The following is a 60,322-nucleotide window of genomic DNA, read 5'->3' on the forward strand; positions in this document are numbered from 1 at the left end:
CTAAGCACCTCCCAAAGTCCCCACCTCCTAATACCATCCCATTGGGCATTAGGTTTCAACATACATAGTAGGCGAGGGGGACATTAATATTCAGTCCACAGCAACTGGTTAACTCTAAGTTTTCTGTGTGTGACATTCTGATATGTACAATGTTCTTCATCATTCTAGGATTTTCTTTCACACTTGAATATTTTCTAGTGCTAAAAATTGCTGTACATTTTGTCTATAGGTAAGATTATCCAAAGGCACCACACCCCTCAGGTTAAAATCACAGCTTACACAAAGGAGATTTTTGGGTGTGGCCAAACATGTTCTAGATCAGGAGAGATACTGAGAATCTTCGAGTAATCACCTACAGCTGCCTACTCCTCTCTTACACGTGCTTGCAATTGATTTATGACATCATTGTTTTACATCTGTTTGACTTTCTAACCGTAGCACTGTAAAAGATGAGACCTAGATTTTGTTTCACGTTTGTGTTCAACTCAATATAGAATCATTTATATTTGTCTCAGAGAATTCTGAAAAAACTTATTTCCACCGGCACAAATGATTACTGTAGGCCTGTGTTCTAGCTTTACATAATTTAAAAATTTTTTATAACACATTTAGGTATTATTTTTATCAAAATCATAATTAGTAATTACAATACAGAAGTTTTTATCTAGAATAGCTCTTGAAAGGCAAAAGTATTAGTTTCCCTTCTTGTCACTTGTATATTGGAGTCTTAAAAATTACAAAACTATATATGTTAATTGAAGTACATTTGGAAATATAAGAAAATGAAGAGAAAACAGAAGTAGTCTATAAAGAGTGGATATCTTGACCTTCCTAAAATTACAGTGCTTTGGTTACTGTCATCCGTATAATCACAGCCAGGTTTCAGAACTTCCCTTTGACACTTCTGTGGGGTAAGAAGAGCAGAGATGGGAGGTTGGAGAAGGAAGCGGGATTCCTTCAGAGGTAGAGTTTGAATGGAAATGACCAACCTCTGAGTTTGCCATGCTTCACTTTTGTTCATTGAAGTTCTTTGGACTCTGATCACCAGACCTTCCTGGTTTTTGCTTGCCTAGGTAGAACCAGTTAATTCTTTCTAGACCAGTTATGGAGTTCTGCTTATTTGACTATTTTATATTTAAATTTTATATTATCAGGTTTGGATATTCTATATTCTTGGGTTTAAAACATTTGATTTGATGTTCCCAATACAACTGCATTACTGGTCACAACTAAAGTTTTAAAATTCTACGTACTCTAAAGGTGCTCAAATTGTTTTTTTTTTTTCTTAACTTTTCAGACTTACAGAAAAATTACAATAAAAAGACAAATAATTCCATTGTATTCTTTACCCAAGTTCTCCAAATGTTACCATTTTATCTGATTGCTCTCTCTCTTTCTCTTTATCACTTCAGAATAATTACAGACATGCTGCCTCATTATCTCTCAATATTTCAACATGCATTTCCTCAAAACAAGGACATTTTCTTATATATTCATAGTTGAAATATAAAAATCAGGGAATTACCACTGTTATAATACTGATATTGAATCCACATACCTCTTTTCAATTTTTTCCAGTTGTCCCAATGACTTAATAATGTCTGATAGATTTCAAGAAGAATTTTTTTCCTTCCTTCCTTCCTTCCTTCCTTCCTTCCTTCCTTCCTTCCTTCCTTCCTTCCTTCCTTCCTTCCTTCCTTCCTTCTTTCTTCTTTCTTCCTTCCCTCCCCCTTCTTTCTTTTCTGGTTCAGGATCTAATACAGAATCACACATCCATTGAGTTAGCTGATTGAATTTTGATAAATTCACTTAATTGAAGTATAATGTACATATAATAATATTTGCTCACTTTAAGTGAAGTTTTAATTGTATAAGTTTTGACAAATGTATGCTCTCATGTATTGAATAAATATATGGAATATTTCCATCACCCCAAAAGGCTCCCTTTGCTTCTTCCCAGTCAAATCCCCAACTCCTGGTTCCCGGTAACCCTTGATCTCTGTCATTATAGATTTGATTTATCTTTTGTGTAGTTTTGTGCAAATGAAATACTGCAATACGTACACCTTTGTATCCAGCTCATTATGTTTTGAGTTTCATGAGAGAGGGAGTGAGAGAGTCATCAATGTGAGAGAGACACATTGATTGGTTGCTTCCTGCATGATCCCTGAGTGGGGCCAAGGATCAAACCTGCAGCCTAGGAACATGCCCTTGACTGGGAATTGAACTTGGGAACCTTCAGTTTGAGGGCAGATGCTCTAACCACTGAACAAACTGGCCAGGGCTTATTTGCTTTTGAAACCTGTAAATCATGATGTCAACTTTCATCATGCACATGCAATACGATAAGCTAAGTTTGAGCATGTGTATTAATTCATTTCATTTTTGCAACAGCCCTGAGATAGGTACTACTATCATTCCTATCTTACAGATGAGAAAACCGAGGCACTGAGAGGCTAAACAATTGGCCCAAGCTCACGTATCTAAGAAGTGTGAAGCTAGTCTTTAAACTCAAGCTGGACAATATGGTAATTACCAGAGGGGAAGGCGGGTGGGTGGAGGGAGGCAGAAAAAGGTATTGGGGGTCAAATACTGTATATGGTCTATCTTCCAAATTAATTCATTATAGCTAGCAGCCTCTCCGACTTCTTGTATCAAGAGACTATATACTTCATCCTCTTTTTAATTTTTAAGTTATCTCTCTTTCTTTTTAAACTTTCATATATTTCCAATATACTCTGAAATAGAGGAAATATAATAAACAGTCATTTTATCTGTAAAAATATTAGTAGATATCTCTGATTGAGGAGGATTTAAAAAATTGTAACTCTGATATTAGAATCACACCTGAAAAATTAGTTTCTTAATATCATCAAAATTTAGTGTTCAAATCTCCTCGATTTGTCATCATTATTTTTATTTACAATGTGTGTGAAGCATGATACATATAATCGGAATCATTTGATATCTCATAGATGTCATTGAATTTATAGGTTCTCCCTGGAACTCTTTTGCTTTATGTAGGTTAATTGTTGAAAAAAATAGGTCATATGCCTGTAGAGTTTTCTGTATTCTGGATTTTGCTGACCAAACCTCTATGGTATAATTTAAAGTTCTCTATTCCTTATACTTCCTGAAATTTGTAATTAAATCTCAAACCTTTATTATATTCAGGTCTGATTTTTTTTTTTTTTAGTTACACTACATCAAAGGTGATGCTGTAAAACTTCCACCAAAAAAGTACACAATGCCCGATCATGGCTCTTTTTGTGATGGTATCAGCCATTGATGATCATTGCCCAGATGAGTTCATTTATTAGGGGTTGTAAAATGGTGTTCTAGTCCCATCATTTCTTCTTTGCTTATTAGCCAGAATACATCTATACAGAGAAAACTGTTATGAACTATTTGGTCACCTGAGATTTTCATAGGAAAGAAAACAATTAATGTTGGCTTCTTTCCCTTTGACACTCATTTTCAAAACAGTAAGTTGGTTATGAGAGGAGAAGATTGCAACTATAGACTATGTTGGCTCATTTGCCAAGAATTAACCATACAAACTCTCTTACTACAGTCTCATCTTAGGTTTTCTTGAAGAACATGCAAAGGCAAATGGGAAATTTGGCATCTTTTGCCAGACAATGAACATAAAAAGTAATGAGGCATTTTCATCTTCAAAGCATAGCAGGGCTAATTATTTCGCCCATCTCCCCAAGAAGTAGGCGTTATTAACCTCGTTTCAAAGATAAGAAAATGGGCACTTGAAGCAGCTATGAGAGCAACTTGCCCCAAGCTAAGAGGGTGTCACCATGTAAGATGAGAATATAATTTATGTATGGCTCAATTTTAAATTTCATGCTGAGGAAGAGAGATACAGGGAGAGCCAGAGAAAATAGGGTTCAAGTCCACTGACTCAACTCTGACACCAGGGGTTGTGCAGTGTGCTGAAATTAGAGGATGCTCTGTGCCTCTGGGGGTTATCAATGAAGTATTTGATATGGTAACGCCTGACACATGGTAAGTGTGAGCACATGCTTGTTGGCTGACCTAAAATAATGTGCCCCATTTTGCTACTACAGACATCCCTACAGTGTGACAAGGACAGAAAACTTGCCACTAGATTCAGACTCTTCATTTATTGAAAACAGTTGGAAGATGATGGCCATTTTTTCTCTAAGTTAGAACTACAGTGTGTGCGGATTACTTCCTATGTAAAATAGAGGTAGTATTTGTATTCAAGTTGGAACATGTTTAGTTCATGCTGACAAATCACATGCAATTGTGAGCCTGATTCAAACAGGAGATGATATAGTTCTTGGGACTCAGTCTTCTCAACACGGGGGTTGGCGCTGGCATTTTCCATTGGAGAGATGTTGAAGTTAAAATAATCCCAACACTGGGGAGCTGGAATTTACGACGTTTAGGTTCTCCACCCAGACTAACTGCCCTGACAGCCTCTAATTGCTTGGACGTTGGCGAAGCTCGCCTCCTCAGCACAAACGCTGCTGCTGTCAAGGTGCAGCAGCTGCTGTCAGGGTGTGAGAGTGAGTGGAGAAGCAAGTTAGCATAGGTGATTTTCAAAAGGAGGAAACCCAGAAGCCTTTTTTTTTTTAAACGTTAGATTTGTCTTATTTACCTAACAACACTCCAACCTAAACCCCATCTGGTGAGCCTCATGATGACTTGGTAATTTAGGTCCTCCTTGGAAAGAACTGCGGATACCTTCCATGTACTATAGACTTTTAATTCAGAAATTAAAGGCTACATGTTTTAGTTTTTGGTGAGACATTGTTTAATTTGTACCCAGGTTTCTTCTTTCTATTAAATTCTCAACTCATGTGCCAATAAACCTATTTATTGACTTTTTTTTTTCTTTAAGAAACTGCATACCCTTTTAGCTTTTCTCCTTCCTAACTTAGAGCTAGCTTTGCTGTTCTGGGTGTCAGCTATTTAAAGGCATGCTGTAATCTCTTGGATAGGTAAAGAGAAAGGAGGAGGGATCTTGCTGTTCTCACACATCCTCCTCCTACTCAAAGACTTGCTCCACTTTCCTCCAGCTCCTCCTTTTCTGGCTAATGATATCTATCTCCCTGTGAAGTCATGACTAGTATCCGTAGGTAAACACTAGTTTGCTTATCAAATCCTGGAACACAAAGACCTTGGAAAAGTAGGTTGAAGACTGATATCAAAGAGGCCTAATTTTTTTTTCTCATAATGCCTTTTTTATTACAATATCCAAAAAACTGAGTATACAAGTTTAGGAGGTCTCAAGGCCCCTTCTTTGACTATAGGAATGTGCCATCTCAAGATAGTATATTTAAACTATAAAGAAGTTCAAATATAAAGAAAAAAAATACATAAACATTCTGTGTGTCTTTTACTACCAATTACGTATCCTTCTGTACACCCTGAAAAACTTCCCTGTAAATTATAATACATAAAGCAAATTATAATACATATATATATATATATGCACATATACATAAAAATACCTGTGTGTATATTGTGTGTGTATATAAAGTGTTGGTAGCTCCCCTTCCCCAAAGATCAGCTGTTTTCTTTAATCATCCGTATTAGTGTCAACAAATGGCTACAGATACCTATTAATTTGAGAATTTAATACATTATTGTGAATTTAAACAAGCCAAAGGGCAAGAAGAAAAAGCACTATGTGGATGACACATCTGGGGGTAAATTACCAAAGCATCAAAGGGGCCTAATTTTATGCAATAGGGATGATTACATCGTCTTTATAATACTAACAAGTGTTGGAGCTGACAATATAATTTGGTTTAGGGGTGTGCAAAAATCATGGGTCCATAGCAGAAGGACTAGTGGGAGACTCCATCACAGAGAGCAGTCAGGACTGCCAACTGCCGGCTGCTCAGGATGTGGGGCGAAGCTTGTCTCTAACGAAGTGAGTCAGGATAGTGGTTCTGCTTTCGGGGGGTGGGGGGGGAAGGGTCTTGGGGCTTTCCCCTCAAAATCTCCCTTGAACAGAAAACTGATCATTAATGTCAAGGGAATTATGTTTGTTTTCTTCCATTCTTGAACTATATATAGGACTCCATATTTATTTGTTAACTTTAAAATTTTGTATTTCATTTATTTGTTAAGCAGTGGAAAGTGGGATGCTATTTGTACAGGCTCAGAGTTTGGAGTCTGAGTTCTGGGTGTGAGCTTGACTCCATCTCTTCTTAGCAATTCCTTACATTTCTAATGTCACTTTCCTCATTTGTGAAATTAGAATCACAATACATAACTGACTTGAGATAATCTATTTATATAAAAGGCTAAGTGACTGACTGTATGTCCGTCCGACTGTCCAACTCACCTGTAAACGTTGAGTTGCGCATGCGCAATACATATAAAGCTCTCACTGGTGCCAATTGCACTCGTGTGTTTCGATCTGTCATTGTCAATCGTGAATTTGGTTGTTTTTGTTGCATTCTGAAGCTGAAAGAAAGCGGCAGAATATGTAGGTGCAATCATCATGCTATTGAGAAATCTTAATAGTAAATGGGGTCTTTGTAATGGTACTAGGTTTATTATCAAAAGATTGCAACCTGCCCTAACCGGTTTGGCTCAGTGGATAGAGCGTCGGCCTGCGGACTCAAGGGTCCCAGGTTCGATTCCGGTCAAGGGCATGTACCTTGGTTGCGGGCGCATCCCCGGTGGGGGGTGTGCAGGAGGCAGCTGATCGATGTTTCTCTCTCATCGATGTTTCTAACTCTCGATCCCTCTCTCTTCCTCTTTGTAAAAAATCAATAAAAAAATATTAAAAAAAAAAAAAAAAGATTGCAACCTGACATAATCAAAGCTGAAATATTAACAGGAACTGCGGAAAGGAGAGGTTGTTCTGATTCCAAGAATTGATTTGTCCCATCTGACACAGGCCTCCCATTTAAATTAATTCGAAGACGGTTTCCTGTGATGCCAGCATTTGTGATGATTATTAACAAATCACAAGGACAAACTCTAGACAGAGTAAGAATAGTCCTACCGGAACCTGTTTTCGGACATGATCAGTTATACGTTACTTTCTCTCGAGTTTGAAGAGTGTGTGACGTTAAAGTTAAAGTTGTAAATACTTTATCACAAGGGAAATTAGTCAAGCACTCTGAAAGTGTTTTTACTCTTAATTTGGTATCTTGGAAGCTTCTTTAAAATTTCCTCCCTTCCCCAGTGAAGCCAGTTGACTTCATATCTGAGATGTTTACATTCTTACACACTCTCTCTCATACGTCCTGTCAACACGTAGAACTGATGCTTCTTAGGGGAAGGAGTCCTTCTCATATTCCACTCAATATATTCCATCACCCACATCAAACGGATAAGTTTAATCTCAGATTAACCACACAGTATGGTGTTTGATACAGGAGTAAAGAGGATTTATTACAAGCACTACCTAGATTTAAATATAGAATTTGCTTTCCCCTTTATCAACCTAACCTGGGGGAAGCCACGCACTAGCCTGGTGCCTCTGTAGTTATTTCCTTTCCATTTATAAAATAGAATAAATCTAGAACTTCTGTAAAATGGTTGTTACAAGTCATGTGGTTAAAGGTCTTACATCACTTTTAAAAATGTGCACACAAGGCGCTGGGGGCTCAAGTTTCACTGTTTGGAAACAAGGGGTTTGGACTTGGCCAAGCTTCCTTTAGAGCTGAGCTTAGGCTTCTCCTGGACTCTGTGCGCTGTAGTTGCATCATGCAGTCAGGCAGAGATCCAGGCCACCACCGAGTCAGCAGGGGACTGGTCCTGCGGAGGAGGAAGGAGGAAGGGTCAGGCCTGTTCCCGCCTGTACCTCCTCCTGGGGCGGGGATCCTTCTGGAAGGGCTCCTGTCCTCCTTGGCCTGGTTCATCTCAGGGAAGCAGGGGGCCCTGGGCTGGTTGCTGTCTCGGGTATGACCCCAGTTTCTGCTGGGCCACTTTGAGCTCCTAGACCTCACCGAGGGACACTCTGGAATTTCTACTTCTTAAGAGACATAACTTAAAAAAAAAAAAGTTACGTTGCCCTTTATTAGCAACTAAACTAGCAGGTATCTGCTGTACACCACAGGTATAATTGACTACAGCTGGAGACTTATCATGCAAAGGCTCAGTTGTGGCAGACAGCTGTTTGAAAGTAACTTGTCAAGAAACAGAGCTTTCTAATAATAAGAAATAATATATGATGACTATAGAAAATTTAGAAGACACAGGGCACTACAGAAAATAAATTAAAATCATCTTCAATTTCACCAGCCAGAAATAACTATTGTTAAAATTATTTTAGGCGTTTTCTTTACGTCTTCTAAGTATACACACACATATGTAATTTTTAATGCCCCAAATCAAGGAACCCTTAAGTGCATTACTGTAAGAAGCGGAAGTCCCTAAATATACATATACATTTATTTATATATTTTTTAACCTACTGGGACACAACTGATCTTGTGAGCATGACTCTTTCCTATTGTTTGTTTAGTTGTTTTGATGTTTTATTTTCCCCTTAAGTTTGTTTCTTAGCAGAAAATTACATGTAAATTATTTTTCATAACAGGTGAACATTTACTATAAAATTTCTTCCAGACAGACGGCTTTTTAAACACTAGAAGCTGGTGAGACCAAGAGGATGACAGCATGTTAGGCTGCTGGGTTCTTGAGATGGATGTAATTAGGGTAAAGGATTATAAATCTGAGGTTTTGAAACTTTTTGTTCTGTCTCAGAAATGCTAAGGCATACCTTGTCGTATCTTTCCTGACTCAGTTTCTCCACATGTGAAGAAGAGATAATAGCTCTCAGTGGCTGGATGGAAGCCTTTATTGTATCAGTTCTGTGAATTGCTAGACATGTGCAAGGTTCTTGTTAGTCCTCTGCTGTATGGGGAGATGCCATATACATTGGAGGCACTCATACTTATTAATGGGGTGAAAAACACTTTACTATTTGTAGGTATCTGGGAGGGTGCTCAACAATTTGTGACTGAAATTTATCTTCTGAGATAGAGAGAGATGAAGAGAGAGAGAGAGAGAGAGAGAGAGAGAGAGAGAGAGAGAGAGAGAGAGAGAGAGAGAGAGAGAGAGAGAGAGAGAGAGAGAGAGAGAAAGAGAGAGGAGAGGAGAGGAGAGGAGAGGAGAGGAGAGGAGAGGAGAGGAGAAGAGAGGAGAGGAGAGGAGAGGAGAGGAGAGGAGAGGAGAGGAGAGAGAGAGAGAGAGGAGAGAAGAGGAGAGGAGAGAAGAGAAGAGGAGAGGGGAGAGGGGAGGAGAGGGAGAATATGAATGATTCTAAGCATGCTGTAACAAAGCTCCTTTGAGTTGTTCCTGGGAGTGGCTGGGTGTGTCAAACCATTCCTCAGCCCTAATGCTGAATAATCAAGTTATAATGTTTGTAGTGTTTCAACCTATAAGTAAGAAAAGGCCCCGACAGAAGAGTCTCCTAGGTTATTAAATATTTGGGCTGATGATTACTTTTGTTGAACTACAGGAAATTATTGTTTGGTAAATTTGTATGATGGATGAATGAATAATTCATTCTTTAAGCTATATGTTTTCCCTTCAAAAGAAAGCAACTACTCTTTTTAATACACAGTAATAACTTAGTTTTTGTGGCAAATAAAAAAGAAGAAACTTATGTATTATTTTTGGAATTATAGAGCAAATGATTCTCTTTACAAACAGGGATATCATTTCCAACTGGATATTTTAAAAGAAACATTTATTTCCAACAGTCAGAATTATGTTTGTGCTTCCTTGGGTATTGCTGAATTCCTGTCGCTGGAAGTGTTTCTGTCCGGGTTAGACAAGCACTGAACAGGAGTGTGACAGAGGGAATCTAGCCATCAAAAAGGAGAATGGACAAAGCTCTCTGATTTAAGTGCAAGTCTCTTAAAATCTTGGGTCACAGTAGCAAGCATGCAGCAGGTGTTCAATAAATGATTCTAGTGACTTCGATGTGAGAATACCCTGCACTGGCCTTTTGGCCATTTTGACATTCCCTGCGCTGTGCCTGTCTGAGGAATAGTGGAAGTGGTGATAATCACCACCATTATTAGGGAACACATGCTATGTGCCGGGGACTCACATGGATTGTCTCTTCATGTGTTTTATTTTACAGATGAGCAAGTTGAGCCTTGATAGGATCACTACTTTGTCTAAGATTTATCAAGTGGTGAGTGGTAGAGTCAGTGTCCAAGTTTATGACTTGGCCCTCACACCCACTTTCCCCACTATAGCTGGATAGTGAGATTTTTGAGAGGAATCCTGTCCACATCACTGACCTTCTTTCCTCCATTTGCTCCACTGATACCCCAAATTCTACTGTTAGAGTTTAACTCATTGTGTTTATGACTTTGATGCTGGTTAATAATAAAATACCTAGGGCCATGGGGGAAGGAAATCTATTAGTCAATCTTAGTTTAACAAAATGAGTTGCTGTTATTTCTTTAGTCAACAAGCATTTATTGACTCCATACTATCAAGTTGATACCAAGTGCTGGTGTTACAAAAAGAAATGAGGCTTGGTATTTACCTTTAAGGTGCTTGTATTCAGATAGAGGAGGACATAAAAGACATAGATTATTTTAAAACAATGTGGTAAGTGAACAGTAGGGGATTAGGTGAGCACAGCAGAGAAGGAATTGGCTCATTTCGAGGTCCTTTCCTGAGTAGATTCGGTAGGAAGAGAGGAGGTGCCACTGCATGATGGATCTTCAAGTCAGGACAACTGGCATATACACAAAGGGTGGGCTCCACAGAGAGATTGCAGGGCAGAGCTCTGTAAACCAAATCACCATATTTTATTGGGGTTCCCTTATCAATTTGGTACCATTTATTTTGCTAACTATAATTTATTTGCTATATCCTCTTCTTTCTTTTGTGACCACCTTTTTGTTTAATAGGACGCTAGCTCTTTGGCATCTAACAGAATGAGCCACTGTAATTTACATGGAAAGGATGGAGGTTAGGGTGCTTTTTGTAGCACAGCCATATTTGAGAAGTATGAATTATTTACAACCATCACGTGTGCCTTCTCTTTCATATAATAGCTCACCTTCCGATTCCTTATGGGTTACTCTTATGTATGTATTAGGCCAAGGCAGGATTTATTGCAGCCCCTTCCTGCCTGAGCATGTAGGAGCCTTTGGAAGCTGTGCAGGCAACAGCAGCTTCAGCCTGAATAATTTCTTCAATCTTGGAGAAGCTGCCAGGAGACATGAGTAAGAGCTGAGCATGCAGAAGTGGGAGGGACGAAAGTACAGGTGGGGCGTGGCCTCGGCGGGAGTGGCCGGGGTTCAGGTGAGCGAGCCGGCTGCTCTGACCACAGAATTGCTTCCACAGCGAGGTCCTTCTGAGCCTCGCTTTCCTTTCCCCTTGCCGTGGTGTGTTTTCCAGGATAACTGCAACTCCAGGTAAGCAAAGTAAGGTAACAGGGCTGGTGAGTTCCCTTTTCAGGGCAATTCTTAAAACAAAAGAGGTGTTGGAGCTGATTCAAGATAGTGAACTAAGTCGACATAATGGGTTATTTTCAAGGCTAGCCTGTGGGCTTGGGGACTGTTGCCCATCACGCTCCACACAGGCAGCATCTCCAGCTCTCAGTCCTTTGGGAACCAGGAAGCCACATAGGGAGAGAAATCACTTAGCCATACAAGGTAAGAATCTGAAGAAATAACATGGCTGGGAGGATTTGGTGGTGGTGGTGGCGGGGGTGGGGGTGGTGGTGGTGGCATGGGCACAGCAGTGATGATGGAGAAGAAAGTATTTCTGAGCACACTTTTAGACCTACCTTGGAATTAAGAATGAATTTTGAAATGCTTATTTCAAAAGGGCCTGATACTCAAAACCTGGAGAAAGTGGCAACACATTTGAATGTCTGACTCATCTTCCTGGTTGGTTTTGTGTGCTTTAAGATTCAGACTTCAAAACTGCTCTTCTTCTTGGCATTTTTAAGCATCTAGTCAGTGTTCACTTACTTGAAACTGCCTTCTTCTAAGCAGAAAGTACTCCCCCTCCCTGTTTCTGGGTTCTAGGATACTTGAAACAAAGTTATAGATTTCAAATATGTATTCTTGGGCAACTTTTCAAACAGGTTGGCTCATCGTTTCTTTTTTATAGTGGCTGCTGTTTTTATGGCTTCGTTTAAGAGTATCATACTGAAGATCAACTTAACGTGCCAGGCTGTTCTGTAGACTCAGATTCAGAGCCGAGGGGTCTTAGACGTATTTCATCTCAGTCCTTCATTCTGTAGATGAGGAGCGTGGCTCACAGGGGTGACGACGTGGTGTTCTAAGTCACACAGCTTATAAGTGGCATGATCAGTGGAATTTACGCCTTCAAACTCACAGCTTGTGGACGTTTCCATGACAGCATGGGTATTCTTAACAGCCTGTCATCCCCTACATCACTCAAAAGGTTTGATAGAATTAGGTGAGTCTCAAAACTTAGTCCCCATCTGTAGGTGAAAGAATTGGCTGAGTTTCTTGATTGGGGGAGAGAGAGAGAGAAGGAAGCCAGCCTGAAGAAAGTCCCAAAAAATGACTCAGGTCTATATCTTTGCTTCTTAACACCTTGAATTCTGCCTCTTCAATCCCTCTGGGTTGTGGGTTGACTTTGAGGGTTGCAACCTCAGCAATCTTGGTCACGCTGGCGTGGCCAGTCTGGCTCTAGTTTGCTGTTAGGCAGCAGTGGGATTGCTCAGTGGTCAAGATCAGGCTTCTGAACAAACTGGAGGAGATAGGATGTCTCACAATATCAGAGCAAAGCAGAGGCGCTCTTGCCATAGGAAATTAGGCCCTGACCTTATTACTAATAGCAGCTTTTGTCCTTTCCTGCTAACAACGGTCTTCCCATATATGTTTGCTCCTTTCGTCACTTCCTTTAATCCTGACAGTCTCTCACACTGCAGAAGCTCCAAGGTCTCCTATTTTCTTAACCTGGCTCTGTTTTTTTTCCCCCCTCTTGAAATTGGAATATGGACAGCAGAGCTGTGTTTTTAGGTGTCTGGTGATCGTTACTCTAATAGGCAAGATTCCTCAGGCCATTACTTAAGGACTGGCTATACCAAACACTTAAAATTATTTTTTTCTCTGCATTTTTCTTCATTTGTCATATGAGGCAGGTTAGCATGAATGACAACCACAATCACCTGACACAGTGAAAAGAATTTTAAAAATGAGAAAGCGGTGCACCTGGCTATGTGTATGCATGCATGCACACGTATATAGAGAAGGTTGTGGTGGGTGGTCTGCAGGGAGGCTGAACATATATTGTTCAGTACACAACATGATGGAGAATGAAAGGGGCATGTCAGAACAGCAAACATTAGCCAGGACTGTCCCAGGCAGTGGGATATATAGTCAGCCTGTCCATGGAGCATTTATCTCATGCAAATGGTCTACCGACAAGTTTGAGGACCATTGGCTTAGATGCACTAAAGACTTTGGGAATCTCTGTGCAGGGGCTGTAAGTCTAGAGAAGTGAGCATGCCTGATCCTGCTCATGTTCTAGTGCACGCCCCTCCATTCATTTGGGATTGCTTGCAGTCTTTTTGGCCCACATTTTTTTCATAGCTAACTCCCACTTGTCTTTAGGACTCACCTTTAGTGTGACTTACTTAATGGCACTATCTCTCAGGAAACCTCACTGAGATTTCTATGATAAGTGAGATCTCTCTCTCTCTCTCTCTCTCTCTCTCTCTCCTCTCTTTCTCTCTCTCTCTCCCCTAAGGGTTCCCATGACAACATGTGCTCCCCAAGAAAATGCCCAGGACTCATTACACACATCATGGCATTAGGCTGACAGCTGCTTGAAGGCAGGACCCGTGCTGGGTTCACCTTTGATTTCTTAACACTTAACTTAGTGCCTGACATGCATTTGGTACTCAGTTAATACTTTTTAAATGAAAGCAATATAACATTAATCATTGGCAACATAAATGGCGGGAAGAGAACAAGAGATTTTCCAGGGAGGAATTGAGAGAAAAAAAGTTTGTGTTGATTTAAAAAAAGAAGCAAAGTATCTTGGTATCTCTAAAGGGTAATTCAGGACATGTAGGAGTTTTGGAACTCTAAAGACTTGTGAGAGAAAAAACGTCAGCCAAGACACAGTTACCGAGGGTGGGGTGTGGTGTGGTTGGATGCACCAGGCTGGGTGATGGGAGAAGTGAATGCTGGGGCTGGTTTTACCACTCTCACTCCCTTCGTGGGTGGCCTGGAGAATCCCTTCATCTTTGTCTGCCTCACTTTTCTCATCTGTAAAAGGAAGAAATGGAGCCAGACTAGATCCATGCCAAAATCTTGTCCCACTCTAAAGGTTTATGATTTTAGGACATATTGCAAAAACCAGTGAACTTAGTGATAAATTCTTACAGCTCTTGTTGTTCATTTGTTGCATTTGAATTATTACTTAAATTTCCATTTCACTCTTTTAAACTTCTAAGTGACAAAAACATGCAGTATTTTCTACATGGGAACTGTAACTAAAATTATCTTTGTTATACTCATTCGAAGGTTTTTCATGAAGACCAAAGAAGTTATCTCTGTAACAAAGTGATAATAAAACAAAAAAAGCCTGTGGCAATTTTAGCACTCTGAGCAGAAGTCATTAGAAATGTAAATTTATTCTGCAGGTCTTGCTCATCTCTACTCTTATACCCATAATTTTTATAGTATTTGCTACTAAAATGGTCCACGTTGAACCTGATGCTTTTTCCTGTGTGTGTAGCTCACATTGCTAAGATCTGCTTAAATGCTTTTACTGCCTTGCAGCATGGGGAGGTGGACACTCACTGTGGCCCAATCATCCCTTGAACTACCTTAGCCTAGATCAGCTCTGCAGTGATTTTGGGTCACTTGGAACCAATCACTGAACAACTGATCATATTTATCCAACAATATCTGATTGAGGACTTAGCTGGTGATTGTTTGCTTCTATAGCCATGCCCATGTCCAGACCTTTCCTTTCCTTTCCTTTCCTTTCCTTTCCTTTCCTTTCCTTTCCTTTCCTTTCCTTTCCTTTCCTTTCCTTTCCTTTCCTTTCCTTCCCTTCCCTTCCCTTCCCTTCCCTTCCCTTCCCTTTCCTTTCCTTCCCTTCCCTTCCCTTTCCTTTCCTTTCCTTTCCTTTCCTTTCCTTCCCTTTCTCTTTCCTTCCTTCCTTCCTTCCTTCCTTCCTTCCTTCCTTCCTTCCTTCCTTCCTTCCTTCCTTCCTTTCTTTCTTTCTTTCTTTCTTTCTTTCTTTCTTTCTTTCTTTCTTTCTTTCCTCATTGCTTTAAATCTTTATTGTTGAAAGTGTTTGTCCAGACCTTTTCTGATACCTTTGTCAAGCATCAAACAACATTGTTGTCGCTGGGACCTCAGCTGTTAAGGGCTGCATAAACTTCTTCAACCTGAAAGAGAATTTTCTGAGAAAGGAGATAGCACATGGATGGGAGGCAGGCCTGTTGGACTCATGCACTGAGGATTCTCATGCAAAGGAAGGGACTCTGGAAGGAGGGTCTGCACCCATGAGAAAGCCTCAGATGTCAGGCGTGCTCTGATTAACATTCTCCAACAGCCACTTGAATCTATATCTTGAATTGCAACACAGTGTTAACTATGTTGTGTAATTAACTGTACTAAAAGCCACCAAAAGCTTGTACTCAGACAGAACTACTGAGACTAAGTGTATCTCAAAATGTTATAATGAATAATAGAATAAGCTTCGGTGGGACAAAATTGTAACACGAACATTTCCTTACTTTTTGGTACACTTTGAGGTGTTTGTAGTCAAACTCCCTCAGCAGAGTACTCCCAGGTCTTAAACACAGGTTTTCTACACAAAGGAAGTCAAACGTTAAAAGTAAAGTTTGTTATTGATTATGCAAAATTATTGGAATTGCTCTCCTTCAGGGTAGTGAATGCATTCTGGGAAGAACTACTTTGTTTGTTAAAGCACAATTGGTATGTTTCAGATTATTATTAATGTGATTAGGACTCAGTTGTTGAGGCTTTGAGAAGTTTACAGGGATCTGGGCAGAGACTTCTATATTTGGTTAAAAAAACAGCTCATTCAAGCTTCTCAATTTGGTTGAGAAATAGCTCATGTTGACAAACTCAGCATTATCAATGTTAAATTTGCTCCTGGAGAAAGGACTCCCTCGAATCTTTTGTGAATTTTCTTTTTATTTCCCCATGATGGAACACTGGTCCAAATACTCTGCATGCTCCCATTTCTGTCTCATTGCCCTCTGTACACCTCATGCTGGTCCCTGTGACTGGGAGTGTGCAGAGTATTCGGCCCCTGACCCCACCCCAGAAGAAAGAATAAGGCTGTGGACCTTAAAAAAGTGTGAGCTATCCACCCTGACTTTAGATGACCTTGAGTTAGGTTTGCAATGAGAACACTGATCTGAGTTTACTTAGCTGTGCTTGCCAGGGACATAAAGTAAAGGAGAAAGAAGTCTTTGGAAGTGACCAGTGAGCATGAACAGGGTCACAACCTGGGTGACTTAACATGGAAATGTGTTCTCCCACAGTCCTGGAGGCCAGAAGTCTGAAATAAAGGTCTCAGCAGGGTCACGTTCCCTCTGCAAGCCCTAGAGGAGACTATTCCTCACCTCTCTCTCGGCTTCTGGGTTGCCAGCCATCCTTGGTGTTCCCTGGCTTGTAGAAGTATCACTCCAATCTCTGCCTGTTGTCACATTGGTGTCTTCACATCATCCTCTCTCTGTGCCTGTCTCTGTCTTTCCTCCTGTTCTTTCTGATAAGGACACCAGTCATATTGGATTAGGACCTCAACTTGATTAAATCTACAAAGACCCTATTTTCAAACAAGTTCACATTCACTGGTACCCAGGGGTGGGACTCCAACATATCTTTTGGGGGAACACAAATTCAACCCATAACACCTACTAACTATTAAACCGAATCACACAAAATTGCTGTGATTTGACTGTTTTTGATGTACAAAAATGCCAGTTTTGTATGCTTTAACCTCAATCCTAATTGAAACAATATGGACAAATAAAACCAAATGATTCTGTTCAGTGCCGTCAACTGCTCTGACCACTTGCTGAGGAAGAGGTGTGATCACCAGGCTCCTGACAATGGCCATTGTGGCTGAGTATGCTTGAATTTGAAGATTTTGGACAGAGCTGCTCACACCGACGACCTCGAATGCTGGGCCATTCAGACCTTTGGGCATTTGCCCAGAAGTTTCTTCCTCACTGGCTTTTTAAATTGCATTTAGTGCAAAGTTCCTTCCTCTCTTCTATCCAAGACCATTACTGTGTTTAGATGATTTTTTAAATGATTTTTTATTGATTTTAGAGAGAGAGAGAAAGGGAGAGGGAGAGAGAGAAAAAAACCATAGATGTGACAATGAAACATTGATTGGCTTCACTCCTGCACACCCCTCTTCCCCCACCAGGGATTGAGCCTGTAGCCCAGGCATGTGCCCTGACCTGGAATTGAACCAGCAACCATTTGGTCTATGGGACAATGCCCAACCAACTGAGCCACACCAGCAGGGTTGTTTAGATGGAATACTTATGGATTGGCAGAATTCAGGTTAGAAGGCTTTAAAGACCCTTATCCTTTATTTCAGACCCACGATGGATGCCCTGCAACTGGCAAACTCTGCTTTTGCAGTTGACCTGTTCAAAAAACTCTGTGAAAAGGAGCCAGCAGGCAATGTCCTCTTCTCTCCAATCTGTCTCTCCACCTCCCTGTCACTTGTTCATGTAGGAGCCAAAGGTGACACAGCCAATGAAATTGGACAGGTAAGTCCCATACCTTGTTTCTGCTTAGAGCAAGACTAGAATTATTAGAACCCATGGATGGTGCCTAAGGAAGGATGAATTGGGCTCTGTGGTCAGAGATGCTCAGGATTGAGAGTTGTGCCACTACTAATACTCTCTCAATCTATTCTCAAATGTGAAAGAAAGCTTACTTATTTGTCCTGCAACCCTGGCACCATGTGTGATGGAGAACCTGGGGATGTTCTAGGTAATCACAAGTTTTCCACTAATGAGTGGCCTTTGGCAAGTCACCCAACATCTTTCTACGTGTTATACTGTAAGAATCAATCAAGGTGGTGTTTATAAAATGTTACACTGCAAAAACGCCAACCAGAAATAGTAGAAATCTATATCCCTGTGTTATGCACAACATTTATTTACAGCATAATCTTTATTATTTTTTTACTGAGGTATAATGGACATTCAACATTATATTAGTTTCAGATATCAATGATTGATATTTGTATATATTGCAAAATGATAATCATAGTAAGTCTAGTTAACATCATACATAGTTATAGAATTTCTTTTTTTTTTTGTGATGAGAAATTTCAAAATCTACTCTCTTAACTTTCAAATATGCAACACAGTATTATTAACTGTTGACACCATGCTGTATATTACATCTCCAAGCTCTATTTTATAACTGGAAGCTTGTATCTTTTTACCCCCTTCATCCATTCCTCTCACCCCCACCCCCATTTACTTTTAGGTAGTAGGCGAACACCCCTCTAACTCCATTCCATAATTATTCTTATGTTGATTATCCTAGGTTCAACAGACTCATTCTTTCCATGAACTCATAGCATTTAAAAAGGGAACATCTTGAATCTACAAATGCCCAGAGTATGACCCATGAAGTCTTCTTTGGGTCCTGATAATTGAAGAATTTACACTTGAAATTGTGTGCACTTGAAAAAGAACCCTCAACTGTGGGAAGAGGAGATGTCTTTCACCTGTCCTGCTCTCTCACCTCCCTCCACCCCCTCCAAAATCTCTAACCTATCTCCAATTCCTCATTTTTCATCTCCCAATAGAGGGGGAACAGAAGAGACAACTTCCTGGGAGAAGGTCTGTTCCTCAGTAATAATGATAAGGGTGATGTAGATGCAGTCGTTCCTCCAGCAGTAGTTACCTGATTTAAAAATTTTCTGGTCCTTTTACCTGTCAGCAGGCATGAGAGTTATGCACGGCCTTGGACTAGCCAACGTGACCTTGTAATAGTGGGGCTGTCTTACTCATTGGTACCATGTGCCCATTTAGTGACCTTACCTGAGGTGTGGCCTCCAGGCACAGTTATGAGTTAGGAGTGAGGAGAGAATCGCATTGTGCTGACATCTCTTTTTGAGGCACCTTGAGGCAGAGGAGTTACTGGGCTGTTGATTGGGACAAAAGAAAAGTTAGGAACAAATTAAAAAAATTTAAGCCCTCCAGAAGATGACATCCTAGTTGTAAATGGCTTAGAAAGAACATTTTGAATTGATATACTTTAGGTGTTTTACGTATTATATCTGTAATCCTCATAACAACTCAGAAAAGTAGGCATTCCTAGTCCAGTTTACAGAGGGAAGAGTGAAGCTGGGCAGAGCTGGGCTAGATTATATTTCGAGTACATATAGGCTGGGACTCAAAGGCCAGGCTTTCTCACTTTCGCCCACCTAGGGCAGCCCACCGTTGATGGTAAATGACACATCAGCCCATTTGGCACTTGTCAGAGGAACTAAAGAGACTAGATAGATCCTGGCTAGAGACTCCTCTACCCTGGAATCTGATACCCGCCTAATGATAGTCTCTTGCTATAATCTTTCTCTTCTTGTCTGAATTACATGGAAATTGTAACCCAGTTTCACTCTTTTCCAAGTTTGGGGAGCCTCTGTGTGAACATTAGAGGCATTATTTTGAAGAAAGGGTGAAATTTCCCAATAGTTAAATCCGGAGAAGACTATCTTCATGGCAGAGTTTCTCAATGGGGACAATTTGGCCCTCCCCCACCTCCAGGGATATTTGGCAGTGTCTAGAGACATTTTTGGTTGTCACAAATGGTACCTAGTAGGACAGAGATACAATACCCAGATACTCAGGACAGTCCCCGAATCCCCTCACCTGGCAACAGAGAATATCCTGCCTGGAATGTCAGCAGGGCCAAGGTTGAGAAGCCTTGCTTCATGGGATGGAGGAGGGCAGTTACCATGTCCCCTGCAGCAGCAAGACACATGTTTTATGGGTCGTGGACTTTTTTTCTCTTCACAGGTCCTTCATTTTGAAAATGTCAAAGATGTGCCCTTTGGATTTCAAACAGTAACGTCAGATGTAAACAAACTTAGTTCCTTCTATTCGCTGAAACTAATCAAACGGCTCTATGTAGACAAATCTCTGAATCCATCTACAGTAAGTGGTTCAATGCTATTAACAAGATTTAACTTTTTCCCAGGATTGGCATTGTCATAAGGTCAGACTCACAGGTTTTTGTTTTTTTTTCCTCCAGCAAAACTCACCTCTAGGATGCTTATTTATGATTAGAGGCTAATTGAAATAACTCAGTCCTAGTGGAGAGGTTGAATATAGTGGGACTCAATTGTAGTCACATCTTCTAGCTCAAAATACAGAGAAGCTCACGGGCTTCTCTGGTCCCTCTCAAACACTCATATATCCTCCCCTTCCTCTTAGCTTCCTCATTTGGAGAAATGGAGAATGGAGTTGCTAATAATGTATCTCCATGGATGCAAGACAGGGTTCACACCTTTTGTTGTGGAGCAGATGCGAGTGAATGACCACTGGAGCCCAGACCAAATTAAAATTTAGGGAGCCTTTATTAGCTGGGCGGCCAGACGACCCGGCGACTGCTCTGCCAGTCTCCTCGCAGGGAGACCAGAGAGCAGCAGCGACCCTTTGTGTAGGACCGCTTTTAAGCACATTAACCACATCCCGTTTTTGCAGAACAAGTAACCCAAGACAAAACAGTTTTTCCCAAGCAATGTTAGGATCATGCCAATGACGACCATGTTATTCACAGGGTCATCCTGTTCTTCAGAAAGCTGACAGTGTTCCATGAAAGAAGGCTACGTGCTGGGAAGGGGCCATGAGTCCCTATCTCAAGGCCTGGCCTGGTGTCAGCACTGACATCTCTATCTGGGGCATAGTCCATGGCCTCTCTGGAAGCATGCTCAAAAATTCCCACTCTTTAACACTTTCTTCCTAAACAGCAGGGCACAAGGCCTCATTGTTTATGCACACAACGTTCTTCTGATTTTCTCAAAATCAATATGAAAAATAATAACTATGAGTCAACAGTTTTAATCAGTTACACATTGTTTTTGTTTGTTTTCCTAGGCTGGTCTGGAGAGGGTCTAAACAGGTAGTTCTGGGTATTTAATTCCAGCCATTTCTTGAAGGGTACTGTGGTGCCCTTAACTTTGATCCCAGAGTATAACATAATATTTTAAAAATCTGTACTTGAAACATATAGCCAACATCTTAGACTACAAAGAAGTTCATTCTCTATGTTAGTTATATAGAGTTGATTTAATTTGTGCTTGGATGGGCAGAATTTTAAGCCTTCAAAAATCTGAAAGGTAGACTACGAGTTAAATATTTTACCATTTACTTTCTGCAGTAGCTGTTTGAGGACATTGGTCACTAGACATTTATTCTTGTTGTTTGAAGTCACACATACACAGCCATTTTTCTTTCAACAATCATCCAGAGAACTGAAATAAAATATTGAGATGTGAGTTGGGACCTAAGTAGATAAATAATTTAAAAGCTCCCTAGAGGGTCCTTAAGGAGATGTTTAATACATGTTGTGGCTGGCAGCGAGGACGGTGGAGGTCATCAATCTTGCTGAGGCTCCGATGTTCTTGTGTGGTCCCTGTTCTCTCAGTCAAGGACAACACAATCCTGAGGTTGGGTTGCAATGAACAGAATCAATGTGGCTAAGGCTATAGCTGCTCTGAAGAAATTGAAGGAGCCCGTGTTAGGACATGTAATCAGCTATGTTCAGTTTGGTTGAACTTCTATTCAACATTTTGAATTATTTCAACCAAACCAGGAATTGCAAGGAATTTTATTTTAAGACTGCTTTCCATGGCTCCTGTTGGTTGTATAGCACCTGAAAATTCACTCATAATAGTACAAACAGGTGTGGTGTCAGGAGGGCCACCTGCCGCAGAACTACCTGGGTGTTAAAAGTGCAAGCTCCTGGTCTCAGAGCACTTGAATCAAACTCAATAGGGATGGGATTTAGGGTTTTGCATTTCAACAAGCATTGGAATCAGAATCACTGCTATGTTCTCTATTGCACTGTTTCAGACTTACTGTGCATCTTGATAAAATGCATGCTCTGATTCTGTAGGTCTGAGATTCTGCACTGCCAACAACGTTCCAAATGATGTTGAAGCTTTGGTACTTGGACCACACTTTGAGTAGCAAGAGCCTATAGAATATTTATTTCAGTGAGAGTAAGAGTTTTCTGCTCATAAAGTTCTCTTTTCTGTACATTTCTTCTATTCTAAGACACATAAATGTATGTACATTTTAATGTTTCTGAAGTCATATTATAACTGTTACATACATTCAGCATGGTGTTTCTTTTCCAACCAAAGCTGATACTACATTGATGAATGCATTTAATAATTAATATTGTCTTAGAATTGAAGGAATGAAGCATTCAATAAAAAGAGAAGTCATTGATTCTTCCATGAGGTTTCAATTTACTGAATAGTGCAGATTTTGAAAGTGTATTCATAGTAATAGACACATAAAAGTCCTTTTGTTAGAGCCATGTAAAAATGTGATGGTTTGACCACAGACTGCAAGTACTTTGTGGTTTTATGAACTGGATGCTTTTCAGGAGTTCATCAGCTCTACGAAGAGACCCTATGCAAAGGAGATGGAAACTGTTGACTTCAAAGATAAATTGGAAGAAACGAAAGGTCAGATCAACAACTCAATTAAGGATCTCACAGATGGCAAGTATTTTTGTCTACTGTGCTTATGTACTTATTCTCATGAATCTTTCTGCTAAGCAAAAAACTGAACACCTGGGGGACTCCTGAGGTGTTTTTAGTACAGAAGCTAAATTCTTGCCCATCGAGCCATTTCAACAACATAGATTTCTGGACCTTTCCTCCAACACCTTGTCACTTGGTAGGAATTCCTGGTGCTTTGGTTTTATTTAGGCAAGTAGACCCCGCACCCTCCGGGAGCCTCAGCTGTGCCTCTAACAAGTCTGGCTTTGGGCAAGTCATGAGTCCAGTTTTTCATTGTGGACCGGAAGGGCTTGGACTATAACTTGATGATCCCTGAGGACACTTTTAGCTCAAACATTCTACAGGTATTTAAAGGAAAAAGGGATAGAGAGTCTTAAGCAATCAAATATACATATAGCAAAAGTAAAACAAAACTAACCATAGTGGATGGAAATGTGCCCTCAGTCCATAACTTCCTGACCCAGTTGGCCCTCTGATAGCCACTGGCTCTTACCTGCAGCATCTACCTGGTCCTGCCTCCGGCTCAGCATTTTCATCAGTCTTTCCTTTTCCTGAATCCGCCCTCCATTAAAATTCCGTGAATCTTCCTTGTTGGAAAAGAGTTATAAGTAAGATGATTTTGAGTGCAGGTCAGTGTCCACATCTCCGTTCTAGGCACATATTTATATTCACACAGGGAGGGACCTGTTGGGACACAGCACCTCATTGTGAGGGTGTGAACAGTAGTGATGGGTTTTTCAGGCATCATTGAAGTCTGGTGAGCTATAGGCTTCTGGGGCAGGGACACATGCTTCCTGTATGAATGGCTAGAGCCACCCTGTGGCTATGAGGGCTCAGGAATGATATAATCCATGCCATAGCTTCAGAGTGAGGACATGGAAAAACATTGGCATTGTAATCTTCAAGTCCTCAGATTCAAATCTAGACACTGCCACTTACTAACTGAAGTGTTTGGATACAGAGCCTCAGTTTACTGAACTGTAAAATGGGCTATATGTTATATAATTTAATTTTTACATGTTTTTTGTTTTGTGAGGATGAACTTGGATAATATGTGCTAATCAATAATGTGTGGTAGCCAAGATGATAGCCATAGATCTGGATGCACACACACAAATGTATGCATGCATATATATTTGTTATTGAAATGAAGTCTCTATACCTTTATATGTAGAGAGAAAACTGGTATAACATCAGGTTAAACACAGTTATAAGTAAAAAGCAGCTCCTATTTAAATTGTTGTGCAACAGTTTTGCTTTTAGAATTTTTAAATAATAGTATTTTCCCTCTTGGGGTCTTGGCTTAAAATCTTCATAAATTTAAGGTTTTTACTGGGGAAGGTAGTTCAGTGAAAAGGCCTCTGCATTTGGAATCTGAAGTTCAAGGTTTCAGTTGAAGCCAATTCCCAGCTCCCCCACTTCTCTGGCCTTTGAGTTTCCTCAATGACACTATTACATATTCGACAAGTCTCATAACATTGCCAGCAGCGGTGACATAATGTGCAGGTCCCAAAGCAAAGTGAAACTGCAGGGTCCTTTATTTAAAAATGTATTAATTTTAAGATGGCAACAGCAGAGCATTAACCAGTGAAGGGACCTTCACATGCAGGTCACAAGCCTGTGCCGTGGGCCCAGAGATTAGGTAAATGGAAATCACTGGCACAAAACACCAGTCCCATTCAAATAGGAGGACTTAATTTCATTAGGGGGTTATCACCACTGAACTGTTCTGCTGTTGTGACTGTGGTGACTACTCTTGTGATGGAGCCTGCTGACTTTGGTGCCAACTGGCTGCCACGTGGGGAGAAGTGGGGAACTGTGGGTGCAGAGCAGAGTGCTGTCCTGGTTCTGACCTGCTTTCCAGCTGAGCAAACTAGAAAGCTACTTGGCCTCTCTGAGCCTCAGTTTCCTCAACTATAAGATGGGGATAATGATCCTTGCCTTGTGGGATCAAGGTGAGAAAAATGAGCTGATACATGTGTTATCTTGGGCATGACTTTTCACCAAGTCACTGCTTCCTCATGTGTAAAAAGGGGAGGAATACACAATAGCGTGTGTACGCATGTCTAGCATGTGGCCTGGCTCAGGATAAGCGTTTGGTAGCTTCTCCTCTTTGGTTCTTTTTCCTCCTTCCCCCCTTCATTCTCCTCTTTAGGTGTCTTTGGTAAGTCCAGATGTGGGGAAATGCAAGGAGAGAAAGGAGTCCTTCTGAAATGAGGTGGTCTGGCTCTCACACCTTCCCTGGTGTGGCTTTGGCAGGTGTTAATACCCAGTGAGTGGACAGGCATGTGCATAGTAGGTGTAGTTAGAAAGAATAACCCTGTGCAATTTGTGGTTTCTACAATTGTTTGCAGGCCACTTTGAGAACATTTTATCTAACAACAATGTAAATGACCAGACCAAAATCCTTGTGGTTAATGCCGCCTACTTCATTGGAAAGTGGATGAAGAAATTTCCTGAATCGGAAACCAAAGAATGTCCTTTCCGAGTCAACAAGGTATGTGGGCAGCGTGTCAACAGGTCCCAACTATAGATTTGAAAATTACAGCCACAGAGGAACCGTAGGAGTTCACCCCAATGAGGGAAATGAAAGCACAGGGGTGGTGTGCCTTCCCTGCTAGAAAAAGAACCATAACCCAGAGACTCTCTCTCTTCTCCAGAATGTTCTCAGAGTCTGAGCTGAGTGAGGGCTTATAAAGCTCACAGCCCAGTGGATAAAGCTAAATAACCCACTGGAAAATGCCTACAAATATTTGGGATGATTAGCAAGAAAGGCAAAGAAACAAACTAAATCCTAACCTCAGAGGCCTTTGAATCATCCTGAAACCTGGGTCATTTGAGGATCTTGGTCCAGATCAATACACTCCTCTGCTCTGTTTCTCATCTGTTCATAGTGAAGTCAATGGTTATGATATTTTAATGTATGAGGTGCTTTGAGTCAGTGTTGGCTGTGAGAAACCTGTTTTGCAGGAAAGTCTCATTAATACTCCTGGGTGAATAATGAGGCCATATCCCATGTGAAAAAGAATTAATGTGAATAGGTAAAGTGCCTCTCTAGAAAGGAATTCAGAGAACTCAGACTGGAAAATTGACCTATTTCATTCAAGGACCTAGGCCCATGGTTGGCAAACTGTGGCTTGCGAGCCACATGCGGCCCTTTGGCTCCTTGAGTGTGGCTCTTCCACAAAATACCATGGCCTGGGCGAGTCTATTTTGAAGAAGTGGTGTTAGAAGAAGATTAAGTTTAAAAAATTTGGCTCTCAAAAGAAGTTTCAATCATTGTACTGTTGATATTTGGCTCTGTTGACTGAGTTTGCCGACTACTGACCTAGGCCAACCCAGGAGTCAATGATGATGTGATTTGGTCTCATTTAATGAGATATGACTGTGTTAAGAACGAAGACTGAATCCCAGGTAGCATAATACCTGAAGGGAATGTGTTTATTTGGTAGCTCCCATGCATTCATTCTAGTTTGCAACTTTCTCCCAGCACCTTGAGTACCTAGCGTTAATCACTTTTGTTTTTGCCAAATATTATAACAGCACCTTTTTAACACTAGAACCCAGCAAGAAAAGACCTTCAAGATACAATTTATATCTGAGTTAGCTGAACTGGCATTTGGTACTTTTCTTTGTACCCACAAAATTTTATTTTCATTCCCACCTCAGGTGCGCTTTCCAGAGTGAAATAGAATTATATACTTACTTATCTACATCCCTCTTGAGTGCATGGGCTTTGTAAAGGCAGAGATAATGCCTTATTCATCTCTATTTCTAACTCCTGGCCCAGGCCCTGGTACATTAGCAGGTGCTCAGCAAATGTCAAACGAATGACCAATCTCTAAGCGTCAGTTTGAATAAACAGTCAATAGCAGACCAAACCTGATTGGCCTTTGGGACCACCATGGGTCCCTATACAAAATCTATTCGGCATTTCCATTGGGAGGGGACAATCACAGCTAAGAGGGCTACCTAACTCCTCAAAAAACCCAGACATCCTAGGGAGGGAGCCTGGCCTTCCCTCCATTTCCTCTTCCTAACTCACCTGAACAGTGGCCTTCTCAAAGCTGCCTGCAGGGCAGGATTGACCCTGCACATAGACGCCAGGCACAAGACATTTGACCCTTTAGACTGTATTTTCCACATACAGGTTCTTGGGTCTTAAACATGGCTTTGAAATGCCATTGAACTCTCAGTGTTTCACCTAATAAAACAATAAAACAAGACTCAAAGCTGCGTGGGGACACTCCCTCCTTTATAGTGCAGAGGTCATTACTTTTCCTTTGTTTGCTTTGACTTGTTTTTGTCAGCCCCTGAACTTTCTGAGTGACTTTACTGAGCTTCTCCTCATGTCTTGTGGTGTCTCCTTTAAGGACTAGACTAAAAAGATGATGTCATAGTATTAAAAGTTTAGGGTAGTGTTTATTCTAACAAAGGTGGATACACACACACACATTTTTGTATTACTAACCTAAGAATAAAAAGGCCTAATTAGTTTAATTTCCCCCTCTAACAAAAAGAGAGAACAAATATTTGATGTGTTTTATGGAATTATAACAAGAACAAATTAATGCATATATACTAGTGTGTGTGTGTATAGATATGTGTCTATATATGTGTGCATATGTGTGTGATGTGTTTATATGTATCTGTACATATAAAAGCATAAGTCATTGTCTTTTATGGAGGAAAATAAAAAATATCTATATATACGTGTGTGAATGAAAAAGCAAGCAGCCCAGGTTTCTTCTCCTCTTCCAGACGGACACCAAGCCAGTGCAAATGATGAGTCTGGAAGCCATGTTCTGCATGGGCAACATTGACAGTATCAACTGTAAGGTCATAGAGATCCCCTTTCAAAATAAGCACCTCAGCATGCTCATCCTGCTGCCCAAGGACGTGGAGGATGAGTCTACGGGCCTGGAGAAGGTGAGGAAGGAGGTGGGTGGGCAGCACCAAGGTGCCCTCTGCCTTGGCAGAGCTGCATGGCCAGCCCTGTTTGGGGCTGTCTGCCTTATGCCTCACCTGCTCTGTCATTTCCAAGGGTTTGTGGTCCTTTCTGGGCCTTTCTCTTTAATGTTCAAACAGCCAACATTTATTTGGCACTTACAGTGTGTCCAGAACTATAAATTCCCTGTGTGCACTACGTCATTTAACTCTCACTACAGGCCTAGGAATTAGAAACTATCACTACCGCCGTTCACAGTGAGAGAATTGAGGCACAGAAGGGTAGGTAACTGGTTCATTGTAGGTAATATGACATGGTCATCAGTGGTTTGTAGAATCAGATTTGAGCCCAAGAAGTTGAAATCCATGTTCTTAACTCTAGACTAGAGTTTCTTATCATTAGCATCTTGCATCAACACAGTGCATTTGTTAAACAATTGATGAGCTAATATTAATACAGGATTATTTACTAAAATCCACAGTTTATATTAGGATTCACTCTGTGATGTGCAGTCTATGAGATTTTTTTTTTCTTGTTAATCCTCACCTGAGGATATTTTTCCATTGATTTTTAGAGAGAGTGGAAGGGAGGGGGAGAGACTCAGAGAGAAAAACATCAATGTGGGAGAGACACATGATTGGTTACCTCCCCTACATGCCCGGACCTGGGTGGGGATTGAGCTTGCAACCCTGGGACGTGCCCTTGACTGGAGTCCATCACGGGATCCTTCAATCCTCAGGCCAACACTCTATCCTCTGAGCCAAACTGGCTAAGGCACATTCTACGAGTTTTGAAAAGTTCTTTTCATTCATACGCACATATATGAGATTTTATTATGCTTCATATTTCATACAGGTATCAGAGGCATGATATTGAAACACGGTAGAAGTTTTACCTGCTTGTGAAGGACATAGTTTCCCCTCTGCTGGTCAGCTGGTCCTGTGGCCCTCTGCTCTCCCTCACTCCCTGCCGGCTTCCTAGCTTCCCTCCACCTGGGCCTGCCCCAGCCAGGGAGAAGGAGGGAATCTTGAAGAAACCCAGGAGTCACTTGCTGTATTTTCAGTCATGCCTCAGAGACTCCTTTACTATTTAAGGTTGATCTAACTTAGTCACATCTTATCTGTTACTTCAGCTATCATTATGCTTGCTCTACCATTTGTTCATTGAATTCTAAGTCCATCTCCACTCTTCTTTTACTCACCAGTCTCTCTGTTTCACTCCACTTCATGCATTCCTCTCATTTTCTCTGTCAGCTATTATTCAGCTGTTTCCCACTTTACTTACTTAAAATATCCACATAGGTTTTTTTTTTTTTTTTCCATATGATAGAATGAAAGGAGCAAGTTAAGATGTGCTCAATGAACTTCAAAAAATTGTTTTTATTGATTTTTACAGAGAGAAAGGGAGGGGGAGAAAGAAATAGAAACATCAATGATGAGAGAGAATTGTTGATTGGCCGCCCCCTGCATGCCCCCTGCTGGTGTTGGAGCCCACAACCTGGGCATGTGCCCTGACCAGGAACTGATCCGTTACCTCTTGGCTCCTGGGTCGTAGCTCAACCACTGAGTCACACTGACTGGGCTCAATGAACAATTTTAAGATGAAACCATTTTATGCTTTATTTCATATCTCTCATTACAAAATATTGTAATAAAATATTTTGTTGAATCCCATATTTCCAAAATACTATCATTTCAACATGCAATTGCTATAAAATTATTAATGAGATATTTTACACACTTTGTCTGTATTAAGTCTTGGAAATCTGCAGTGTATTTTACACATAGAGCATTTCTCAATTCTTACTGATCACATTTTAAGTGCTTTTCATAACCACGTATTGGCCACTGTATTGGACAGTATAAATATGGAGGTTTCCTATTAGGACAGATGAATATTTAGCTTTTATGCAGATTAAGAATATAACCTGTCATTTTTTCAGATTTATTGACATATAATGAAACAAAATTGTAAGATACTTAAAAACCTGTGAGCCCAGTTTAGTGTATAGCAGGATGATTTGATAAATGTATAAATTGTAAAAGTTTATTAACACACCCATCACTTCATATATATATATCTTTTTATATCTTAAAAAATAACTAACTGAAATGGATGCAATCATTGCCTACTCTCTTAAAGAATGATCATAGACAGTTCAAATTTTTATTCTAAAAAGAATTTACCTTAGCTTTAATTTGAGTTATTAAATTTGATTTCAAGCAGAGTACATGATTGTTCTGGATTTCCTAGTAGTGAAATAAAAATAAGCATTTGAGAAATCCTATATAATAAAAGGCTACTATGCAAATTGTCCCCTCCACAGGGAGTTCAGCCAGGGAGTTTGACCAGGGGGTGGGGCCAGCCAGCCAACTTCGAGGTTCCCTCCCCCCCTACCAGGTCCAATCCTGACCGATCGGGACGGCCCGGCTGGACCCCACCCATGCACGAATTGGTGCACCAGGCCTCTAGTATTATATATGAAAACACTTCTGATTTTGTATTTGTTTCACTATTACTTATGCAACACCATAATCCATGCATTTGTTTCTATAAAGCTACTCTACAGCTTAAAAGAACTGCCCTCATAAATTGCAGTTTAAAGGGACCACAGTTGTAGAGTGGGGTGGAGACCAATACTAGGCGGAGGATCTTTTAAAAGAGAAGCTAGTCACACACCCAAACTGCAGGGCTGATTCCATTTTTGATTGTCCCTGTGTGTTACTTCGAAACTGGGCTCACATGTTTTTCATCAAGCAGGGTCTTTTACCATACGAAGTAAAAACAATAATTTCCTCTCCTTTTTGTCCTTCAGGTTGAAAAACAACTCAACTCAGAGACGCTCTTGCAGTGGACCAATCCTAGCACCATGGCCAATACCAAAGTCAAACTATCCATTCCAAAATTTAAGGTGGAAAAGATGATTGATCCCAAGGCTAGTCTGGAAAACCTAGGGCTGAAAAGTACCTTTGATGAGAGTACATCTGATTTCTCTGGAATGTCAGAGACCAAGGGAGTGGCGCTCTCCAATGTTATTCACAGAGTGTGCTTAGAGATAAGCGAAGATGGTGGGGATTCCATAGAGGTGCCGGGATCAAGAATCCTGCAACACAAAGATGAATTCAGGGCCGACCACCCATTTATTTACATAGTCAGGCACAACAAAACTCGAAACATCGTTTTCTTTGGCAAGTTCTGTTCTCCTTAAGTGGCAGAGCCCAGGTTAAGTCCCACCTGACTTTTCTGTAAACTCTACATCCAGAGGATCCCTTTCTAAATATGATAACTTGTTAATATTGCTGAAGGAGGAATGCCTCCTTGTCCTATGTAGCCCTCACACTAATAGGCCTTTTTCTCCCAATCTTTTCTTTTATGTCCCTTTCTACCCATCAAAGACAATACTTTGAATGAAAAGAAAATATGTATTCATTATTTGTCACACTATCTAGGGTTATGGGCAGAAATACAGTCATTCACAAAGAAAAGTCCTATAAGGAGCTTTGCCTTCCTTCATTGGGATACAGAATGTTCCAGACGTTCTCACTTCCCTGAAAGGCTAAAGAAACTGTGGTTTATGGGATCTGACAAACTTTCCTGGTTCCAGTGAAATGTGAGCACATAGTTAGGCTAACGTAGGTCCACAGCTCCTTATGCTAAATGCTGAGGGGCAAATGTATTTTTCAGGTTCTGATTTTGGGGGCATTTAGAAAGATAATATGTTGCACAAACTGTATGTTATGGAAGTCTATTGAAAGAGTCTGAAACAACACCCTATATAGAAGTCATTACCTTGATATTCCTGCCATAAAATGTATAATATTGAAGTGCTCACACTGCTTTGACATACTTTTTCTAAGACTATGGGTTTAGTTACTATAGATTACTGGTCAGTCACTTGCATTAATAGTAATTTTAAAAGTTGATCTGATAAGTTATCTATATTACAAGTTCACATATTAATTTACTATCAAAAGAGCACATTTACTGAAGATTTTGTGACAATACATTCTCATCTCTTCCTTGTAAATAGGTTCCACTTTATTCTTGCTCCAAAGGATCCATATAAAATTTCTTTTATGCTATTGACAATAAAATATTATTAAACTACATGTCTTGTTTTTTTTCTCCATAAAGTTAGATTTACTATTTTGAAATAGAACCAAGCCATCTATTTATAAAAGCATTCCTTTACATAAATAATTTTTTGAGGGATTGATGTAGAATAAAAATAATTACTGCCTCTGTTTCCCTGTCTTCCTTTCTTTCTGCCCACCAGCTTCCTCCTCCCATCCTCTTTCATCCTGGGCTCAAGACTCAGGGGAGTCTAGAAGGACTTTCAACTACATACAACTATATCATGAAATGTAGGCCTTTGGGCCCAGCCTCAAAATATAATTTTATCAAGTAAGCTGTATATGCTTAAAATGTTTTCTTATTAAGTACATTTTCCTCAATACCATGTATATTTGTTTTAAATTACTTATAGTTTCCCTGAATCTAATATTCAACATAGTTATTTTGTTGTCCCCAAAGTGTGCCCAAAGAGAATGTGTCCTCTCATGCAATAAATGTTGAGTACCAAAAGTGACAAATGCCCCACATTCTGACAAGAAAAGACCATTTGTGCATGATGGCTGGGAGTGGCCCAAACCACTCTTAGCTCCTTTTCCCCCTTCCCTAGGCTATGAAACAGGAAGTAGTGGGGACTGAAAAGCTTAGTGAGTATTTAGAGGTGAGATTAGTGTTTCTTTAAGCCAAGTGTTCATGGAGCATAAAGTCTCTCTTAGAACTTAAACGCATGAAATTTTTTAAATTAACTCTTGCTTGGGATAGTCTAATCCAGTGATTTTCAACCAAGGCCAATTCTGCTCCCTAGGGGACATTTGGCAATGTCCAGGGACATTTTTGTAACAACTAGGGGGATGGTGCTACAGGCATCTAGTGGGTAGGAGCCAAGAATTTTGCTAAACATCCTACAATACCTGGAACACGAATAATCACACAACACCAATAGTGAGCAGCTGAGAGACCTAGGACTCTACTGACCTGAAGGACAGATGCTGGCTGGAGGGGACCCTAAAGCAGAGCAAGGAGAACAGCCTGGAGAGGGAGTGGAAGCAGGTTCCTGCTTGCTTCACTACACTGAGATGTGGAGGCAGCCAGGCTTGGTGATTCTGAAACTCTGCCCCGGAAGGGTGTGGGGTCTCCAAGGCCCCCACAAGGACACCCCATGAAGAAGTTAATGTTTGGTGCCTCTGACACAGGATACTGGATTCCAACAGTTAAGGAAGGTCCTTACCCCTCACCTCTCCTTCCTTCCCTGGCTCCACAAGTCGGGCCCTGTGGAAGGAGGAGAGTAAGAGCAAGGTGCATAAATGGTGAGGAAGCCACTTCCGCTTCTGTTCCCCTGTGGGGTAGTGAGCCCGAACCATCTGTGGTGGATGGAGACGCTCTCAATCAAAAGAATGTTCTTCCCGACCGAGTGGCTCAGTGGTTGAGTGTCGACCTATGAACCAGGAGGTCACGGTTCAGTTCCAGGTCAGGGCACATGCCCAGGTTGTGGGCTCTATCCCTAGTAGGAGGCATGCAGGAGGCAGCCAATCAACAATTCTCCCTCATCATTGATGTTTCTATCTCTCTCTCCCCCTCCCTCCCTTTCTGAAAAAAAAAAAAGAAAAAAAAAAGAAGAAAAAAAAAAAAGAATGACGTTCTAATTTAAAAGAATTCTGGGCTTTTGCACTTCTGAAAATGTCTTTGTTGATATACGAAAGTGACTGGAGGGCATTTAGTTAAGGGGATTTGGTCCAGGAGATGGGGTGGCAATGCAGCAGAATGGGTCTGGAAGGCCCTGGAAACAAAGACTTTAGCTGCATTTCCCTAGCACTCTGCCAGTCCAGTCTACCAACAAACTGGCTGCAAGTACATCGTCTCATTTACTCATCACAACACATATATGAGGAGGAAACCCTGACCCTTATAAGTGAGGATACTAAGACCCAGAATAGCTGTAAAATCAGCTCAAGGTCATAGAGCCAATGGAAGCTGATGGCTAGGTTTTATGTCTAGCCAACTGAGCCCAGAGCTATAGCTCTGACCTCTGTATTTGATGCCCCCATTTTCCAACTGGCACTCACCCTTGACAGATGGCCACTGAATGTACCTGGAAGAAGTCCTCTCTCCTCTATGCCTTCTCTAGTTTGGAATTCTCAAAGATCCATCTCATTCTGGTAGTCCTTTTCTGTCAACCAAAACATCTACAGATGTAACTGCCTGATTAGGTGCATTTGTAGAGCCTCTTTTTTTTTTTTTTTTTTGTAGAGCCTCTTTTGAGGGCCAGATGTTGTACGTGAAGGTGCTTTATGGACATTACTCCGTTTGCTCATTTTCACAATAACCTGTTAGGGGCTAGTTCATCTATTCATATATTTCATGAGGAAATATGGGCTCAAAGGAGTTGATAAAGAACCAACTTGGTAAGCAGCAGGATTCGGCTGCAGCTCTGTCTGACCCCAAAGTCCACACTCTTTGAACTATGACTTATGGCCTTTGGATCACACATTGGGGCAGGCTCCTCTGGATGGCTTTGCTTAAAGTCTTGTATCACATGGGCCCCCTGGCTAACCATCGTTGCCAAAATAATCAGTCTGTCTCTGTCCTTCAGGGAAAAAAAAAAAGAAGACAAACATCTTGGCCCTGTGCTCCCCTCCAGCAGGACATCAGGAGCAGTAGTTCCTCTTTCCTTCCCTGAGAGCCCAGGCTACCTGGCGGCCACTGGCAGATAGCAGACTTCTGCCTCAGATGGCTGGGCCCAGAAAGCACTGAGGAGGAAGTGGGATTTTGGAAGGGCCTGGAGCCTCAGTCCCATGTGGACGGACAGAGAGGGGGAAGGGAGCCCACAAGGGAGAGACGTGTGCTCATTGGTTATGGAAGGAAAACAAAATGATGCACATGAGGCTCAGAGTGGTTGTGGAATCTGAAGGAGAAAGCAGGAGTTCAGATTGAAATTGTGGCTGTGTGATGGGCACTGGTGTCCAGGTGGTCTGATGATGGCAGTGGCCAAGGCTGAGGTGTCAACATCAGAGCTGCCTTGCAATGGTCCTAACAAAACTGGAGCTATAAAAATATTACCTCTATCTATCTATCTGTGCGCACACACACACACACACACACACACACACACACACACACACACACACACACAAACACACACACCCCTACTTCAGAATGGGATTACTGAGTCATACATGGTACAAATATTCAGTTTTGGTAGAAACTGCCAAAGAGTTTTCCAAAGTGGTTTTCCTTGATTATTATTATTAATGGTTACTATTATTTCTATTTCTCATGGATTGTTATTTATTGTTTTATTTTATTATTATTAAACTAGAAGCCTGGTGCACGAATTAGTGCATGGGTGGGGTCTGGCCAGCCAGTCCTGATGGGGGCCCATTGAACCAGGCTGGTGGTGGGGGGATAGGGGCTGATTGGAGGCAGGACCTGCCAGGAAGAGGGGCCACAGGCAGTTGGCCAGCTGGCTCTACCCCGGATAGCAGTGTTGGGGGCTGATGGGGGGCCAGGCCGGCTGCGGGGGTGGGGTGGGGGGTGGTTGCAATCGGGGCCCGGATTAGGCCAGTTGGCTGCCTCAGTGTGCATCATAGCCATCAGTCATTCCACTGTTCTGGTTGCTGGGCTTTTATATATATAGATAATAATTATTGATTTAAAAATAATATTATCTTAAAATAATTATTATTAATGATTGCTTTTCCAACTAGGAATCTTCTCAGCCCTACTGCCAGCATGACATGTTATAAATTCAGCTTCCACAACAGACCCATGAGGACCTGTTTGAGGTGGAGGGTACTGAGAGGACAGACATGAAGAAACTTGCTAAGCACACATGGCTGAGTTGTGTGGTTAGGATTTAACCTCCGACTCTGATTCCAGAGCCCACACGTTTAATCTCTATGTATTTGATTACATTAAAACTTTTTACTTGGTGAATCAAACCATTTACCTACAAGGGCAGATTTACTTCTGTTTATGTTAAAAATGAAATATTAGGTTAAATACAAGACAATGAATGTAGATAAAGATAAATCTCAGTTAAATATTTATAGAATAAGCAAACTTTCACGGAGTGTTTACTTTTCAAACATTTCTGGTTCAGTCTAATATGTTTTCTGCAATTCTGAGCTTTTCCCTCAGGGGTCATATTCAGTCAGCTGTATGGCATTTGCTATTCCCACCAGATTTGAAAGGCTTCCTTTTTTTAGTTTTAGGTCTTTGAACTGGTTTCTACAACATTCTTGCCTTCCACCCACCCCACTGATGTGAAAGATTGAATAGATGGGCATTTCCCTGTTCAATGGCTTCCTCCTTGTCTCTGTCCTCCACCCGGACAACAGCAGCTGCCCCAATTTGTGAGGGCTTTCAAGTGAGAAGATCAAAGTGTCCTACTGACAGTAAACCACTGTTCTTGACCCAAGTCCTAGAACAGAAAAATTAGATGGCCTCGTTCTCCGCTAGGGATAAGATACTTGTAGGCATGTCCCTTGCCATACCTATGTAGCCTGGACGGAGCTTCCTCATTTGTCCCATAAATGGCAGTTGCCAGGGGCAGGGAGGCGGAAGAAAATATTTTATATCCTTTTCAATGGATATAAAGTGTCAGTTATACAAGATGAGTACGGTGTCAAAATCTGCCATACAACATTGTGCCTCTTCTTAATAAGATGGTATTGTGCACTGAAAAATTTGTTAAGAGGGTACATCTTACATTAAGATTTCTTACCACAGTTAAAAAAGAAATACAGCTTGGCTGGTGTGGCTCAGTGGTTGAGCATTGACCTATGTATGACCTAGGAGGTCACGGTTCAATTCCTGATCCAGGCACATGCCTAGGTTGTGGACTTGATCCCCAGTAGGGGGCGTGCAGGAGACAGCTGATCAATGATTCACTCTCAACATTGATGTTTCCATCTCTCTTTTCCTCTCCCTTCCTTTCTGAAATCAATTATATATATTGTAGATAGTCCTGGTTGGTGCTCAGTGGTTAGAACAACTGCACCGGTCAAGGGCATGTACCTGGGTTTCAGGTTCAATCCCCCTTCCCAGTCAGGGCTCATGCAGAAGGCAACCAACCAACTGATGTGTCTCTCTCATGTCAATGTTTCTCAGTCTCTCTTTTCCTCTCTCCCTTCCACTCTCAAGGGCATGTACTTGGCTTGCAGGTTTGATCCTTGGCCCTGGTGTGTGTGTGTATGGGGCGGGGGCAAATGAGCAAATGAGAAATAGTCACGCTTATGAAGACATAACTACCTAGGGAGTGGGCTAGTGTGCAGGGAAATCTCTGTAAGTATGCTGAGCACCTGTAACAGCTGGGACTGTTGCAGTGAGCATCATGCTTGCTGTGATGACGATTTGAGACCTAACTTGATTTTTTGGTTTTACCCTTGCCTCCTCCTCAGTCAACTCACAGTCCAAAAGGGGTCATTCCCACACCATCTCTAGTTCTATCACTTATTTTTTAAAAAATATTTTTATTAAGTTCAAAGAGGGAGGGAGATAGAAACATCAATGACGAGAGGGAATCATTGATTAACTGCCTCCTGCATACCCCTTACTAGGGATCAAGCCTGCAACCTGGGCATGTGCCCTTGACCAGAATCGAACCCGGGACCCTTCAGTCCACAGGCTGACGCTCTTTCCACTGAGCCAAACTGGTTAGGACTCTATCAGTTCTCAAGGAGGACACATGGATGAAGGGAGTTTTATGCCTAAGGACCAAAGCTTGGACATGATGGGAGCTGGACACTTTGCACCCTGCACCTGAATAAACAGGCATTCTTTCCTTTTTCAAGAGGCTGGTGTTGATTGCAAAGTTAGATCAAACACGAAGGCAGGTTGTGGGGCACTGGGATGACCTGTTTTCCTCTGCCCTTAATTCTTCTTCTCTGCTGACTTAGGGGAAAGCAGGAACTAAATGGGCAGGGTAATTAGGTCAATGGCTTTCCAGGTGGAGAACAGGTTTCCCCATCCTTAGGGAGGCGCCGTTTCCAACTTGCTGGCTAGAGTCAGCCTTTCTGAGCTGGCAAATGTAAGCCCATTCTAAGCATGATTCTCTTTGCCCTAACATTCCTCCGAGTGGGAACACAAGCACCAATAATGGAGTTTTCAATCATCTTAAGCACTTCAGGTTCAATAAAGGATTATTTCTTCATTAAATAAAATTATATAGGACACCCAATAAGCAAAGCTGTTTGTTTACCTAACTATGAAACAGCCAACTAGACTATTATTTCCTATCTCCATCTTGTCCACAAAGTTGTCAAGACAATTTTCATTAACTTAATCTTTCATTTATTCATTAATTCATTGGATAAACATTAATTGTGTTAGACACTGGCCAAAATGTGGGGAATGAAAAACATGAATTAGACACAGAGGTCATGGTCACTCAGCAAATGAGCAGAAATGAGGTATGAGGAGGTAATTAGAGTGCATGGAGGGAGGGTCCTTAGCTCACTCGGAGGGATACTCCAGGATTTGGACTAAATCTTAAAGGAGGGCAGACACTAATTAATGAAGAAATAAGGAGAGCACAGTATAGGCAAAGCAGAGAAGCTTATGTTAGGCCTCGTTGCTAGATGGAATATGTATGAGGGATTTGTGAGAATGGAAGCTGCTTATTTCACTTAGCGCAATGCCCTCCAAGTCCATCCATGTCGCAAAAGGCAGGATTTCCTTTTTTATGGCTGAATAATATTCCACTGTATCCACGGCTGATCTATATATATATACTACATTGAGAAGGGACTGTTATGCATCACTTTGGAAAGTGTCATTTTTCATTCAGATATCATGTGACTGTTTTTCTAAATTAATTAACTTGTTTTCAATTCTAAATTTTTTCATGCACAGAGGTCAAGCGAAGCAATAGCTATAGATGTGTTGTTTCAATAGAAGAAGAATGCCCAGAACAGTTGAGAATGTCAGCTATATATCACTGTCATAAACTGTTTCAAATGGAAAATAGTTTATGTTAATTTTAATAATGGTTCCTTTTTTTTTGTTTGGTTCATAAAGCTTTTGGAATTTTAGTCTATCAAATGAAAAACATCTGGCATTATTATGAATTCAATAGCAAATTTAGTTAAAAGGTTCAACATTAAAGATAAAATTATTAATTTTTATAGTGATAACATAAATAGAAACTTTAGTGACTTCAGTGTTATAATGAAAATAATTTTCTTTGCTAAATAAAAACTTATGAAAAAACAATAGACTTGGAAAAGATGGTGGTATTCATAAAACTCATAATTGTGTCCAAATATATTGCTAAATAAAAACTTATGAAAAAACAATAGACTTGGAAAAGATGGTGGTATTCATAAAACTCATAATTGTGTCCAAATATATTGCGTTACTCTACCAAAATCAAAGTTGCAGTTGCAAAAATTTATACATTTTTAAATGTACATACAGAGTAACCACAGAGTATTTGTGAGGCCATCATACGTTGGATTTTAGAAATGCTTGAATCTTCAAAGAATTATGTTGTAAACCAACTCATATCCTACAATAGTCTTAAGGTTCTGTTTTAAGGTGATAGGAGAAGATTTGACTTTGGGTGATGGACACACAGTGCAATATACAGATCTTGTAACATAGAAACCCACACCTGAAACCTATATGTTCATGTTGAACAATGTCATCCCAATCAATTTAATTAGAAGAAAAAAAAAGGTTCTGTTTTTGTTTTGGGTAAACGAATCCTTTACCTTCCGGTTACATTTTGTTCACTATCAATTGAAAGTCCCCAATCAAAGCATGTAATGAACAGAGCACCATAGAACCTTAGCTTTTGCTGTTTTTAGCTATTTACAACTATTGAAAACAAAACTCATAGACAGGAAGACATTTTAAATTGATTACTGAAAAAGAAAGGGGAAAACAGAACAAATTTAAGAATGAGAGTTGCTTAAATGTGCACAAGATTTAAACTTGAAATTCTATAACCGCTTTAGAATATCTCAACTTGTGGAAAGAATCTTCTGATAGAAATTGCTTTTTTAAATTGAATGCATTTATATTTTTTGCCCAGAATAGAACAAATCTGAGGCCTTCCTTTTTGCATAATCTAAATATGGTGAAATGTTCCAAAGTTTCATGAATAGAGAGAACTATTTAACAAGATATGGCTTGAAGAAATGGTCTCTAAATAGAGGTAAAGAGACTGTACCCATGACACTGTTGAAACTGGATTCTTTAAGTATTGAAATACAGGAATTTTGAATCAAGAATAACCCTCATGCATCAGAATTTACCCTGAGCTTCACCTGGTATTTCAGCACCTCTAGACAGACTATTTTCTTAATAATTTAAACTTCATTAATCATAACATGCAACTTTGAAGACAATTTCTGGCAGTTTTATGAAAGAATTAAAATCAATATATCATGCCTTGCCGGTGTGCCTCAAAGGACTGAGCTTTGTTCCATGCACCAAAAGGTCACAGGTTCAATTCCTGGCCAGGGCACATACCAGGGTTGCTGGCTTGATCCCCAGTAGGGGGTATATAGGAGGCAGCTGATTTTTTCTCTCATGGGTATTTCTATCTCTCTCTTCCTCTTCTTCTCTCTAAAATAAGTAAAAACATATTTAAAGAAATAAAAAATAATAATACATCATATTGCAAAACTACATTCTTCAGAAAAATGCTAGTGACACAGATTTAAAGACCAGTACTAAAACTGTTTAAATTACCCAACTATAATTATTCTGCTCATGTCTATTATATTTTTAATGTTTAATCAATTCAAGGAAGATTTTTCCTTTCTCACATTTTACTTAGTGTGCACAGAAACATGCTATTTTAAAGAGAATTTTATTTTTGAAAACAGTTTTTGTATAGGACTATTTTAAAGGTCTTTCAATAAAATAAAACCAATTTATTAGTCAAGTAAAGATTTCATATAACTGTATCATCCATATCTATATCTATACCCATTTATATCTTCTATATCTACACATTTAACTATTTTTTGGTGCCCTTTTCATTTTCAAAAGTGTCCTGGTTTGGAAGATTAATTATATGGTCACATTCTTTATAAAAGACAATGTGAAAAAATGGTTTTCTCCCTGAAATTGTTAGAGAAGAAGGGGAAGAGAAGAGAAACCCATGTGATATGGTGGAATAGTTAAAACACTGTTGGGAAAAGAACTTGGTAATGTCCAGTTCTCCTTCACCCCCACATCGGCCTCAGGTGAAATGTTCTTGGTGATCTCAACCCTGGAACCACAGAGGTTTGTCCCATGTTTGGGTTGACGCCAAGGCTGAGATAAAAACCTGCATTAAAAAATAGAATTGTGGATGGGGATTCACTGGAGGAAGATTCGGGAACCAGAGGTGTCTGGGAGTTCACAGAGGCCTCGGGAAGGTGTTGGACACCCTCAGGACAGGGAACGGATTTCACCCAAACCCTGTGCAAGCCCTAAGGAGCAGGGAGACCCCAGGGACACCTCGGTTACAAGTTGCTCAGGATCTGAGTGCTTTCTATGACCTACAGTCCTCTGAGCGGGCAGTACAGCGTAATGAGGCTTGGGAGCCTACTAGCCAGGTACTAGTCTAGCTCTCTCAGTAGAGAACTGACATGACTTAGACATAGTGGGGAAATCAGACTTAGTCTTAGTGGCCTATGCTTCTTCCGTAAAATATTATCTCTGAGGTTCACCTCACCTCCATCCAACTCAAGTGATTACCAATCAAGAATATATGTCTTCTCTTGTCTATCCATCTACTGTCCACTAGATGGCGCTGTTCATCACACTACAACAGTGGGGCTCCAGGTCCCCAACTTTTAAGACACAAAATTCAGCAGTGCCTTACACCTCTTGACCCTGCTTTTCTGAAGATGTTGTTAAAGTGCTTTTGTCCCTGCTGCCAAGACACAACATTCTGCAACTCTCCCTCTGCCTGCCCTTTAAATATTAACATTCCTTAAAGTTCTATTCTGGGGCCTCTTTTGTGATTGATACAATTCCCTGGTTTCAGTGACTGCTAGCTCAATGTTGACCTTTCTCAAATTTTTATATCCCAAGTCTCCCTTCTGTGTCCCAGCCACATAGCCAACTGCCCATTGGACACCTATGTATGACACAGACACCTTAAGCTGAACTCACCTGCTCCTCTTTTCCTGTTCTCGTTCGTTGTATATGGCCACACCATCCGCCCAGAGGTCCAAACTAGACTCACATAATTTCCCACAATAGTTTCCCTTCTTCATTCCACACAATATACTGATATCCCGCAAAGTCACCCACCTCTCTGTTCTACTATCCTGATCCAAACTCCATGGTCTCTTTTCTGGACAATGAAAACAGACTCCCAAATTGCATCCTGAGCTTTCTTCCAACCATTCTCACATTGTAGACACACATGTGCATGATATGCATACACATGTGCATATATGTATACATATCTATTCTTATATGAAGAGATATTTATAAGGAAAGTATATATACACTGAGTGGCCAGATTATTATGATCTCTGAACACATAATAATCTGGCCACTCAGTGCATATCCTATATAATAAAAGGCTAATATGCAAATTGTCCTCTTGACCAGGAGTTCGACCAGCAGGCAGGACGGCCAACCGCCCATATCCCCTCCTCCTGGCCAGGCTGGCCGGACCCCACCCATGCACGAATTCATGCACTGGGCCTCCAATATATATATATACTGAGTGGTCAGATTTTTATGACCACCTGACATTTGTAGGCAAATTAGCTGTACACTGCATCATATGGGATATGGAAGCCGAAGGCCTTTGCTGTCTGCAGTTACTGATATACAACGTCTCCAATTCGCACAGGAACACAAGGATTGGACAGTTGAGCATTGGAAAAAAAGTCATGTGGTCCGATGAATCATGTTTCCAGTTGCATCATGCAGATGGCAGAGTGAGAATTTCACAGAAGCAGCATGAAAGCATGCACCCCCACATGCATGAGTACAATCCTTCAAGATGGTGGGCGCAGTGTTATGGTTTGGGACATGTGTTCCTGGCATGATTTGGGCCCTTTAACTCCTGTGGAACAACGTCTGAATAGCACAACATACCTAAGTATCATTGTTGATCAAGCTCAACCTATCATGTTGATGGCGTATCCCAATGGAGATGGCTTCTTCCAACAAGACAATGAGCCATGCCACGGTGCTCGTATTGTGCAGGAGTGGTTTTAAGAACACGAGGGAGACTTTACCTTGCTTAGGTGGCCCCCAGAATCACCAGATCTCAATCCAATTGAGCATTTGTGAGACGAAGTTAAATGAGCCATCAGGCAGCTGGTTCCACAACCATCAAATCTCACAGAACTGGACAGTGCTATTCATCAGGCATGGTGTCAGATTCCTCGCATCACCTTTCAACATCTCATGGAGTCAATGCCAAGAAGAATCGCCGCAGTATTGAAGGCAAAAGGTGGCCCAATGAAGTACTGATGGGGTGGTCATAATAATCTGGCCACTCAGTGTGTATATACTTGTTTATATACTGTCTGCTCCTCACCCCATTGTAAGGTCCATGAGGGCAGAGGTCCTGTCCCTTCAGTTGTGTGAGGAATCTCCAGTGCCCTCAACAGCACCTGAAGCATAGTGCTCAGTAAGTATTTGTGGAAGGGGTGAATTTGAATTCACTGTTGAACTAATAATCGTGGCTGGAGGAATACTGTATAGTGGTTATTCTAGATATTGGTTGTTTATGCTACTTAGAGGGGATTTGGGGGTGCTCTGAGAGACATCATCAAATGTTACTTAGCACCCTCCTCACTTTGATAACAAACGTGAGATCTGTTTTCTGGGCTAATGTTCTATGTGGGTGAGTTGGGCATTCATCCATGAGTGATCCAACAGGTGAACTAAGGACTCAGAGTCTTTTTATCTTCCAAATCTTTTTTCTGGCATTGTGCCTTACATTCCAATAATTGTACCACTCCTCATGGCACTGCTGTCAAGTTATTTTAAAGCTTTATCTAATGATAGAGGCAACCCATTAGCTAGAAGATACACAACCCATTAGCTAGTTTATCTGATCATTTCATTATCATTCTACGATGTCTTGAAGATGCTGGTTTGAATGAGGGTGTGTGTATAATGAACTTGAATAGGCTGAGGACAGTGTGGGAAAGCTGGTATTTGGAAATTTGTCAGGATCCTTGAAAATAAGCAAGTCATTTCTAAGAATAGATGGGGCAGAGAAGAAAACCTTATATTTTGATTGGGTTGGTTCTGCTCATAAAATAATGCTTTCAGAATCTGTGGATTTATGTATTTTATCAGTTCTAGGAATTTCTCAGCTACTGTTTCTTTTCTCTCATTCATTTTCTGCTTTTGAGACTTAAAATAGACATATAGCTTCTTATTCTATCTTTCATATCTATTAATCTTTATATTTCCTTATATCTCTACACTTCATTCTCAGCTACTTTTTTGTATCTATATTTTATCTAACTAATTCTTTCTTTCACGGTGTCTAATTTGCTTAACCTTCTATTCAATTTTTAATTTCAATACTTATATATTTAATCTCTAAAATTTCTGTTTGGTTCCTTTTCAAGAATGCCTGGTCATATATGATGGTCTTACTACTTGTTCATTTTTGGGAATCAAACTTAAAACACATTTCACACATGATTATTTTATATGCTGTATATCATGATTCCAATAGCTGAAAATCTTGGGTTCTAAATCTGTTGTTTTGGTTTCTGCAGGCCTTTTTGCATGATAGCTCATTTCCTTGTATGTCTAGTGATAATTTTTAGTTGGTTGATAATAATCTGGGAGAATACTGGAGGCATTTATTCTCAAATGATTTGCATTTTCCTTTGCTGAGAGCCAGGGGTTGCTACTGATCTGTAATTGGTCCATAATCCTTTCAGAGCCCAGAGCTTTAGGTGAACGCCTAGGAATGAGATTTTCCACATTTTGAGTTTGATTAGCCTTTAAAGCTCATATTTCAGCTCACAAGTTATTTTTAAAAATAGATTCTGAAGCTGTGTTGTCCAGTATGATAGCCACCAGCCATATGCGCTTAGTGAAATTAAGCATTTTCAGGGCCCAGCTTGTAGCTAGTGGCAACTGCATTGAGCAGCAGAGATGTAGAATGTTATCGTCACTGCAGACATTTCTGTTGAACAATGCTACTCTTGAACACTACCTTTTTTAAAATTTTTAAAATATATTTTTATTGATTTCAGAAAGGAAGGGAGAGGGAGAGAGAGATAGAAACATTAATGATGACAGGGAATCATTGATTGGCTGCCTCTTGCACGTCCCCCACTGGGGATTGAGCCCGCAACCCGGGCATGTGCCCTTGACCGGAATCAAACCCGGGACCCTTCAGTCCACAGGCCTGACGCTCTATCCACTGAACCAAACCAGCTAGGGCTTGAACATCACCTTTTTATCATGGGAGTCCAACAATACATTCAAAAGCATGCTTTATAGAACTGAGCTGTTTCATAGAAGAAAAGACCTTCCTGCCAGAGGTGTAATACCAAGATCTCACGCATCTTCCTCTGACACCAATGCTATAAATAATGGAGAACACAGTAGGGCTTTTTAATAGGAGATGGGGTATGATCATCCTGCTTATTAAGAAGAATTACTAAGACAGCATTGGGGCAAATATATCAGAGAGGAGGAAGATTAGAAGCGGGAAATACAGCCAGGAGGGTATTGCAGTGTTCTCGGTGAGAAATGCTGAAGACTTGAACTCAGTCCGTGAGAATGGAGATGGGGATCAGAAAAGAACCAAAATATTTAAATGAGGGTTCCCATTGTGAGGATATTTGGGATAGAAGAGAAAGAGGAAGAGGAGAGTGGAAGATGAGTCAAGTTTCTGGTTGAGTCAGTAGCCAGATGGTGATGCCATTAATCAGAGAAGGCACCTTTGGAGAAGGAACAAATTTAGGGGAGAAGGTGAGCTCCGTTTGGGACATACTATGTTCAAGGTGCTCAGCATCGCACAGTGGTGGTTGAGGTACTCTTGGATCACCTAGAAAGACCTACAGGTCAGCCTGTGCTGAGCCAAAGGGAGCCCCAGCCACCAAGTAGTGCAGATGAAGAGGGGAGTAAAAACCTACTCAGACTCTTCCCCCCATCCTGTGGTATTTAAGCCCTGTGGCACTGAGGAAAGTGGGAGACAGCTCCAGGACCCATCCTGTGATGAACACCATCATCTCTTGCTTCTAAGTATATTCATCTTGGATTTCACAGGTTCATCTTTTTTAGTATTTCTAGACCTCATGTTGCATTCTGTTACTCTGATTTACCCCCATAGTTCGGGGTGTGGACACAAGAATATTTGGTAGAGTGGCTTGCAATGGCCAGGGCAATGGGTTTTAGCAAGTAGGGGCAATGCTCTGCCCAACAGCACCCCCATCTGCGTGAGCATCTTCTACAGTTGAGACCAGTGAGCTCCACCCACTTACCTGACATAGCTCTTTCAGTACCAGATGTGTGGGTTGGGATGGTGCCCATCTTGATGGAGCTTCCTTAGAACCTTCTCCAGGTTCAGCAAAATGCACATGAAAGGAAAACCCAGTGGGCACAATCCCGAGACAGTTGACATCTGTTGAGAATCTACTGTTTATCCTGTTTACCAGGTGCGTGTCAGGTGCCTCCTTCTGTGTTTATCTGCAGCACAGATAGGGACTATCAGGTAGGGACTGGTACCTTGATCCTCACCTTGCTTCTTGGACTTTTGCTAATTTAATTGCTCTTTGCTTCCTCCTCAACCCCATCCCTGACATCCCTTTCCGCTTGTGATACCAAATGACTGCCTTCCTAGCTTTGTGCCCCAGGTTTCAGCACCATTTGCCACATCATCACAACTCACTGATGAAAATCGTAAGTCTTTTCTTGTCAGTGAACTGCATGGTCTGGGCAGAATCCCGAGAAAAGCTGGATGAGGGTTGTCTTGTCTTAATTTGCTATTACGAGATGCCTTATCACTCATTCTAAGAATTCTAGATGCCTCTTATGCATGAGAATCTCCTGAGAGCCTTGTTAAAATCAGATTCGGAGGCCCCATCTCTCTAGGTTCTGATTTATTACCAAAGGCGGGGCTCAAGAATGAGCATTTTGAAACAAGCACCTCAAGTGAAAAAGCAGTTTTCTAGGCTCCCACATTGAGAAGCTGTGTTAGCCCCACAGGGCAGTGCATCTTCACAGACCTCTTGTGTAGGCCCCCAGCTTCCCTGCTCCCTGCCCATCTCTAAAAGAGGTACTCTACACCAAGCCCGCCACCAGGAGGCTGTCTCTTAGCCCCTGCAGACCTTCTGTCATCCAGACCAACGTCTTTCCACTTCAGCTCTGCTTTCAAGCTCCAGGCTCTAGCTCCTCCTCAGAGAGCAATGCTATGATACCCTCACCTCTCAGGTGAGACCCACTCCTGCATGTGGGGGAGGGCTCAGCCTCACCTGCAGTGCAGGCTCTGGAGTGGCAGAAGCCTTCATCGTGGAGCAATCACACCAGAGTCACCAGGATGGGACAATAGGGACAGAAGGGCACTCCCTTCTAGCCCCTGAGGATGACTGGGGTTTCTCAGGCAGCATCATGGTGGGGTGGAAGGTATTTCTGACTCAGGAAAGCAAGACTAGTGAAAGGGCCAGGTGTGTCTGGAACACAGGGAATCACCTGTGTGTGGAAGGGAGTGGAATGAGACCACAGACCAGGGGTGGTCCTGGACAGCCACTGGCTGGTGAGGGAGGTGTTTGTGCAGATCAGCATGCTGAGAAAAAGGGGGAGACAGACTGACATAGGGGGGGACCCAGTAAGACACAGAAGCGCTGTTGCAATAGTACAGAAGGAAGATGCTAAGGCTCAGACCAGGGCAGTGTGGAAGGGAAACCAGTGTGGAGGAAATCCTTGAATTAAGTTTTGGATGAAGACAGTTGTCTTCTGGCCAGATGTCAGCTCTGTAACATGCAATTATATAGGGAAACATTTTTTTCATAAGAGTAAACAACCAGTAAAGACAACGGCATAAACAAGCAAGTGCTGTGCGTGTGGAGGAGGCTTGGGCTGGAAAGTGAAGTCCAAATCAGTGAAGGCAGTTAGACAATTAAAATGTAAAATAATTTATCATTCTGAAACTTGGGTCTTTTTCATCAATGTGGGGCACACAATTAGGATACTTTTTTCTTTCTCTATATAAATTAAAGGACTTTGTTGTTAGTCAGCTTACTTATTAGTTGGATGCCTTTCTTCCATTCTTCAAGCACTCCCTCCCATGATCATTTAAAAAACCTGCAGGATGTTTAGGAATCATTGCTGATTACTGTACTATTGAGGGGAAAAATGAAAAAGGCAGCTAAGCCTGTAGAGGAGCCCCATTCCATCACTATGACCATTGGCCCTTTGGAAATACAGATGTCTTGGGTGCCTAATGCTGTAGGTGACCTGGGCCAGGTTACCCTGCAGGATAGGTTATGCCTGTCCACTGAAGCAAAGATCTTTGGTGGCCTACGCCTGTAGCTATCCCTGTGTGTGACAGGGTTTTGGGGGTTGGGTGGCAGATGTCTTTGCCTCATTATTCTTCTCAGTTGTGTTGACCACACCAGCACAGGTCTTGACTCTCTTCAGTTACACTGCCATTCTGTGGCTATTGTTGGTGTTTGTCAATTTACCGTATTTTCTGGTGTATAAGACGACTTTTTAACCCAGGAAAATCTTCTATACGCCCAGTTGTCTTATATGCTGGAAAATACGGTACATACACTCACAGCCATTTTTCTAAGGGATGTCACAGGATAGTCAGGTCTGGACCTGCCCTTTCTCCCAAGCTTCCACTTCTCAGCCTTTGAAGCAGAGGATGACCATTCTTCCATTGGATTTAGGGCTTGGTTTTGTTTCATGTCTCCACTCAAGTTGTCAGACATCAATCCAAACAATGTTGGTGAAAATCAGAAATTGCTGGCATACTGCAGCCCTTAAAGAATGTCTTCCCTCCAAAGAGTTGCCCTCAGTGCTTGGTGCTGAGGTCTATCAGTTGATATAACCAGTCAGCAAGTACTTCTCTGGCTACCGATTAGGTAACCCCTGGTGCTCAGGGACTCAGGCCCGCCCACCCGCAAGGATTCACAGGTGACAGGTGTGTAATTAAGTGGAGAATGTTCTCAGAAGGGCAATAATTAGAATGATATTTTTAAATGGGAGAAGTGGGTTAGAGAGAGGGTGAATGAGTTGGTAAAGCCTTAATGAGGAGGTAGTTTCTGAACAACTCAGAAATTCAGATCATCCTATATAATAAAAGGGTAACATGCAAATAGACCAAACAGCAGAACAACCGAACAACCAATCAAAGCATAGTATGCTAATGATATGCTAAGGCTGCTCAAATGCTCGCTATGATGTGCACTGACCACCAGAGGGCAGGTACTATTTCCCCTCAATAGTACAGTAATCAGCAATGATTCCTGGTATGTTAGCTTGCTGCTGAGGTCCGGCCCATCGGGACTGAGTGAGATGGGCAAGACACGCCCTGGAGCCCTCCTGCAGTCCCTCCCTGGCCTGATTGTGCACCAGTAGGGTCCTTCAGCCTGTCCTGCACCCTCTTGCAATCCGGGACTTTTCAGGGGATGTCAGAGAGCTGGTTTAGCCCTATCCCGCAGGCCACTCCCCTTGGGAGGGCACCAGATGCAGGGCTCATGGCTGGCAAGTGCTGCTGCTGCTGCAGCACAGACCTCTCCCGATTGAGGCTGATTGGGCGCGAGCTCACGGCAGGCACATTGGGGCCGGGATGAGTGGGAGCAGCAGGTAGGAGCTACAGGTGGCATTGGACTGCAGGTTTTGGCCTGATCCCTGCAGGCCACCCAGAGGGACCCCACCCGTGTACAGATTCGTGCACCAAGCCTCTAGTATTTAATAAACATGTACTGCTAAGAGTCTGTCACTTCCCCATACATTATTTTTGTTGTAAGAAATAGAATTCATACTTCAGTACATGCTGCATGGCAGGGAGAAACAATAATTCTTTAAAATCAATAGGGTTCCCCAAGGTACTATAAACCTAAGTTTTCCACTACAAAATTGTAGCCTAAAGAGCATACAGGCTTGCCCCAATGTGGGAAGGTCTGCCAGGGTGGCAGCTGGGGTTTGCCAAATCCCAATTTTTGGTAGAGTTCTATCAGTGATTGTTGATAATAAATCCATGCACACGAAGAGTTTATGAGTATTTCCTTGAGGCCTTTAATTTTCTCCTGGCCTCCTCTAAAATCCTGGGATCTTTAAGCTCAAATTCCTGAAGACTTCCTTAAATTCTAGTCAACATATGGGTTAATAATTTGGGTCAACTTCACAGGAGGGAGGACAAACCTGCCAGAGATACAGGCCAAGATCGTGGCTTTCCAACTTGTTCAGGAATGGACCACCATACAGTTTTCACAATTAAAATAAAATAATTTTGCCTAACTGGTTTGGCTCAGTGGATAGAGCATTGGCCTGCAGACTGAAGGGTCCCTGTTTGATTCTGGTCAAGGGCATGTACCTTGGTTGTGAGCACATCCCCAGTAGATGGTGTGCAGGAGGCAGCTGATTGATGTTTCTCTCTCATCGATGTTCCTAACTCTCTAACCCTCTACCTTCCTCTCTGTAAAAATCAATAAAATATATTTTAAAAAATAAAATAAAATAATTTTGTTTGTTTTTGGACACAAAACACAGGCATATAATTTTGGAGGCAACTCAGATTTCAGAGTTAGAAAGATATGGGTTTGATCACATTTAGAGTTCAGTGACTTTGGGCAAGTCACTAACCTGTAGTATAGGTATAATGTTCGTTATCTCCAATCGAGCGTCAGGTGAGATAAACTAATAAAATACCCAGTTTAATGCCTAATTTAACATTAGTATTTATTACTTATGCTTTTTTCATTTTCCTACATCTTGTACCTATTTTTCTAATATAAATAAATTGGAACAAATGTCAAAGGTTTAAGAAATTATTTAAGTTGAAACAGTCCTATCTGTGACTATTTCATTTCTGTGGCCCAGAGAAATGTTATTTAATTGTAGTTGCGCATTTTGATCCAAATGTGGCACCCAGGACATTGAGAACCTGCAGTTGGTGTGATTTAGGAATGATGCTGTTCCAGATGACATGGTTGCCATGTAATCTCTTAACTCCCATTGATGTAATAGGTTATTTTCGAGATCTTGGGAATAGTATCATTGTAATTAGTACAAGTCCATCATATAGTCTCAAGGCCAATGGGACTTTAGCACATACCTTTGCCCTTTTATTCCTTATATTTCTCTGGGTAAGACAGAAAATAGCCTAAACAGATACAGGACTCTACCATACCTTTTATTTATTTTATTTTTTTAAGTAAAATTATCTTTATTTACAGGTGACATCATTGTCCATGTAGAAAATCCAAGGGAATCTTTATTTAAAAAGCTACTAGAACTAAGAAGGTCTGTAGAAAGGTCACAAGATTGAAGGTCAATATACAAAGATCAATTGTATGCCTATATAGTAGCAACAACCAACAAAAAATAGAAATACTATAAAACACAGTACTATTCAATGCAAATCTGATAAAAACCCCAGCAAGATTTTTGCAGAAATTGACAAACAGGTTTTAAAAAAAATCATGCCTTTTAGTTAGAGACTCAGGGGCTGCATATTTCAGGCTTTACTTACAAGTTTGCCAAAGCCCTGACTGCCTCTTCCACAGATTTGAAAATACTCCCTATTGATATGTTAATGCGCTCATCAAGGTGGGCTTGGCAGTGTGGAGGTGTGAGGAAAAGGAAGTGGGGGTATCTAGAGAAGGCCACATATACTGTAGGAAAGATTCCACTTGGCACAACTTTATCATTCGTACCAGCTGAGGTACCTTTCACTTCAAAAGGAATGATGAAAAGAAAAAAAAAAAAGAAATGATAGAAAGTTTCATTTCTCTTTGGGACCTGAATGTTGGGCGTTCATCAGTAAGAGAATGCTGATTAAGAAAAGTGATATTACCAGGCTGTGTCCCAGGAGCAGTGGAAAGGAAAAGTCTTGGATGAAGTTTGCCTATTCTACAGTTTTTTCTTTCACCCCTCCCTGTACTCATCCTGGAGATTAGGGTTGTTTGAGATTAAAAAGATTGTCTCCACAGTAAATGGAAATGATCTTAAGCCCAGTATGAAAGAATTTGCTAAAGTGTTGCTATTATGAATAACACTGTGTACCTCTAAGGGCGTGTCTGCAAATCAGGTGGTATAAGTGCTGGCTCCTAGGTGATGTTTGAAAATGAGGATGATTGTAAAAACCAGGAAAATCACAATGGCAACAACAGCAGCAACAGTAAACCCATCACCCTTCTTGCTTGTTAGGGACCAGGTTATATTTGTAGTGTTTCCATAAACCTTCTTGAGCTGACCTTGGGAGTAATAGAACCTCCTTATAACATAAACCCTTGGAGTATATATAGTAAGCACTCAGTGCATGCTTATTAACTGAATGAATTAAAATCTAAATCCTCATGGTTGGGGGATGTGTAAGGTTGCATCATGAATATGGCATTTAATGAGGTCTTTCAACCTTGACATCTTGGTTAAGTCACCAGTCAATTCAATTGTCCTCCCATTCAATTATCATGTGAACAAATATGGCACCCTATTATGCCTCACACCAAGCCTGCCATTACAGAATGTCAGAACTGAGAGTTTCTTTTGTCCAGCCCTTAATTTTCACAGGTAATGAAACAGAGGTATAGTTTTAATCCTTTGGAAAACATGTTAATCCAGATTCCCTCATGACTTTAATGAATAGGTGCAGATCTTCACTGCTGACCCAGAGCTGGGATTTTAGGGATTAGTTTGCCCAACTCCATCTATAATGGTGTATTTGTAACTTTGGTAGTCTCTCACTGCCCCTTTCGGTGAAACCCCCCCCCCCACCCCAACTTTTGAATTTCCATGGCCAAACAAATATATCTACAAGGATAGAATTATAGAAATCTGTTCAGGTCTGTGGGAAATGAGGAAGAGGGGTTTCTGATATATTTCTAGGTCTAAACTTTTATGGCCTTTTGAAATTTTGGGGCTATGCATTAGGCTTACATAAAGAGAGTACTACAGCCTGAATGAGAATGGATTGAAGTCCTCAACAATTTCTCCCCTGTATATCACCTCCAGAGAAAAAGTCTGTGGGCTGAGGTAGTGGTGGGATGCATAGGGAGAATGTTGTGTTCAGAGTTTGGAATCACATTGACCCAGGTTATGGCTTCTAGTCTTGCTTGTCATGGACTGGATTCCATTTTCACTTTACTGCATATTTTAAGTCCATCCCTGCTCACTAAACTCACATGCCTTCTTGAAAAAGTCTTCACCAGTATCTTAAAATTAATGTGTCTTCATCCACATTCTCAATATCTAAGTGGTGAACAATATGCAATAAAATGGCCCAATTATGCTTTATCCAGCTGTTAGCTTAACAATGAGCTTACCTTAGTCACTACATCAGTTGTTTATGTACTGAACATGTTAAAATGTGTTTTTTGATGGAGATACTTTTCCAGCCCCTTTTTGATCCTCAAATGGATTTGGCCATATCTTCAGCTCATGGTTTACCACTGTTTTTTCTATTATATGAGTTTCACCTAACAATTGATTTTAAAACTGACCTCTATGGAACCTCTAAGCAGTCTTTTATTACTTATTTGATAGTATTTATATTAAAAATTAAAAATTAAAGTTAAGACTCAGGTTAATTAGAAAAATTCTAAAGACTTCCCTTTGAAATGAGATGACTAAATTTTAAATGTCTTTGTAGACTGATGGTTTTAAGCATTTAAAGTACATTTATGCATCTTCTGACATATGTGTTTGTTTTTTCACAAAAGGAACATCAAGTTTCAAGATTATTTGCATTTATATAATGAAAACTTATTTTTAAAGATAAGCTTCTAAGTACAGCTTCAGATTTACCACTCTGCTTTCCTCTCCTCTGCTTGTTGTCAAGTTCGCTGTAGAGAAGACCAGAGACTGCAACCTATCAACCATAACTGCCCATAATTTTTACATTCTTTGAGTTGTGTTTTCACACATTCAGAGCTTCTGTTTTAAGTTAAGCTTTTGCTTTAAACTCCCGTGTCTTAGCCATTTATCTAAATTCTGATTCAAAATTTTAAATACCAAAGCATTTTGTTTCCAAAATCTATTTGAAAAATGATGTTAAAGTTGCAAAAATTATGTTTTTAAAAAATGTTTTGCTATATTTGAGAAACTCACTATAGAAGGAAGAGATATTAAACTAAAGACCCATTTGATAGAACATAATTTTGGTGGGAAGATGAACTGATTTGTAGGAGTTTATGATTTTTGGTGTCAATAAAAGCAACTTAAAAGTAATAGTAATTGATACTCTACTTTTGAAAGAGACAACTCACTAAAAAAAAAATGAACAAAATTCAGAACTATCTGTGGAGATCTGTAGGGACTTATTGAAGGAAGAGGGCCTTGCTTTTGTATACTATGTCCTTCCTGTATGTAGTAGTATCAATTACATAAAGGATCGGATTTTCCAAATTACTTACTACTCACAACATTCTTTGTTCTGTGAGCCTTCATGAGCAAGCATTGAGTTTGCTAGCACATAAAAGCTAGAGTTGGATGATTTTGATTCCACACTTGTGTTCTGGAGGTTAAATCTAATGGAGCATGGACAGATCTTGGAATTCACACAAGTTTTAAAAAAAAATTTGGTCTCTTTTTCCCTGTGGAATAAAATAGATGTTTATAAGAAATTCAGCCAAGAATAATCCCCAGTTAATTTGTACTCATTTGTATTTTAATATAATGTCTCTGTACATTAGTCTTCAGTACCTGCTTTTGGATTGCTTTTCCAGTGGTGGTAAGAGTTTGCAACAGCACTTTGTTCTTAATGGCTTCTCCTGGTATGTGGGACACTCTCAGATTTGAACAGAGCCAATGTCTCAGAAAACGACCATCTTTCTCTTAAAAAAATTCAGAGAAGAGGTTGAAAGAAAAATAGAGATAATCTATGCTCAATCATGTTTTTTTCCTCATGGTTTACCAGTTTTAAGAATGGCTTTCGAGAATATCAACTAATAAATATAAATGGGATACTGATTAGAAAATCATTGTTTTGAAACAGTCATTGAAATAATGATCCAAGCAAGAATCATTAATGGGTGCTAAATTTGAAAATGCTTGATAAAGGCAAGAATATTTACAGTCTCAAAATACCTTTACAATGGATAAGCCTGGAGGACACCACCCAACTGTTAGTGGTGAAAAAACAGCACCAGGCATTGGCAATGAGTTAAGTCGGATGTCAGTTCAGCAACCTCTGTACTTGAGTTTGGCTTGAGAGCAATGTCTCTAATTCTTAAACAACAACAACAACAACAACAACCCAGCTTTATTGGGATAAAAATCACATGAGATAAAATTCACCCTTTTAAAGTTTATGATTTAGTGGTTTTTTTTTTTTAGTCTATTCACAGAGTTGTGCAACCATCATCATGATTAATTTAGAACATTTTTTATCACCCTTGAAAGAAACTGTACACATTAGCAATCAATCCCATTCTCCCCGCCCCCTTATCCTGGGCATCCACTAATCTACCCTCTGTCTCTATGAATTTATCTATTCCAGAATTTCATGTAAGTGGACTGATACAATATGTAGCCTTTTGTGACTTGCTTCTTTCACTTAGCATAATGTTTTCAAGGTTCATACATGTTGTAATATGGATAGATATTTCATCAAGAACTATCTATGGAGACCTAAAGGAACTTCATTATATGAATAAACTATATTTTGCTATCTAATTATTGGCTAATAGACATCTGGATTGCTTATACTTTTTGGCTATTAGGAATAATACCTTTATGGACATTCTTATACAAGGTTTTGTGTGGGCATGTTTTCATTTTCCTTGAGTATATTCCTAGGAGTGAAATTGCTGGTCATATGGTAACTCTGTGCTTAGCATTTTGGGGAACTGCCAGACTATTTCCAAAGAAGCTGCATCAATTTATATTTCCACCTACTATGTATGAGGGTTCAATTTTTCCAACACTTGTTATTGACTCTGATTTTGATTATAGCCATCCTAGTGGGTGTGAAGTGGTGTTTGTAATTATGTAGTCATTGTGATTTTGATTTGCATTTCCCTAATGACTAGCTATGTTGAATATATTTTAATGTGATCACTGGCCAACTGTATCTCTTTTAGAGAACTTTCTATTGAAATCATTTTCCCTCTTTAAAATTGGGTTATTTTTCTTTTTATGGTTGAGTAGTAATATGTATTCTGAATACAAACACCTTTTAGATAAATGATTTGGAAGTATCTTCTCCCACTTTGTGGGTTGTCTTCAATTTCTTGATGGTATCCTTTGCTGCACAAAAGTTTTTAATTTTGATGAATTCCAAATTAGCTATTTTTTCTTTTGGTGCTGTATTTTAGTGTCATATCTATGAAACCATTGCCTAACTCAAGATCACAAATATTTATTTCTATGTTTTCTTATAAGAATATATTTTTTTAGCTCTTACATTTAGGTCATTGACCAATTTTGAGTTTATTTTCATGTATGGTGATAGGCATGTCCAACTTTATTCTTTTGTTTGTATAATCAGGAGAGTGAGGTACTGACATCACAATAGGTAGATAGATCAATGAAATAGAATTAAGACCCCAGAATAAACTCATATTTATGGTCAATTGATTTCTGATGAGGTATCAAGAAAATTCAATGGGAAAAGAATAGTTTATTAACAAAGCGTGCTGGGACAACTGATATATTTTTTATTGTCCTTGAGGATACATTAACATTTTAGGTAGATAAACTCTATAAGGGACAAATCTTAATGTTATCATTGCTTGGGATATAGAAATGAGTTAATGTTAATGTAATAAATAAATGGGTAAAAGATGGAGAATCAATACTCTGGGTGTAATTTTAACTAATAATAATGATCTAATTGGTACGATGGAAGCCATAGAAATTTGAGGACAAAAGTTAGAGTTCAAAGGTGAGGATTGCAAGGACTATTGAAGTATATACCTTAGATTATTATCCTTTGATCTGACACATTAATATAGATTATGCTCAAGAGGACTAAAAATAAAATTTGGATTTCATAATAACAAGGGGATCTAGTTGAGAGGAAAAAGAAAACAATATTTAAAGGAACATGAACAGCTATAAAAGGGCTTGCTCATCAGCTCAGATTTTAAAACATCACATGCAGCAGACAGAAGGCAGCTTATAAGAAAAATTCCAAGAAGTCTAATGTTAGAATGAAGTAGAGCTTGAAGACATGAGACAAGAATGAAGCTGAGGTGCATTCCCACAAAAAGTACAGAAAAATTATAAGGTAGTTTGTTTGCCTTTAGGAAAGAAAGCAGTGGGTCATTGAGTCACCAGTTTTCTAAGAACAAAGCAGTGGGCCATTGAGTCACCAGTTTTCTAACATCTCCCTAATATATAAAGAGGTGGGAAGATACTTTTGGAAGTGATAGAGATATTGGTGGAATAGATTGTGGTGATGGTTTGGTGAGTGTGTACTTATCTCCATGCAACTTATTCCAATAAGTGTTCACATAAACATGTACAGCTTGTATGTCAATCATACATCAGCATGCTGTCCTTCTTGGGAGCATGCCCATGCCTTTTCCTTCCACCATTCCTTCCCCCAGGTGCATTACCCTCATCTTTCTCTTTCCTAAGCTCCAAGGGCCCTTATTCTGTCTCTAAAGCTTGTTTCCTGAGCTCAGGCACCCCAGCTGGCTCACTTCTACTACTTCTATGACTTTCTAAATAAATTTTCTCTCTCTAAAAAAAAATCATATCTCAATAAAGTGGTTGGAAAACAAACAAACAAAGAACAACAGTGACAAAAAGAACAAGTCAGTTAAAAAACAATCAGATTTCTTATCATAACTATATTTTTTGATTTATTGAGTAGAAGGTGGATGTATCTTGATTTCAGAAAGGCAATTGATCAAGTCTCTCATGAAACCATGGGAAAAATAAAGAAAAATGGCTTTCCCCAATTCCTTTGCCACCAACTGTGATTTGTTGCCTTCTTCTTTGCCACCCTAAGTTCTGTTAGTCCCCTTCTTTTCATGGTGCCAGAATTCGAAGCTGAAATATAACTGTGCACTTTAAAAATTATCTGGTTTTGAAGAAACCAGAAGGCTCAGTAAGTTTTGGTTAAGAATTTGAGACTCAATAAGTTTTATTGACTAGGTCAATGTTGTACAATAAAGAAATCCATCAGAAAAATTTCTGCAAAAATCCTGAATCTTCCCTTATGTTTGAGCATGATTCTTATTCTGAATATATATATGTATATATTCCTGTTCTTGGGGTTTTATGCACAACCATATGCCCTTAAATTAATGGGATATTGCTTGTGGTTCCCACACTATCTGAAATAAGGACATTCACCAGAGACCAATAAAATTAGGCAAATCCCCTGACTTGGCACACAGTTCTTTATTCTTTCCTCAATAGTCCTGGGTAGCTGAATTAAATTTCATAAGAATTGCTTCTCCTTAAAAATTTCCCCTTTATTTTTGGCCAGTGTTTAAACCAGTGATGGCGAACCTATGACACGTTCTGATGACACGCGGCCGCTGAGGCAGCCACATGCCTAGGATGAAACATTTGCAAAATAATGTTTTTTCCTCAAAGTGACACACTACCCGAGTTATGCTCAGTTTTTTGGCGAAGTTTGACACACCAAGCTCAAAAGGTTGCCCATCACTGGTTTAAACTATGGACACCCACCTGGGATAACTGGGGCTACCAGTTCTCTTTGTAGGAAAAAAGAGAACCAAGGTTCCACACCTACCAGTCATTTTTTCTCAATCATAGCTTTATTTCCTCTTTAAAAGCATGGCCCTTCTCAAGGACTCCAGTCATTGTCTTCAACAGCCATCACCAAAGCCATTCCAAAGGCCCAATCAGAGTTGATAAGAAAAATAGAGACAAGAACTCAAGTTTTCTTACTTCCAATGCCATTTTCCAATAAACCTAAAAATGCTCTAAAAAGGTAAAATCTATTTAAAAAGGAAAAGAAAACAAAGGATACACAAAATGTTCATACTTCTTCAACAAAGCTGAGTAAGCACTAGGAAGTGCTACCTGTCACAGTGTGTTTATCACTAACATTCCCAGAAATAGGGAGAGAGGTGGTCTGGGCTGTGGGAGAATAGAGGTTTACAGGAAGAGATGTGCAAGGACCACAGAGACTCTTTTTTCTTGCCTGGCTGTGTCAAGGAGCTACTCTCTGTCCTCTCCATCTTTCCCTCCCCTCACAAGGTCCTCCTCCCTCCACTTTCCAAAAGGTCACCAGTCAAAGCCTATCATTCTGTTTAGGGACTCACACTGATGCCTGGTGTAAAGTTTTTCTAAAGTTCATTATATACTCCAAGCACACCGGTGCACAGATGATGGTGGAGTGATTGCTGTCCCAGGAACCCTCATGGTAGAAGGGACAACCAGCTGGGCATTAGCCAGAGGAACTTGCCACACGGGTGACCTCCATGTGCACTGTTTGATTCTAGTCTAATTTGTATGACAGATAAAAGAACTTTCCGAGGCTTGGCTTCTAAGTTTTGCAATGGCATATCCTACATAAGTCGTTGCTGGGTGCCACTGGAGAAACTCCATGCTGGGATGTAGAGAATTGCATCAGGATGAGAGAGCCACAGGGAAAAATACAAGAAAGGTAGGCTGCAACTTGTCCTTGGTGTTCCCTTAAGAAAACTAATAGAATTAGGGGGTCACACCCTGTCCCCACCCTGCGGTGAGAGACTACTTGAAGGATGTCCAAAACCTGACTTGAAAAAAACATAGACAGTTTAAGTTGTGCAAAGTAGTGATTTACGTTGGAGGAATTGTAAACAATGCTGATCTTTTTCATTCTTGTTTCTTTGGAGAGAGGTTTAGTTACCAGGTTTTAGGAGAGGAAAACTCTTAGTAAGTAACAGTGGAAAGGCAGGCCCTTCTATGCATTACTGGTAGGATTGCTCAGGAGTATATTGGACATGATGTAGTCAAGCATGAAACATTCATCCATTTTATCCATTAACTCAGCACTTAGATATCTGTGCTAAGGAGACCATCTGAGATTCAGATAAAAAGGCTGAATACAAAGATTTTTAAAATTTATTTTTATTTAAAATATTTTTATTGTGAAATAAATATTTCCTTTCTGAAATGAAAGGGAGGGAGAGGAGAGAGAGAAACATCAAAGATGAGTGAGGATCATTGATTGGCTGCCCCTCATACATTCCCCTCTCCCCACTACTGGGGATCCAGTGGCAATTCACTGGCATAGCTTTGTTGTAAGGCTGCAAAATGAACAAAATGACTTTTACATATCTCAAAAATTCTCAAGGATGTGTTATTTTCCTTAACAAAATATGAAGCATGTTCTGAAAAGAAGCCAATGTTGTTCTATGATAAGGCGAATCTTGTGAGTTTTGCAGGTGAATTAATTCCTCTGAAATAGCTTTGAGAGAGAGAGAGAAAGAGAAGAGAGGGGGAAATGAGTGGGGTGGAATGACATGATAGGAAACGAGGAGA

General features: G+C 40.5%; 1 protein-coding gene across 4 annotated transcripts; it reads left to right on the forward strand.

The window, feature by feature from the left end:
• The first annotated feature begins 2,446 nt into the window (after positions 1–2,446).
• On the forward strand, positions 2,447–31,800 carry SERPINB5 (serpin family B member 5). Of its 4 annotated transcripts, none has more exons than XM_054723832.1 (7): positions 2,447–2,528; positions 17,563–17,737; positions 20,006–20,143; positions 22,605–22,722; positions 25,098–25,240; positions 27,505–27,672; positions 30,507–31,800. In XM_054723832.1, the coding sequence occupies exons 2-7, from the start codon at positions 17,570–17,572 to the stop codon at positions 30,897–30,899; spliced, it is 1,128 nt and encodes a 375-aa protein (XP_054579807.1). In that variant the 5' UTR covers positions 2,447–2,528; positions 17,563–17,569; the 3' UTR covers positions 30,900–31,800. The 4 variants fall into 4 exon arrangements, with proteins under 4 accessions (XP_054579807.1, XP_008158926.2, XP_054579809.1 ...); XM_008160704.3 differs by lacking the exon at positions 2,447–2,528 and adding an exon at positions 11,277–11,393; XM_054723834.1 differs by lacking the exons at positions 2,447–2,528; positions 20,006–20,143 and adding an exon at positions 11,277–11,393.
• The last annotated feature ends 28,522 nt before the right edge of the window (positions 31,801–60,322 follow it).

The sequence above is a fragment of the Eptesicus fuscus genome, chromosome 12, assembly GCF_027574615.1.
Source record: "Eptesicus fuscus isolate TK198812 chromosome 12, DD_ASM_mEF_20220401, whole genome shotgun sequence".
NCBI lineage: Eukaryota > Metazoa > Chordata > Mammalia > Chiroptera > Vespertilionidae > Eptesicus > Eptesicus fuscus.

Excerpts from the sequence above, each read along its gene's own strand:
- SERPINB5 (XM_054723832.1), top strand. The coding sequence starts at position 17,570 with ATGGATGCCCTGCAACTGGCAAACTCTGCTTTTGCAGTTGACCTGTTC. Across the intron at positions 17,738-20,005 it reads CAGCCAATGAAATTGGACAG|GTCCTTCATTTTGAAAATGT; the intron begins GTAAGTCCCATA and ends TTCTCTTCACAG. Across the intron at positions 20,144-22,604 it reads AATCTCTGAATCCATCTACA|GAGTTCATCAGCTCTACGAA; the intron begins GTAAGTGGTTCA and ends GATGCTTTTCAG.